This window comes from Pecten maximus, chromosome 6 (genome assembly GCF_902652985.1).
Source record: "Pecten maximus chromosome 6, xPecMax1.1, whole genome shotgun sequence".
In the NCBI taxonomy this organism is placed as follows: domain Eukaryota; kingdom Metazoa; phylum Mollusca; class Bivalvia; order Pectinida; family Pectinidae; genus Pecten; species Pecten maximus.
Genome location: NC_047020.1, coordinates 32,094,035 through 32,166,123, shown reverse-complemented (window position 1 = coordinate 32,166,123; position 72,089 = coordinate 32,094,035). Strand labels below are relative to the sequence as shown.

The following is a 72,089-nucleotide window of genomic DNA, read 5'->3' as shown; positions in this document are numbered from 1 at the left end:
AAAAGAAAGAAAAAAAGTAAGCAAGATAAAATGGGGTGAATACAAAGGTTCGCTCTCCTTGATCAAAAACGAAAACTTACGTTTTCAGTGCTGATTGCTGCAGTGAAAACATAAGTTTGATCAATTTGCTAAATTTCTATATTTCACTGGTAAATGCAATAAAATGTATATATGTCAGATGAGCTTCTGAATATTCATGTACATGTATGTCTGCTGTTACCTTGAGTAATAAACCTGATATATATATATATATAATACTTTACGTTTTGGTGGTTGAGTTCTTGTCTTATGCCCTGAAATGTCAACATTTTCCAGTTGGCCTCCGGTGTCGTTCCGTTAAAATTGGAAAGTCCCAAGTTGTGGAAATATACCTTAGGACTTCGTCGATGACTGTCTGTGTTCATGCTTGAAAAAAAGTAATCGGTGATTGTTAAGAAGATTCCGACCACCTCGTAATTGATACGCAATACAGAAATGAGAAAACGAAACGACGGCAAGAAACGTGTATGACGAAGGTGTTAGAAATAATTCAATAAATAGAACATGTTGTTAATTGGTATTTTAAGATACAACTCAAAATGTGCTTGTCGTCTTATTTCAAAAGCCGATAAACTGGTACTAACGAGTTTACAAGGCGTAAACACAGACTTTGACATAAGTAAAAGAAAAAAAAGACCACCACAAGCTTACATGAAACATATGATTATTTCTAAGTTGAATCTCAAGTTTTGCTGTCTAAATGTCCGTTTCCGTATTTTTGTCAAAATAAGGAAATAACTCCAATTGGTCAATATCAAAATTCAGACAGTTATGAGTTGGTAAAGGGGCATGGAACGTTTTGCAAGTCACCGGGTCCAGAAAATAACTAACTTAAATATTCACAAGTCCTAAATTGGACAGAAGAAATACGTACCTCGGGTCAAATGAGTGAACCATACAGCCCCATTCTTCAGAGATACCGTCATCAAAGCTAAATTCGAAATCGATTCTACAAAAAGACGAAAATGCAAGAACTGTTATTCTTCTCTTTTATTGGAAAACAAGTCAAATAAAAAGAACAGACAAGGTTCATACGACAAGATCACACCCCAGAAATGCTTTACCAATTAATTGAATTATCTGCTGTTTTGTCTGCCAATTAGTTGCTGTTTCCCCAGAAAATCAACCTCTGTTTCACCCGAAATAAGGCCCAATAGAAAATGCTTTTCTGAGGTTGGAAACTATTTTGTTGAGTACTGAACATATGGAATATATAATTCCTATATACGGGAATATAGATTAATGTCTTAAGACTTGACCAAAACCAAATCCTAAGACAAGTTTACGCTCCTAATTAAAATTAAATGACGTAAGAATACAGGTGAAACAGGCGAGAATTCCCAAGGTTCTCCCGTCGACTGTTAATATCGGAGTTCCTGTCTTTTGTGTACTCTTAAAAACGAAATTCGATGCATAACCGTCTAGTGATTTTATGTGTTGTGCAGGGAATCATCATATTAATGAGATACCTAGCTGAAAACAAATACATGTAACTATCAATTGTTTGGAAGATGGTAGAAGCGTTTATTACGTATATATGTTTTTTTTTTATACAAATAACAAATATGTCTCTATAATTAACAATTTTCGGCATTTTAGCCTTTGCATAGGAAACTGACTATTGTTACGTCTGAAATTGCCATCTTTGTTTATCCAGTGCCTCGTTACAAATCTACACCAAAAGCTTTTGGATTTGGATTTGTAGCAGGAATTTTAACAGCCAAGATGGCGATCTAAGAAGTAAAAAGATACTGTTTCCTTGTGGAAGGCTAAGACGTCGAATATTTGGAACTAGAGAGACTTATTTGTTTATGTGTATTAGGTTTTTCATTTGGAACAATTTTGGTAAGATATGGATTGGTATAAGGATGTACAATAATAGTTTATTTATGTTTTCAATCGCGTATATTTACTCTTTGTAGGGGATATATCATCTGTAAGAAGATATTTTATTCAGATACAGCACAAACGAATTCTTACCCGAACGAGTAAACTAGACAGTGACCTTTCTGTACCAAATCTTCGTCCAGACATACATCCCATCCGCCATCTTTGACTCTACCAAAGCGCTTCAGGTTACCACATATACTCTGAATGTTGTTGAAATACCTTCAGTAAACATAAAGGGATTTATTATACTGTCTACATCTGTTGTAATTGTAAGCTTTCTTAGGACAATGTTAACAATGCACATGACGTTCTTTTGAAATGCAATATTGAAATTATTTTGATGCCCCCGCCATGAAACGGAAGTGGGGGTGCATATAGTGTTACTCATCTCCGTCCGTCCCGTCTCGATGCAATGTAACTAGCTATGATCTCCACTGCTGAGGCGATCCTCACCAAACTATGTTTCGGGGTATCAAGTGGCAACAGAGGGTATTTATGTCTTACAGACATTTTCTAGATTATAGAATTATGAGACTTTTTGCATCCACATTGTGGCATTTTATTTGAACACACTGTGAGTTTATCGGTTTCCCGTCTAGGAATCAACACTTAAGGATCAAAGCATTATTGACGAATCCTAGAAGCATGAGACAGCCAAATGATTCAATAGATTAATTTGGTTCTACTGTATCTTACTCTCAATTTGTATTAAGATGTGCATATATAACATGTGTCATTTGTACCATCCAATATTTTATATAAAGGAAGGCGATCTTTTTTTTTTTGGGGGGGGGGGGGGGGGGGGTGTTTGTAAAGCATTACAGAATCGTTAATTATAAAATGATCAACTTCAAGAACAATGGATTTCTGTTCACGACACCATTTCTTCATTGCATATGACCACGTTATTTTTGTGTGATTATCATGTTTACAATTCAGAAGCAAGAACATAATTACTTCTACATGTATGCGACCAAGATAGGTACGAATCAATAGAAAACAACAAAAGCAAAAGTATATATTGAGATGTCCGGTGTATAATGACGAATTAATGGAGATACATTGATTTTTTTCATCAAACAATGGGGAAACAAGTATTGTTATAACACCACATGAAATAATACCGAGACAAAATGTTAAATTATATTGTATAAGACCTACACACGTGTATCATAATATTCCAATATTTTCCATACAATTTGTTTTAAAAGATTTTCTATTTTGCGGTTGTTTCAGACCTAAATATTGTAGGTTCGTCACTATTTATCAACCTGTGAAGTTACAAGCTTGTAAATTAAACCCTTATTCTCCCTTTCCCTTATTTCCTGATTACATAACCTTTTACACTACATGTATATGGTGTATAACGCTGCCATCCATAAACACTTCTGATTGTGGTATATATTTGGTAGTACAATTTTTAGTGTTTTTTTTTTTTTTTTTTGTATTTAATTAATTTGTAAATGAATATTGCAAAACCATTAGGAAATAACCAATTACGTTTCTGGAAGGGTTAGTCAGGGACCTGTTTTCGACCTATTTTTATCAAAATATTAAGAAAATAAATAAAAATAATTTTTCTACACATGTTCAATAAATTTACACTCTCCGAATTGTCCCTTTAAAACAAGTTATTGTCAATGCTGTCAACTGAATAAAATTTCTGAAATGAGAATCGCAAAATTTCTGAAAAGACAATTTCAAATTCCTGAAGTTTGAGGATTTCTATTTTCCATAGTCGTAAGCATTATTAGAAATTATCAGACAAAAAATGCAATATTCGACAATCAAATCAGATTAATAAGATTAAAACATATTTTATTAACGTTTAGGTATTTATAGAGGTCAGTGTATATGTAACGTTTTTTACCAGGCGTAAGTTCGCTCTATCTCAGGGACGGACAATGGACAAAGATCGGTTTTGATTGGTAGTTGATGTTCCATTATTACTACTTCCTGTTGTCCAGAAGTTGCTAATTGGTCCCCGCATATATTCTTGATGTTGAAATCCCATTTCTGTAGAGAAATATCACAACTTTTGTAAAGATCAATGAGAAAATAAAATAATTAGTATATAGATACATCAGGGTAACTCGGAGTAATGAGGACACCTGTACGTATCGATCACCAGCTCGTGATGTATAGCTATAGATATGTCATAGTTATCTAAAGATATGTCAGCTTATAGGAAACATTCAAATAATATAACAAAAGTTTCAATTGCTCGATATAGTATGAAATTACACAGTTCGCATACACCATACTGACTAACAGGCTAGATGTATGCATTGTTATAATAAACGATCGAAATGATGAAATATTTAATTAATTAATAATTGATCAATACAATTTATTTGTGTTAAACAGCCGAAACATTCGTCATAAAAGTAAGGAATGGCGGACTTGTGTATGTGGGGGAAAATAATAAATTAGATAATTACTCATAGTTATATCAACTTTTTTTTATTTAGCTTTTAGACTTTTGGGAAATCGGGAAATCATCAACATATTAGCAAGCGACAGGTACTAAACAGAACTGAGCTATATGAATAACTTATGGGTCTTTAAGCTCTTAGATTCTTATCTTACCATTCATGATTATACAATGCATTGTAATTGTTGTAACAAATGACACTGGGTGGGTTTAAATAGAGAACTATAGGTGTATATGTTGAAATGCTTCTAAAGTCTACGTAAGACATTATCCGTGACTAACTGGCTGAGTAAGCTTGAGAGCAAATGGCATTGTCCGTTTTTTTATTTCTAATATAATTACTCTTCAGATTTTTGATACAATTTTATTTTGAATTTTAATGAAAATATGTATGGTAGGAGAAGTACTTAAAGTACAAAACTCAGTGATCTTTCGGTGTTTTAATTTTATCTCCAATATATTCTTGACTGTGAAACATTGAAATAATACTGAGAATAAAATAATTTTCAATAGTTTAGGTACAAGTATACAGTTTCTTAAACTGAATGGACACCAAAACGAACAATCCCTATTACCAACGGAATGATCTGTGACGAACACTGTGTCATTTCTTTATCAGTAATGTCTTTGAATGAATATATCGGGATACTAGCTCAGGATTCTCATTATTCACTCAGGTATGAACACGGAACATAAATATGGCCGTACAAGATAACGTGATTACAAATACTTGTACACAAATAAGTAAAACTTACCGGACGAGAGAAAATCCGTTCCTGAAAGGCTACCGGACGAGAGGAAATCCGTTCCTGAGAGGTTTTTTTCAATCGGATAATAAATGTCAGAACTGCTACCACAAGTATAAGGAGCAGGATCGGTTTGATAGTTCGTCGCATCATTTTTGGATCCTTCAAAATATGAAAGGTATTGCGTTCTTCTATCAATGATATGCAAACAACATATTTAGATATGAATTCAGTAAACATTGTAAATATACTTATTAATCAATCAGAGACGTAAACATCACAAACACATGGGTAACGTAGGGTAAGCGTCAGATATAGGTATTCGAGAATGAAAAACTGCACTAGAGCTGCTGCAAGAAATATTTACAACTTATTATATACAAATTCATAAAAAAAGAAAACACATTCACGCTCAATCTCACAACTTCTAACAAACACATAAAGTTCAACACACAAATGTTCAGCATTGCCCGTCACAGTACGTCACAGCTAACAGTTTAAGTTCTCCTCACGAACAAGAGTCAATGCATCGAAACGGAACCGGAGTATAACGTTCTCCCGCGCGCGTCTCATCTAGGGTGACTGAGACAAAAGTCCTCACTATATACTAACCCGCAGGTTACGTATATATGGTTACCAGCAAAGGTTTCTAGCTAGTTAACCAGAGACCATCCGACTAGAATGTCTTCAGTGTCGATCCCTAAGGCTTTGGATACCATGACCCGCCCGTGATTACTAACAAACTTCCTATGGTTGACCTTGGTCCATAACCGGTCCTGTTGCCGAAGCCGTGGTGGTTTGTAGGGTACAATGATCGATCTCACTCCATCAGGGAAAGTACAGTCTACATTCTGTGTCTGTATCCTCGTTAATAATGTCATCCGACTACAGGTAAACAAAACACGGCCATTTCTCAAGGCATACCTTTCCTATGGTGACGCTCCCAAAACTTCCGCACGTGCACTTCCGCTCTATCAATACTTGCATTCGTGTCATACAAATACGCGCACATGATTCACAAACACAAAAACCCATTACACATACACATAAATACATCCGATCGTGAATACATGTATATATGAATGTTATTCCATTCTTGGACGAGTGCATTTGCTAACTGAGGGAGGGTATTTGGGGGGTTACGGCGATTTCGAATTCTTCTGTCTAATTCATCCCACAAATGCTCGATTGGGGACAGGTCGGGGCTATATGGAGGCCAATCTATAGGAACAATGTTCTGTGTCGCAAGAAAGTCTCTACAGACTCTTGCAACGTGTGGTCTCGCGTTATCTTGCTGAAAGGTTAGATGATGCTGCCTAACAAACGGCACAACATGGGGCCTAAGGATCTCATCCCGATAGCGTACGGCCGTTAAATTCCCATTGACTATCACCAAAGGCGTCTTCAAACCATGGGAGATTCCCGCCCAAACCATAACTGATCCACCCCAAATCGGTCGTGTTCCAAAACACAGGCGTCAGCAAAACGTTCGCCTCGACGCCGGTACACACGTTGACGGCCATCTGCTCGAAATAACGTGAATCGAGATTCATCGGTGAAGAGCATAGACCTCCAACGTCTCATAGGAAAACGTCTGGGCATATGTGCCGTTGCCCATTGCATACGACGTGCTCGACGTTGCGGTGTTAGTGGTAAACCAACGTACTGTCGCCTTGCACGCAAATTAGCCTCACGCAGTCTGTTGATCACTGTTTGGGGATGAATTCGACGGTTATGATTACCAATCGTATTCCTTGCCGTCTCAGCGGCCGTTAATCTCCTGTTACGCAGGTGTGCCAACCTAAGAACCCGGTCTTGACGTCGCGACGTTACGCGTGGACGTCCTGATCTCGGCTGGTCATCGACTCTTCCTGTTGCGTTAAGACGTGAAACTAATCGACTAATAGTCGATTTGTGAACTCTGAATTGTCGAGCGACGTGAAGTTGCGTGTTCCCTGCCAGAAGCATCGCTATAGCACGTCCTCTATCAACCTTTGATAACCGTGGCATAATTGTAAAAGGAATTATTGTTTGCAAAAGTATTGGCGATGATGTGGCTCAATGTTAGTGATCAATACATACACGATCGTGAATACATGTATATATAAGGCCCAGAATGTACTAGTGTATCAATATGGATCACTGGAATATAGAAAACACTCCATCTTTAACATATCGTGTATATATAACATTTGACTGCAAATGTCATGATGTCGGAAGTACTCCCCACCTTTAGTCCTAACACGATGATTAAATAGTGTTAGTTTTCACACTATATACACATATGTTAGTTCGGTATATCATATATATATAACGTATTACAATATTAAATGTTGACAAGAACACTATACACACATACACATATACATGTTGTCCAACGTTATTAACATAATATATTTTCTTAATTTAAGTGTACCAAGTGCAGCTAAATTCACAACAATTCAAATGGCTATACCGACCACTAAAACAGCAGATGTCAAATCCGTGTGTATTTGAGTAATATATCAATATATTTTCTCTTTGTGATGTTATTAAAACAAACAATGTAATCCGCAGTACAGGTGCGTCGTATCCGACTGTCTGTAATTGCGTGTGTTTTTAAAGTGTGAAGAAGCCTGGGTAAGTTGTGCGTGTTCGGTTACAGGTATTGTTCATGGGAGATTCTTTATCGAAATATCTGTAATCTGTTCGGCATGTATCACTTTCGAAGCGTCTGTGCAGGATTTACCCTTTAAGTTTACTATGGGATTATTTAGAAATTTCCATCAACCGTTTTGTATATCTCAGCAAGCTAACTGAATGCCATACCAGATTCTCAGTATATGTATCTGTATTTGTTGAACGTAAGGACAATGATATCTGAAGTGATTTTTTTGTTAAGTGTTAAGTTGATAGTTACTGTTTTTAACGGATAAATCCAAAGCCAATTCTGACTTATTTGAAAAAAAAATGTTTGCTTTATTTTGTTTTCCTTTGGTCAATATTTTCGAAACCGTCGATAGTTGAAATGAAAATGTCAACCATCGAACTATTGTCACCAAAGCCCACAGCAAATAACGCAAGACACAAGTAATAATCATCGGTTTTGTTTTTGCTCTATGGCATGTTTTGTTTTATTTGCCAACGCCAAATATACAGATAACTGTCAAATAAAAGAGACAAAAATGAAAGAATTGTTGTGCAGAAATGAAATCGATAATCTAAATTTTTCGATCATGACTCAATTTCTAGAAAAAAACTTTTAATTTTTTTATTTTCCATTGCATCATTCATTTCAACATTTCATTTACATCATGTTACATATAGTTTCAACAATAAATTCCATGACTCATTATTGAAATTGTTGGATTGAGATAAGGATAGATCGGACACTTTCCCACTTTTTCCGGGTCTTTTGAGCCATACTGTGTTGTGGGGGTGTAGGGGTTACTCGTGTTCTTGGCTGCTTGAGGTGTTAAGTTCATAAAACAAATCCACGCTGCACAACGTTTACCGCCATTTATTCTCCGGAAAAACAAGTCAACTCTAAACAAACAAACGAAAGGACCCGGACCCGGGGTCAAATATCCGGAATTTGATTAAATTAATCAGACACTACCTGACCAGTCATATGGGTGTGAACAATATCCACGCCCCCAGGGGAAATATATATAGATAAATATATATTTAAATACTGGTCAGTGAGTGTATGATTAATTTGAAAAAAATTAAAACAAATCAGAATATTACAATACATCAGAATGAGATAATTTTCTTAGAAAATACACGCCCCATGAAGATCAGCATTTACAATCAATCTTAATTCTAAGAGACCAATTAATTCACATGAGTATGATAAATTGGTAGTGGGTTTTATAAACAAGATCAATGCAATGTCAGTGGCAGATTATGATCCACAACGGACAAACCAGGTAATAATAGATATATAAAGTTACAAAATACTGACAAAATAAAAAGTATATATGTTACTACATACATCACTAACAATCACCTGTGCAATAGGTAGTTACAATCACACATTCGCTCGTAACACATAATGTATCATATTGATCAGAATTTTGATATATTGATGAATGAAACCATTGCATTCTATTGCTGGCAATCTAAGTCATTTCATACAAGATAATTTCTATAAAATCACTACAGACGTAATCATAGATCATGAATCAATCCTGCGAAAAATTTCAAAATCTCCGCAACCAGGTATTAAGTATATGAGGACAACTAAAGGGCCTGTTTCCAGTAATGTTAATTCTCCATAGGAGCCTGCCCCCGTATAATTTCTTATCTAGCTCAACTACAGTTTTTTTCTTTTCCGAAGAATAATTTTACACCTTTCCGACACCCAGATTTCATAATGTCAGTGAAAATGTATTTTTATAAAGTTGTCATTTTGAGCATCAAAGACATAAGGTCGTAAATAAAAGAAGGTTATCTCGAAATTGTAATTCGCAACATAGTATAAATTTCTTTTGATAAATATTTCCAAAACATCGTGTTTATTCATAAAACATAAAACAAAAATTTTCTCGTATGAAAATGCACTTGCAGAGACACAATTATGAAGAAAAATGCCATAAAATTGCCATTTTCTCCCGTTATATAGTTTTGGATGCAAATTTCCATCACAAATTCGGATAGAGCTTTACTTGTTTCATATGTGTACCAACAATCAGCTAATTCCATGTGGTGGAACGTTCTCATATCGCCGCCTGAATGTGGTTGTAAATTGAAAGAAAAGGGGAAATGAATAACAACCTTGTCTGAAACCCTATTATATAGCTTATTATATACAAAATTTTATATTGAATATCAGAGCGGATATTTTCATGACAGTTTTATGATATCTAACGACTAAATAATCAGTATCGATATAAAGATTTACACTGAGGACACCCTGATACATGAATACTGTTCTATCTCAAGTTGTCCTCTTTTGAATTTTCTGATCGTGTGGCCTTGTACATTTATCCGTATCTTCTTGTCTTTGTCTATACGTTTACGGAATCATTGACTCGACGCTAGCTATTCTTGTCTCACTTTCCTTGTTTTATTGTCCCATCTCCAAAGCGTTGTGGCTCTGTCAGGGTTGGGACCCTGACTTGTCTCACTTTCTTTGTGCCTGCCGACCACGCCACATCGAATAGATATATTATCCATATGAAATACTTTATTTCGTTCTAAGTAATCAATCAATTCTGCGCTTCTTGGAGGTATTGAATGTGATTTATTATATTGTCTTGTTATTTTGTGTAATTAGTTGTTCGTTATTTATCACACATTTTCGCATAATTGTACCAAACTACTAAGTATTAGCTGTTTACAGCAATCATCGATGGCTTGCTATTTTGTTACTTTATCGACGCTTCATAAACCAATCGTTATTGTTTCAAGATGGAGAGATGGAGGGAAAATGTGTTGGAGAAGGCTGTCAACTATACTTCAAGAAACGTAGTGGCAATAAGAACAGAAGTGCACGCAATGTAAATAGTCCACAATATAAATGGCTCCTAGATACGCTGGTGCAACAAGGATTGATGTCAGCAAAGGAACAAACACTGATTTGCCAGAAGTGCTACATGAAGTATCTTCGGAACAAAAATCAGCCTGAACCTGAACCCGAGCAGAACCAGGAAATAGAGGAAGAAGACTACTCCCCGTCCCATATCCTGCCGTTGCTGACCCTTCATGATCTTTTGAATGGATCATCTTCACACATAAAATGCTGTCTCTGTCTTGTTACCTTTGCAATAAATGGAACAAAATCATCAGTCTTACCAAAACGTGCAAGACATCACCTGATCTATTCACACAAACTGTGGTGTCCCACCTCATCCCGCGTCTGCTCCATTCACCTTATTGGTAACGACTTAGATCCGTCTACAGAGGTTGTCCTTGATGGTAGAGGTTCCTTGGAATCTCAGTTACCATCAAAATCGTCCGAAATCATTAATGACCTCCTAGAGGTGTCGCACGTCCTTTCACAGAACCAGTCTGCGTTTGCAATAAGCTTTTCTTCTCTTGATGACTCGGCATGCATGGCCTGGACAGATTGGTCCAAAGATCAGTTCCTCGAAATCCACTCGCACTGTTCCCCATATCTTTCATCTGGTATATATACCAAGACTACACACGATGCTCTATTACAGTTCTGGGTAAAACTGAAAACCGACATTTCCTGGAGTCAGTGTTCTTCTCTTTTTGGAATTTCCAAGTCAAGTGTGTCCAAAACTTTCCACTCCATAGTACAGGCATTAGACACATCGAGAGTCCCACAATTTCTAGGTCCGGATCACTTGACAAGAGAACAGTTGCTCGGGGACAATACTGTCTTTTCAGAAGCATTTTTTGGAGATAAAGCCACTGCCATATTAGATGGCACCTATATTTATATCCAGAAAAGCTCCAACCACAAGCTCCAGAGAATGTCCTACTGTGGCCAGAAGAAGAGAAACTATCTCAAATTCATGAGCATCGCCTTACCAGATGGCTACATTCTGGACACAGTAGGACCATTCACTGGCAGCGAAAATGATGCTACAATTACAAAAAAAGTCATGGACAAGCTAGTTACTTGGCTACAACCAGATGACAATGTTGTCGTTGACCGAGGTTTTAGAGATGTCCTACCAGTTCTCGAAGCCTCTGGCCTCAATGCTAGCATGCCGTCATACCTGAAACCCGGTCAAAGTCAACATTCTGACGTCCAAGCAAATCTTGACAGAACTATCACTAAATCGAGGTGGATTGTGGAATCCTATCATGGTCGTCTGAAACACTGGACGTTCTTCCGAACGCAATTGGTGTCTAACAGCTTTATCAATGTCATCGAGGCTTTGCTTCGAACCGTCACAGCCTGTCTGAATGGTATTAGAGGACCGATCTACCAGAGATCTCCAGAGAGAGATGCCAAAGATAGGCTAATGGCTGAACGTATGAAGGACCGTTTGACAACACCGAATGGTTTAGCTCAGAGAGTCAAGACAGATCCGGATCTATCTAGACGGGCAAGGTCCGAGTTTGTCAAGATGGATGCATCTTCCGTACTGTTTCCCCGTCTCGATCTCGATTACTTGAGAACCATTACGTGTGGAACGTATCAGATATCTCTGGCTCCTGGTTACATCGCCGAACATTTAAGTGATGACGGAGACTATGAGGTGTGGCTTTACCAGCACTCCCCACACCTTCTCCGATGTCAAATACATTCTCGACACAAAAGCCAAACGAAATATAACGTTTGGATACGGTTCACCTTTTCAACCGATGATGCCAGTGCCCAGTTGGAGAGAGAACGATGGGAATGTGTGCGCACATCTCCAGTATCTTGTACTACCTTGGGTATTACAGGGCGCTGGAAAACCCTCGACCATTACAACCACAGGTGAAGAAATTCCGACAAAACTTGAAATAGTTTTTTCATGCGGCAACGGAGTGCATATGTCGAAAGTATGTTTGGGGCTCGATATGAAAGATCCCCGTTACCATGTGACTAACCAAACTTATAAATATAGGTATTATACAATCGCCCGTAGCTATGAACACTCCCGTAAATGCGAAAACCAACCAAAATCATAAGGAACACGTTTTGTTTGTTGTTCAGTCTATTTGTCAGCCAATGTCTTCAACCACGGGGACTTGTGAAGTAGCCATCTTGGATATTTTTTATGAAAAAGTGTTTCTCTCACTTTTTTCATATCTGTGTACATATTCTCAACATACCGAGCAAATATTCTCGTGTTTTTGTTAATTATCTAAAGAAAGTCGAAAATCGGCAATTCAACCATAGGCTAATTCAACCCAAGATTTGAAAATGTTCCACCACTTACATGTTGATGATTTTTCCTCTCATCAATAGCATATTACGTACTGTTTAATAGGATAAAAATTGGTTTGCATCCAACGCCCATAAAAGGGTGTATTCTCTAAAAAAACACAGTTTTTGTGTCTCAAATGTTATCATCGAAAATGGCATTTTTGAGATTGTTTCTTCCATAAAACAGCCAAATGGCGCGATGGAAACATGATTTTTTGTCACAATCATGCCATGAATGTATTCTTTACGGTGACCATCATTTGATTAGATTTTCATTAATATTTTACATAACATGCACATTTTATCAACACTTAGACAGCTTCTGAAAGGTACAACTTTGAGGAGCCATAAAAAAAAAAAACTAAGTGACCTAAATCTTTATACTTTATAGATTTGTGACCACAACGGCATGGGCAATGTACCACCAACAGGAAATTTGAATCAGAGAAGGGGCCATTTTGGAAACAGGCCCTTTACAAACAGTTTATATAGCTAATTGTATTGAACATATGATCCAATCGAAAAGACAAACAATCACTTGATAAGTGTATGCAACTGGGATTGATATAATAATAAACTTAAATGGCATGAGGGCATGAACTGGAACATACATACAGCTTAGAAATACTAATGAAATAACTTAAGAATAGCAGTTTGACATTTAGTAAAATGATGAAAGACTAACATCATCATGTTATAAACTGACAAAATACCATTCTTGTCAAAGGGAAATAGAACAATAAGTTCTAGTAACGTATAGTTTGTAGTGTAGTAATGCATAGTTTGTAGTGTAGTAACACATAGTTTGTAGTGTAGTAACATATAGTTTGTAGTGTAGTAATGCATAGTTTGTAGTGTAGTAACACATAGTTTGTAGTAACACATAGTTTGTAGTAACACATAGTTTGTAGTGTAGTAACACATAGTTTGTAGTGTAGTAATGCATAGTTTGTAGTGTAGTAACACAAAGTTTGTAGTGTAGTAACACAAAGTTTGTAGTGTAGTAACACATAGTTTGTAGTGTAGTAATGCATAGTTTGTAGTGTAGTAACACATAGTTTGTAGTGTAGTAACACATAGTTTGTAGTAACACATAGTTTGTAGTGTAGTAATGCATAGTTTGTAGTGTAGTAACGCATAGTTTGTAGTAACACATAGTTTGTAGTGTAGTAACACATAGTTTGTAGTGTAGTAACGCATAGTTTGTAGTGTAGTAACACATAGTTTGTAGTGTAGTAATGCATAGTTTGTAGTGTAGTAACGCATAGTTTGTAGTGTAGTAACACATAGTGTGTAGTGTAGTAACACATAGTTTGTAGTGTAGTAACACAAAGTTTGTAGTGTAGTAACACATAGTTTGTAGTGTAATAACACATAGTTTGTAGTGTAGTAACACATAGTTTGTAGTGTAGTAATGCATAGTTTGTAGTAACACATAGTTTGTGGTGTAGTAACACATAGTTTGTAGTGTAGTAATGCATAGTTTGTAGTGTAGTAATGCATAGTTTGTAGTAACACATAGTTTGTAGTGTAGTAACACATAGTTTGTAGTAACACATAGTTTGTAGTGTAGTAACACATAGTTTGTAGTGTAGTAACACATAGTTTGTAGTGTAGTAATGCATAGTTTGTAGTGTAGTAACACATAGTTTGTAGTGTAGTAACACATAGTTTGTAGTAACACATAGTTTGTAGTGTAGTAACACATAGTTTGTAGTAACACATAGTTTGTAGTGTAGTAACACATAGTTTGTAGTGTAGTAATGCATAGTTTGTAGTGTAGTAACACACATATTCTTGAATCCAAATCTTAGCTCAGAGGAAGTGGTTGTCATCATAGGGTTGATTTTAATTACGATGTAGCAATTAATCTAGAGTGATCGAAATTGAAAGAATATTGAAAATCAGATAAAGGGTGAAGACTAACCAACTACGAACCGTATGGTGAAGGGAAACATTTCTTGTAAGAAGTTTAATTTTATACACAATGACATGTATATAGGATATCTTATGTTGACTGTGTAGTGATTCGGATAACATAACCTTGGTACAAAATACTAATCCAGGGTATAAATATATATGTATTATGTTACTGTGATTCTCTTTTTTCTCATAACTCATTTTTTCTTGATAATTGTTGTCAGGAAATAACAAGGTTATGTATCTTCTGGCAGAGTTCCAAGGAATTTGAAACTATCGTTTTTATATATTCATATGTAGTCTTATCAGCACTTCTCAGAAACTCATCTAGAATTACAATAGAGAATATTCGTACTAACCCTGTTGAAAACAAAAATAGGAACTAATCTGATGTATATGTCGGGTAACGTTATAATGATGCAAGGGCAAAAACTTTTGAAGACATATTAAGTGTATGCTTTGGTCAAGCAGGTGACCCAATACCTCTTCATGTCCGATCGAGTCATCGTACTTATAATATGTCTTCTCTACACTAAATTGTGCCTTTAACATAAAACAAAAACGCAAATATCCATTTGCCGTCTAGCCCGTCGTTTAAATAGCGGTCGGCGTTTAATGTCAGACATGAAAAAACAGTGATTATGCAAGTGATATAAGGACAAAGAAGGCCACTACTATAATACGATTACATTTTTCAGGAGTAAAAAATCCCCTTCACCGAGATCAACCTGCTCGCTCAGGAAAAACCGGATACATATCCGGAAACCTGCGTCCAATGGCAAGGGAGAGTTCGGACTAATTATTTCTGACTGAAAGTTATCCTCAGGGGTAACATTGGAACCTATGTTAGATCCTCCTGTACAATACAGACACACAGACACTGACCGTTATGAACCTACAATACAGACACACAGACACTGACCGTTATGAACCTACAATTAGCCAAAACAAAAAACAAAAAATGGTATGACCGCTCAGTGCGGGACGACGGCTAGAAATGACCCCAACTCGCAACTGCGAAACGCAATAGCATACAGCACGTGCTACACTAGGTAATACGTGTCGAACAAGACAAACTATTCCCGCTTAACTACGAAACGCGGGAATATTTTAGTCTTCTCTACACTAAAATGTGCCATCAACATAAAACAAAAACGCAAATATCCATTTGCCGTCTAGCCCGCCGTTTAAATAGAATTACAAAGAAAGGGTGTTGCACTGATAAATAGAAAATTGATATGAAATTACAAGCCCAAGTTCTGAGTTACTTCTAACATTTTTGATAAAGAATCGGCTACATAGCCATCTTTGCTTGATTCGCTCTTCCAGCGACCATGCCTTTTGAAATACCGTTCATTCACATCGTTATTTGCCGCAACAGTAGCACCCCTTGCACGTAGTGAATGTAAACCGAACTCTTTCCCGTCTGAAACTAATTTTAATCTCTTGATAATAGCTTCTCTCGCTCCTGTATAACTGATGGGCTTATTTTTGTGAATAAGCTTACAAATGGACCCAGATCTGTATACCTGCTTAAACAAATATTCGTCGGACTTCAGATCGATCCCCGCTCGTTCTATATATCTTTTTAACATGGTGTGGGGACAGGCTAATGTACTGCCCTTACTTTTAAAAACTTTATTGCCTTGGTGGTACTGATATGTCTTACTTTTTCTTATAACAAGATAGTAATAATCCTGAAACATCTTAACATCTGAACAACGCAGACCACTAAGTTCGCTAAAACGCAAAAAACCTGAAAAACAAATCAGGGACTGGCAGGTAGGGCGGGAAATTCATGAGAAGATATAAAAGTCTCCCATCTTTTGAACGCGCCGTAATATTTACAGTTAGTGTTTTCACTTTTGCTTAACAAAATACGCTCAGCCATCCCGGTGGATAGTCTGTCCAGAAACGATCCTTCCTTCGTTCCGGAACCTCGGACAGCATTCTGGACCACTTGACGAAGTCCTAAGCCTGTCATAGACAAAAACATCAACATCAGTACATAGCCTCATACTGTCCTAAAATCAATCCTTAAGGCGATTATGGCGAATGCCAACACGGGTGACCCGAAACACCCGTTATTACCTCTACCCCTCATCGTGACGTTACTGTTAGATAGTACACGACGATCTTTTACATGTCTATCAAAACCACCTTGTGTACACAATAAAGGCCAAAATGGCGCTGACTTCCATTCGGGCACGATACTAGTGCCGTACGCGTTTTCATTCTTCATTTTGTCGATAATTTTACAGACCAATCTAGGAGGCGGAACTAACCAATTATTATCCATGTACCAAGAAACAGAGAAAGTGTCGATTGCCTCTGTATCTACACACCAACATCTAGAATTAAAGCGTAAACATTTGCAGTTGTAATCTGTCGCAAACCTGTCGACATCATGTGGCCCCCATGAGTTTTCACACATTTCAAACACCCAGTGTTTTTACCTGACCAACTGTACTGTACAAAACCCGTTTTGCAGCCTCGAGCTCTCTCCATGTTGAGCTGAGCGATCTTTCATTCTCATTCCACGTACCTACCACATTCGTAGTCCGATGCAACGGATCATTGTTCCATGCCTTCGTATTGTAGGGCTTACATGAAACCTCATCAGCAACCATACTTGCTACCGTAGACAGACCTACGTTAGATACGCAATTACCCATCACAGGGTTTCCCTCACATGGGGACAAAAACCCATTGTCCTCCAAGGCAACAATGACAGGTGTGTTATCTGTAAGCTCCCAATCCTCGAAAGGGATACAAATACATGGGGAGGCATACCCTCCAAAACCGATGCCAGAAGCATCAGTGCACACTACAGCGGTGCAGGTACGAGTCTCCTTCAGTTTGGAGCCTTTGTCATTCAACTAACGTAGATTCAATAACCAGAACTCTATCTCGTCTAGAGCTGCATTTGTCAACATTACACACGCATTCCAGCTCACTCTGGATAGTAAACAGGTGTACAACTCACGTGTGCTCAGTCTAGCCCGACAGCCAATCACGGTCTGCATTGAAATAATCCTACCTATGATACCCGCTACATACCTGGCACTGAACAATAGTTGACCTCTTTGAGTGACAAATGTCATCGTGTGGTCTTACAAAAGCAGCAAGCGTTCTACCCTGTCATTGGTTACCCTGACCACGCCTTCGCTCATCGACCACGTGTACCCTAGCCACGTGACGAACTGTGTCGGCTGCCATTCACATTTGTCTTGTGCAATGATGAAACCATAATCAGCCAATGACTGTTGTACATACCTGCTTGCCTCACTGGCCCCGCCTTCTGTCGCCTGACCTCCAATACCGTCATCTAAATACATGACTAGTTTGTAACCTTTTGAACGCACGTGCTTTACGACCTCCCTCAGCACCTTCGTAAACACGTATCCTGCCGTAGCGATACCGAAAGGTAGAACGTTGAACACGTAATAACTCATTTACCATTAACTACATATGAAAAACCCAAATATGTACGGTGCTCAGGGAAAATTTCTATATGGTGATATGCTGATTTAAGGTCAAAAGTATACATGAAATCACCAACTTCCATCATGTCTCGAGCTACTTTAACGTCTTCATATTTAAATTTAAATTTATGCAAAAACAAATTGATGTGCCTACAATATAAAACTAGGCGTGGTTTGTCAGCCTTGTTATACGCTACAGTGAGTGGATTGACCACATCATGGGCCGATGCGACTTCAGAGATACATTTCAAACGTAACAGCTTTTGAATTTCCGATTGGACGAACTCGGGATTTTCCCTTGCCGACTTATTCTTATTCAAAATAGCAAAAGGCGGAACATCTCGAAATGGGATTCTATAACCCTCGCGTATAATAGCCAAAACTGCATTACAAGTGCCTTGTTTTTCCCAATGATTGAAATTACTTCTGAGTCTGTCAACGGGTAACAAATCGCCTCTTTTGAAGTATCATTGTTAGCTGAAACATTGTGAATCATATTCTCGGTTACACTGGACTCACCTTGTGTATGAGACCCCGATTCATTAGAGCATACAGACTCAATACAAACAGGCACAGAATTGCAATGACGATGCCTTGAGGATAGCGGGAAACTCCATCCGCCAATATCCAGGTTTGCCACATGCAAAACACATCCCTGGCCTCTGTGACCTCTGCGACACGCCTTTGTAATTATCCTTGCCAATGGTAGACATAGACATGTTCCTCGTGTCGTCATATGGTGTGTATCTGCTCCTTCCACGTCCGGTTTTAGACTTGTTAGCTTTCAGTTTTTTATTTGCTCTGGCCCTGGCCCTGTCTATCTTTTTCTCGTCATCCGAGTCAGAGGCAATTGGGTTAGTAACATATTCCTCAACTGCCTTCCAGCCGGCTTCGGACGTGTCTGCCAGCTTTACGAGTTTTTGGCGATAACTTATTAAGTCAATACCCTCGGCTATTTTGGCCTTTGACGACGAGGGCTCTGTATCGGCCAACTGGTTTGCCTCCACTAACTTGGATTTCACTTTTTCGTTGAACTTATGTTGATCCTCACAACTTTTCTTAGTAAATTTGTGGGACTCGGCGCACAAAATGTTTTGTTGAAATCTGCATAATTGGGCTTCAGAACTGTCACAAAGCCTATTTTCCAAAGTACCGAGCCTAGCTGACATTAACTGATCCAACTGAGAGAGAATCTTGTTCTGGGACGATTCTATCGCCGAGTCCACTTGTTTGGAAATACAGAGTCCGACTTCGGGATCCATGACGCTTAATTAAAAATGGTATGACCGCTCAGTGCGGGACGACGGCTAGAAATGACCCCAACTCGCATTTACTGCGAAACGCAATAGCACACAGCACGTACTACACTAGCTACTACGTGTCGAACAAGACAAACTATTCCCGCTTTACTACGAAACGCGGGAATATTTTATTCTTACCGCTACCCGTTATGATTGCGATTGAGTAATTACACTGCAAAACCATTGAGGATCAGGTATTTACAAATCCACTGTTTATAATAAACTCTCCGTGAAATACTTGTTTACGCTACAAGTCGCACAGACACACTGGTTTATGGTCGATGAGAAGGTCTTATAGGATATGAGAAGTGTACTTCAGTATTAGTCCATATTTTATTTTGTTTTGTGTGTTTAACATTCTCGCAACAGCAAGGATTGCCGGGACGGGTGTTAAGGAGTCAACTATAAAAAAAACAAAGCAAAAAAGAACAGAGCAGTGAGGAAAGAAAGGAAAGATTTAAGGGGGCAGAGGATGTATTTTTTGTTTTGGCATCTTGTTTAAATACTCCTGTGATACCCACTTGACCTTTCTGAAGGTCGGAGGTGGTAATAAACGCCCGCCTATGTAAATATGACACTTAAATCCAGATTAACACTGAGTTTCCCTCCGACATACACCCTTCATCAATACTGATTGCACGACATTTGGTTTGATATAGTAACTGGTCAATTTCCATCTTTCAGTATTTTTTTAAGCATGTGGTGTATTTAAATATAGTTAATAGGAGAGATTTTGTTGTATTCTTAGAATAAATAATGACATTTCGATAATCATAAACAACGCGCAGATTGTTCAATCGGCATCAACATTCAAGTCAGGACTCGTACTTTCTCTAGAATATGAGTCACACGATATTTTGCTGCAATCTTGTAACACGGATAATGCTGTTTTGATCAATTTCCATAAACTCTATATTTTATTTTGTCTTGTAAATATGGAGAGTGCTTTTTTGCCATTTTTCCGATAAGACGTTTACTCAAAGGGTTTACTAATCAAATTCAACTTTTTGTGACATAATAAATATATAATAGTTGACAAATTTTATATTTTCATATTGTTTTTCTTTGGCATAAGCGCATAGTTTTAAATATGTTTGTATAACATTTGAGGCAAATTATGTTATTTATATATTTTAAAGAAGCTGGCGTATCTATAGATAAGTGTGTGAGGTTATTTGAATATTTTTCAGCTGACGTACGACTTATCCTAAGAGACCTATGGTATGATCTGTATTTTTGTTAAGAAGCTGACGTAACCTAAGAGACCTATGATATTATTTATGCATTTTCAGCTCGTCTCTTCTAAGAAGAGTGAGAGCTTATGTCGCCACTCCGGCGTCGGTGTTGGTTTTTCAAATGTTAATTTTTTTTGGGTGCAAGTGTTGAAAGGCATAATAATTTATGGTAATACGGGCCCTGTGGGGGTCAAACTATCCCCTGCCGGAGTTTTGGGGAAAAATCAAATTTTTGAAAAAGTTTTTGGTGCAAGTGTTGAAAGGTATTAATACATCACTTTCTAATTGTACTAGGGTGCCGATAATTGATAATAGAATTCCTCTGGGGTTAAACTATCCCCTGCCAGAGTTAAACTAAAATATTTTTTCGGGAAAAAACAGAATTTTCAAATATTTGGACTTAAAATATTTCTGCGTTAAGTTTTTGGTGCAAGTGTTTAAAGGTATAAATACATCACTTTATAATTGTACTAGGGTGCCGATATTTGGCAATAGAGTCCCTCTGGAGTTAAACTATCCCTTGCCGTAGTTAAACTGAAATATTTTTGGGGGAAAAAACACATTTTTTTTCATTTTTTTGGCAAATGTTGAAAGCTATTAACACATCCCTTTATGATTGTACTAGGGTGCTGATATTTGGTAAAAGAGTCCCTATGAAGTTACACTATCCCTTCTTGGGGGTAAAACTGAAAATAAAACAATGTGAAAATGCTCACAATAGACAATTGATACTGGTCCACATTTTTCAAGGGTGACAACTCTCATTAGGATAATATTTTGTCACAAAATTGAAGAAATATGTCCAAAAGCAATTACGTATGTATTTAATATATTCATTTAATCTTCAACAGCATAGCTTGTCTCCCGAATGTTTGTCAATAAATAATTTATACATATAGAAATTGGTATGGTTTTGAATATTGCATGAATTCACAAAACATAATCTGATCAAGTAAACAATATAAATATTATTAATGCAATTTGCGAAATCATTCCAATAATATATATTTTATTAATTTATTGACAAACATTTGCGAGACGAGCTATGCTGTTCTCCAACAGCTCTTGTTTAAGAAGCTGACGTAACCTTAGAGACCTATGCTATTATTTATATATATATATTTAAAGAAGCTGACGTTTATTTAAGTAGCTACGGTATTTTAATAGCCGTACATCAATAGCTGATGATCGATCCCAACATGTCTCTTCATTACTAAGTCATCGTGGGACGTCAAGAAAAACCGGTCTTTGTCCATGTTCCGTCCCTTCCATAGAACAAACTTGTTCAAATAGTTTTCTGATTTTTATTGAAGCAACATAATAGACTCGTACATACCTTTCTTGTATCATTGCCATATTTAAAAACAAATGCATCAATTCAATCCCACACATTTCTTAATCTTATATATATATATACGTATCACTCGATGCTATGCAAAGCCAATTTTAATTTATACATATACACAGAGCTATGCATGTATTCCCAATGTTATGTTTTAAATTTGTAACAATGCCGGACACATACCAACTGTCATGGATATAAAGCGCATATAGAAGAAGAGGCATCCACACTTGTGAATTGCCACTGAAACACACTCCATATAATGCATAACTATCCATCAATGTAAGTTCCAGTAAAATCACATACAACTACTCACATATATCCTGGCGATACAATTTTAACACTTCCTTATATACATTCGTAATATATGCCCGACTTTGATCTCATGTTCAGACATTCTACACACGTACACAACACGTATTTATAATGGCATTAAACATATATTCACATATCACCACACACAATATACCAATGTTGTCCACGCAATAGCCACACACACATAAATACGTGTATGTAGCAATAGACGTGCCATTTCACCTGTTCAGAAGTCCATGTATACATAGTGATGTAATTCGTAAGTAAGTGACACGCTGAATAAAACAATCTGAAGAAATAAGGAATTTTACAAAATGATAATGTTAAAAGTAATTTATCTGATGTAGTGGTATGTGTGTATGTTGTAATGGTAAATTTGTTGCAATGGTATGTGTGATACAGATTTCATATCTGTTGAAGTGATGAAGTGTGCTGTAGTGGTATGTCTATGTTGTAGTGGTATGTCTATGTTGTAGTGGTATGTGTGTGTTGTAGTGGTATGTGTGTGTTGTAGTGGTGTAGTGTGTTGTAGTGGTATGTGTGTGTTGTAGTGGTATGTGTGTGTTGTAGTGGTATGTGTGTGTTGTAGTGGTGTAGTGTGTTGTAGTGGTATGTGTGTGTTGTAGTGGTATGTGTGTGTTGTAGTGGTATGTCTGTGTTGTAGTGGTATGTCTGTGTTGTATTGGTATGTCTGTGTTGTAATGGTGTAGTGTGTTGTAGTGGTATGCCTGTGTTGTTGTGGTATGTCTGTGTTGTAGTGGTGTAGTGTGTTGTAGTTGTGTAGTGTGCTGAAGTGGTATATGGGTGTTGTAGTGGTATGTCTATGGTGTAGTGGTATGTCTGTGTTGTAGTGGTATGTGTGTTGTATTGGTATGTCTGTGTTGTAGTGATGTAGTGTGTTGTAGAGGTATGTGTGTGTTGTAGAGGTATGTGTGTGTTGTAGTGGTATGTCTGTGTTGTAGTGGTATGTCTGTGTTGTAGTGGTATGTCTGTGTTGTAGTGGTATGCCTGTGTTGTAGTGGTATGTCTGTGTTTTAGTGGTATATCTATGTCAGAGTGTTATGTCTATGTGTAGTGGTATGTCTTTTGTAATTGTATAATATTTATTTTAAATGAAGCACTTTGATATCACCTCCTGATAAATGTTACCTCGAAACAACCAATGATTTCTTTTCCCGTTACGCGGGACTGCCAAACATTCAGGAGATTCCGTGTAATCCAAGTCATTCGAAATCCCATTGCATATAATTCTTTGAGTAGGAAGAATTTTGATATCCAAAATCCCTCCGTATCCGCCTCCGGTATGTTAGAAAAGTGGAATTCCACCAGGAATTGTTTAACGCCGGTTAAAGCTTTGGAGGTCAACATTTCCGGTATAACATGCCATTCCCAATCTTCTATGTCCATTTTAATAATATCTGGAATAATCTGTAAGAAATAAATAGACCCTGAAGTCAAGACGTTTTAATTAACTGTAACAATATGTCTTATCTAACATTTCCTTTCTTCACATAAACTAAACAATCGGACGAAGTAACCTCACCAATGGGCTATTCTCGTAAGGATAGATCCAAACTGTTGTTCCAGGCAACCCAAGTTTAAACATAGGTCTTTAAAATGTATCCTTAACTATATCTGTATATCCTTATTTATTTACAGATACATGTCAATAAGGTTATAAGATTAACTTACTGTATATCACCGCGTGTCAGGCAATGCTTACAGACCAAGTAAATGTTAAACACATTGAAGTTCAAGGTCCAAAATGTTCATTTTCCCATGTGCATTAATACACACGCATCATATATTTCTTCCCGCTACCTGTTAGCATTTCCATTGACTTAAAATGCAAGTAGAACAATAAGTTATCATAAAAAAAACCAAAGATAATGGAAAAGAGTTCCTAAAGAAAATAAACAAACTAATAAAGATCGCGGGTTTTGTGGTTTGTTAACATTCGGTTAAGCTATAGGATAAGTTTTAATAATTTGATCTAGTGATAACACTTATATATATCTTTCACGAGTATGACATTATATCGATATTTTCACGAGTGCGAAGCGTGAAGGAATATATCGCATTATTCTGTCATACGAGTGAAATATAGATTACATTCAACGGGAAATCATTCCATTTCTTTTTAATGCATTTTATGTTAAAAACAAAACATCGAAAAATTGATAGTATCATAAACTGCGGGAATCAGTAACATAACTTGCGACGTCGTATCGTTGTGACGTTACTAAACGTCAGCTTGACGGCGTAACATTAAAAGGGCTGATTAACGCAATTTAAGTATTTTCTGCTCTTATCGGAGAATCTGTGTATGGAAAGCTAACGTCAGGTGAGTACTTTGTTAAAAGCTAGTCTAGAAAATTGGGAAAACAATCACAAGATCAAATGAGGTGAATACAATTGTTCGCTCTCCTTTGTCAAAAACGAAACCTTATGTATTTACTGCTTATTGTTGCAGTGAAAATACAAGTTTGATCAATTTGCTAAATATCTATATTTCACTTCGTAAATGCAATAAAACGTATATCTGTAAGATGAGCTTCTGAATATTCATGACTGTATGTCTGCTGTTATCTTGAGTAATAAACTTGATATATATATATATAATATTTTACGTTTTGGTGGTTGAGTTCTTGTCTTATTCCCTGAAATGTCAACATTTTCCAGTTGGCCTCCGGTGTCGTTCCGTTAAAATTGGAAAGTCCCAAGTTGTGGAAATATACCTTAGGACTCCGTCGATGACTGTCTGTGTTCATGCTTGAAAAAAAGTAATCGGTGATTGTTAAGAAGATTCCGACCACCTCGTAATTGATACGCAATACAGAAATGAGAAAACGAAACGACGGCAAGAAACGTGCATGACGAAGGTTAGAAATAATTCAATATATAGAACATGTTGTTAATTGGTATTTTAAAATACAACTCAAAATGTGCTTGTCGTCTTATTTCAAAAGCCGATAAACTGGGACTAACGAGTATACAAGGCGTAAACACGGACTTTGACATAAGTAAAAAGAAAAAGAGGACCACCACAAGCTTACATGAAAAATATGATTATTTCTAAGTTGAATCTCAGGTTTTGCTGTCTAAATGTCCGTTTCCGTATTTTTGTCAAAATAGGGAAATAACTCCAATTGGTTGATATCAAAATTCAGACAGTTATGAGTTGGTAAAGGGGCATGGAATGTTTTGCAAGTCACCGGGTCCAGAAAATAACTAACTTTAATTTTCACAAGTCCTAAATTGGACAGAAGAAATACGTACCTCGGGTCAAATGAGTGAACCATACAGCCCCATTCTTCAGAGATACCGTCATCAAAGCTAAATTCGAAATCGATTCTACAAAAAGACGAAAATGCAAGAACTGTTATTCTTCTCTTTTATTGGAAAACAAGTCAAATAAAAAGAACAGACAAGGTTCATACGACAAGATCACACCCCAGAAATGCTTTACCAATTAAGTGAATTATCTGCTGTTTTGTCTGCCAATTAGTTGCTGTTTCCCCAGAAAATCAACCTCTGTTTCACCCGAAATAAGGCCCAATAGAAAATGCTTTTCTGAGGTTGGAAACTATTTTGTTGAGTACTGAACATATGGAATATATAATTCCTATATACGGGAATAAAGATTAATGTCTTAAGACTTGACCAAGACCAAATCCTAAGACAAGTTTACGCTCCTAATTAAAATTAAATGACGTAAGAATACAGGTGAAACAGGCGAGAATTCCCAAGGTTCTCCCGTCGACTGTTAATATCGGAGTTCCTGTCTTTTGTGTACTCTTAAAAACGAAGTTCGATGCATAACCGACTAGTGATTTTATGTGTTGTGCAGGGAATCATCATATTAATGAGATACCTAGCTGAAAACAAATACATGTAATGCTCAATTGTTTGGAAGATGGTAGAAGCGTTTATTACGTATATATGGTTTTTTTTTTATACAAATAACAAATATTTCTCTATAATTAACAATTTTCGGCATTTTAGCCTTTGCCAAGGAAACTGACTATTGTTACGTCTGAAATTGCCATCTTTGTTTATCCAGTGCCTCGTTACAAATCTACACCAAAAGCTTTTTGATTTGGATTTGTAGCAGACATTTTAACAGCCAAGATGGCGATCTAAGAAGTAAAAAGATACTGTTTCCTTGTCGAAGGCTAAGACGTCGAATATTTGGAACTAGAGAGACTTATTTGTTTATGTGTATTAGGTTGTCCATTTGGAACAATTTTGGTAAGATATGCAAGATTTGGATCGGTGTAAGGATGTACAATAATAGTTTATTTATGTTTTCAATCGCGTATATTTAATCTTTGTAGGGGATATATCATCTGTAAGTAGATATTTTATTCAGATAAAGCACACACGAATTCTTACCCGAACGAGTAAACTAGACAGTGACCTTTCTGTACCAAATCTTCGTCCAGACATACATCCCATCCGCCATCTTTGACTCTACCAAAGCGCTTCAGGTTACCACATATACTCTGAATGTTGTTGAAATACCTTCCATAAACATAAAGGGATTTATTATACTGTCTACGTCTATTGTAATTGTAAGCTTTCTCAGGACAATGTTCACAATGCACATGACGTTCTTTTGAAATGCAATATTGAAATTATTTTGATGCCCCCGCCATGAAACGGACGGGGGGGGGGGGGGGGGTGCATATAGTGTTACCCATGTCCGTCCGTCCCGTCTCGATGCAATGTAACTAACTAGGATCTCCACTGCTGAGGCGATCCTCACCAAACTATGTTTCGGGGTATCAAGTGACAACAGAGGGTATTGATGTCGTACAGCCATTTTCTAGTTTATTGAATTATGAGACTTTTTCGCAACCACATTGTGGCATTTCATTTGAACACACTGTGAGTTTATCGGTTACCCGTCTAGGAATCAACACTTAAGGGATCTAAGTATTACTGACGAATCCTAGAAGCATGAGACAGCCAAATGATTCAATACAATTAATTTTTAATTCTACTGTATCTTACTCTCAATTTATATTAAGATGTGCTCATATAACAAATATTTTATATAAGGAAGGCGATCAAATCTTTTTTTTTTTTTTTTGTAAAGCATTACAGAATTGTTAATAATAAAATGTTCAATTTCAAGAACAATGGATTTCTGTTCACACTATTTCGTATTTGCATATGACCACGTATTTTTTGTGTGATTATCACGTTTACAATTCAGAAGCAAGAACACCATGACTTCTACATGTATGCGATCAAGATAGGTATAAATCAATAGAATACAACAAAAGCAATAGTATATATTGAGATGTCCAGTGTATAATGACTTATTAATGGAGACAAATTGCCTTTTTTCATCAAACAATGGGGAAAAACTATTGTTAAAAATCACAGGGAATAATACCGAGACATTATGTTAGATTATATTATTTACGACCTACACACGTGTATCATAACCATCCAACATTTTCCATACAATTCGTTTTCAAAAGATGTTCTATTTTGCGGTTGATTCAGACCTAAACATTGTACTTTTGTCACTATTTTTCAACCTGTAAATAAAAGCCTGATTCCCTCTTTCCCTTATTCCCGGATGACCAAACATTTTAAACTACATGGCACGATATATAACGCTGCTGTCCATTAACATTCTTTTGATTGTTTGTTCGTACTTTACAGTTTTTTTTGTATTTGATTAATTTGTAAATGACTATGGCAAAAACTTAAGGAAATAACCAATGAAGTTTCAGAAAGGGTTAGGCAGGGGGCTATTTCTGAAGTTTGAGGATTTCTGTATTCGATAGTCATAAGCATTATGATAAGAAATTATCAGAAAAAAATACAATATTAGACTATTAAGATTGATTAGATTGAGAAATATGTTATCAACGTTTAGGCATTTATGGAAGTCAGTGTATAGATGTAATGTTGTTTACCAGGCGTAAGTTCGCTCTATCTCAGGGACGGACAATGGACAAAGATCGGTTTTGATTGGTAGTTGATGTTCCATTATTACTACTTCCTGTTGTCCAGAAGTTGCTAATTGGTCCCCGCATATATTCTTGATGTTGAAATCCCATTTCTGTAGAGAAATATCACAACTTTTGTAAAGATCAATGAGTAAATAAAATAATTAGTATATAGATACATCAGGGTAACTCGGAGTAATGAGGGCACCTGTACGTATCGATCACCAGCTCGTGATGTATAGCTATATATATGTCATGGTTATCTAGAGATATGTCAGCTTATAGAAAACATTCAAATAATATAACAAAAGTTTCAATTGTTCGATACAGTATGAAATTACACAGTTCGCATACACCATAATGACTAACAGGCTAGATATATGCATTGTTGTTGAATAACCGATCGAAATGATGAAATATTTAATAAATTGATAATTGATGAATACAATGTATTTGTGTTAAACAGACGAAACATTCGTCAGTGAAAGGTAAAGAATGGCGGACTTGGGTATGTGGGGGGGAAATAATTAGTTCAATAATTACTCATAGTTATATAAACTTTTTTTATTTAGCTTTTAGACTTTTAAGTCTTCGGGAAATCATCAAAACATTAGCCAGCGACAAGTACTGAACATAACTGAGCTATATGAATAACTTATGAGTCTTTAAGCTCTTAGATTCTTATCTCACCATTCATGATTATACAATGCATTGTAATTGTTGTAACAAATGACACTGGGTGGGTTTAAATAGAGAACTATAGGTGTATATGTTGACATGCTTCTAAAGTCTACGTAAGACATTATCTGTGACTATTATGTGTTAACTAACTGGCTGAGTAAGCTTGAGAACAAAAGACATTGTCCGATATTAATTCTTAATATAATTACTCTTAAGATTTTTGATACAATTTTATTTTGAATTTTAATGAAAATATTTATGGTACAAAAAGTACTAAAAGTACAAAACTCGGTGATCTTTCAGTGTTTTAATGTTATCTTCGATATATCCCTGACTGTGAAACATTGAAATTATACTTAGAATAAAATACATTTTCAATAGTTTAGGTACATGTATACAGTTTCTTAAACTGAATGGACACCAAAACGAACACTCCCTATTACCAAATGAATGATCTGTGACGAACACTGTGTCATTTCTTTATCAGTAATGTCTTTGAAATAATATCGGGATACTAGCTCAGGTTTCTCATTATCCACTCAGGTATGAACCAGGAACATAAATATCGCCGTACAAGATAACGTGATTACAAATACTTGTACACAAATAATCAAAACTTACCGGACGAGAGAAAATTCGTTCCTGAGAGGCTATTATCAATCGGATAATAAATATCAGAACTGCTACCACAAGTATAACGAACAGGATCGGTTTGATAGTTCGTCGCATCATTTTTGGATCCTTCAAAATATGAAAAGTATTGAGTTCTTCTATCAATGATATGCCAACAACATATTTAGATCAGTCAGAGACGTAAATATCACAAACACATGGGTAACGTAGAACAAGCGTCAGATATAGGTATTTGGAAACAACTACACTAGATATAGTACAAGAAATATTTACAATTTATTATATACATTCATGCTCACTCTCACAACTTCTAACAAACACATAAACTTCAAGATATAAATGTTCAGCATAGCCCGTCACAGTACGTCACAGCTCACAGTTTAAGTTCTCCTCACGAACAAGAGTCAATGCATCGAAACAGAACCGGAGTATAACGTTCTCCCGCGCGCGTCTCATCTAGGGTGACTGAGACAAAAGTCCTCCTCACTATATACTAACCCACAGATTACGTATATATGGTTACCAGGAAAGGTTTCTAGCTAGTTAACCAGAGACCATCCGACTAGAATGTCTTCAGTGTCGATCCCTAAGCCTTTGGGATACCATGACCCGCCCGTGATTACCAACAAACTTCCTGTAGCTGACCTTGGTCCATAACCGGTCGTGTTGCCGAAGCCGTGGTGGTTTGCAGGGTACAATTATTGGTACAATGATCGATCTCTCTCCATCAGGTAAAGCACAGTCTGCATTCTGTGCCTGTATCCTCGAGCTCGTTAATAATGTCATCCGACTACAGGTAAGCAAAACAAGGCCATTTCTCACGGTACACCTTACCTGTGGTGACGCTTCCAAAACTTCCGCACGTGCACTTCGGCTCTATCCATACTTACATTCGTGCCATACAAATACGCGCACATGATTCACAAACAAAACAGCCATAACACATACACATAAATATATATAAATACATCCGATCGTGAATACATGTATATGTAAGGCCCAGAATGTACTTGTGTATCAATATGGATCACTGGAGTGTAGAAAACACTCCATCATTTGACTGCAAAGGTCATGATGGCGGAAGTACTCCCCACCTTGCGTCCTAACACGATGATTAAATAGTGTTAGTTTTCACACAATATACACATATGTCAGTTAGGTATATCAGATATCAATGTATTACAATATTAAATGTCGACAAGAACACTATGTTTAAACACACATACACGTATACATGTTGTCCAACGTTATTATCACAGTCATTTTCTTAATTTAAGGGTACCAAGTGCAGCTAAATTAATAACAATTAAAATGGCTATACCGACCACTAAAACAGCAGACGTCAAATCCGTGTGTATTAAATATATTCCAATATATTTTCTCTTTTGTGATGTTATTAAAACACACAAACAATGTAATCCGCAGTACAGGTGCGTCGTATCCGACTGTCTGTAATTGTGTGTGTGTTTATATGCGTGGAGAAGCCCGGTTTAGTTGTGCGTGTTCGGTTACAGGCATTGTTCATGGGAGATTCTTTATCGAAATATCTGTAATCTGTTTGGCTTGTATCACTTCCGAAGCGTCTGTACAGGATTTACCCTTTAAGTTTACTCTGTGTTTATTTAGATATTTCCATCAACCGTTTTGAATATCTCAGCAAGCTAATTAATTGCCATACCAGATTCTCAGTATATGTATCTGTATTTGTTGAACGTTCGGACAATGATCTCTGAAGTGATGTTTTTGTGAAGTGTTAAGTTGATGGTCACTGTTTTTGACGGATAAATCCAAAGCCACTTCTGACTTATTTTAAAAAAAAATTGTTTGCTTTATTTTGTTTTCCTGTCGTCAATATTTTTCAAACCGTCGATAGTTGAAGTGAAAATGTTAACCATCGAACTATTGTCACCAAACCTTGACGCCCACAACAAATAACGCATGACACAAGTAATAATCATCGGCATTGTTTGCCTTTATGGCATGTTTTTTTTTTTTTTTTTTACATTGTATATGAATTGAAGGAGAACTTGTCACACAGACGGGTATTTGCCAACGCCAAATAAAAGAGACAAAAATGAAAGAATTGTTGTGTAGAAATGAAACTGGCAATCTAAATTTCTCGATCATGACTCAATGTCTAGATATCACTGAAAACTTTTTTTTTTAATTTTTTATTTTCCATTGCATCATTCATTTCAACATTTCTTTTACATCATGTTACATATAGTTTCAACAATAAATTCCATGACTCATATTATTGAAATTGTTGGATTTAGATAAGGATAGATCGGACTCCTTCCCACTTTTGCCGGGTCTTTTGAGCCATACTGGTTGGAAGCTTGTTGATAGAATATAGATCTAAACTTCTATAATTCTTAATAAAGGTTTTACAAGTTTCCCAATTTGGAATGTGTTTGTAGGAAAGAGTCAGGTTTTCTTTCTAGCCTTATAAAATAGTATTGATAAAGAGAGTTAATACGACTTGTCCATAATGATTGGCTATGAGGACAATCCCAAAAGAGATGGCAAATTGTTTCCTGTGCTTCACTACAAACATTGCACTCTCCGTGTTCATAAACTTTCGTTTTTAATAACATTGCATTAATAAAGAACACATAGAATCTATGAGTAATTCTATATTGGAGACTTTGTAGTCTAGAGTCATTTGTTTTCTGAAACGGAATAACATAGATTTTTTCCAACTCGTTTTTGCATAAAGATATATATAACAAGGTATGCCATCTCTCATGAGATTTAACAGGCCATTCTGCCACCTTTGAAATAATCTTTTTATAGAAGTATCTTGGTGGTTTTTCAATTCTTTTAACTTGATTTAAATTGTTATGTACAATATTTTTAATATTTTGTCTGTGGGCATTGACCAATCTCTTTAGGCCTCTCGGAATGGCACTAATGAGACTTTTGAAGTTCATGAAATTAATGTGAACTTGATATTTTTGGATAAATTGTTCATTTGTCAAAAAAAATCCATTTCCATCAACAAGGTCCTTTACATAGTATATATCAGCATCACATAATTTCTTTGAAAAAAAACAGGGCGTCTATTTATTTTAATACTTTCATTAAACCATAAAGGCTGGGAGAGAATATCCTCAGGGGCTGCGGGGAGGTATTCTTAAAGAGAAACCCAAATCTGTAAAATTTCATTCCAAAAAGGTCCCAAGTTTTCCCTTTTTCTTAATTCTGTAAGACCAAAATTTCTTAAACTCAATATTTTATCGCCACCATATTTTTCAATATGGTCAATGAATAGTTTTTTCCAGTCTGAATGGTAATCATAATCTAAACATTTTTTATCCATATTACTTTTAATGCTTTGCAGTATGAAAAGACATCAGGGACCTTTAAGCCACCGCCTTTATAGTCTAATATTAAAATATTTCTTTTTAATTTATCTACATTGCTATTCCAGATAAGATTATATAATAGCTTTTGGAAAGACTTCAGTACTTTTTCATTTGGGCTTGCAAGAACTGTCAAAACTCAAACCATGATAGGGAACGCTAATATTTTAATAACCGTTACTTTACCAATGTTTGATACATTCATGAGAGACCAATTAGACAAAAGATTCTCTATTACTTTAAATTTTTCAGTAAAATTGCTATCAAAATATTTTCTTTGGATAAATCATATGTGATTCATAGTAGCTTGAATTTACCACTGTGATTCCAATAAACTTTTGGAGTTGTTTCAATTTCCTCTCCGCAGCCCCGTTTTGCCCAAATCCATACAGCTTGAGTTATATCAAAATTGGCCTTCAAGCCAGAACATTCTTCAAAGATGTCAATCAAGAATATACTTTTTTCTAGTGATTTCCTATTATCATCCAGTATTAGTGTTGAATCATCCGCGTTTTGACTTAATATATATTCCGAGTTATTTTGGATAAAACCTTTAATATCAGGATCAAACTTTATAGCTGCTGATAGTAGTTCAAGACAAATAATACATAGATAGGGAGACAAAGGGTCTCCTTGTCGTACACCTCGGGTAACATCAAAAAAGTAGAAAGATGTCCATTATGTTCAACAGTTGTTGATATATTGGAGTACAAAGTCTTGAAACAATTAAGAATGTCATTACTGAACCCAACAAATTGTAGACTCTTTTCAATGAATGGTCACTCAAGGGAATCAAATGCTTTTTCAAAGTCTAACATTAACAGAATAATAGGTACATCATTTTTTCAGACTTGAATATAACATCATTGATAATCCTTGAACATTCTCCTATATAACGACCCTTGACAAAACCAGATTGACTTTCACTAATTATATCCACTAAAGTGGGTTTTATTATGTTGGCAATTGCAGATGCTGTTATCTTATAGTCTACATTTAACAATGTAATTGGTCTCCAATTTTTAAGGTATAGTTTTGATTTCCCCGATTTAGGTATACATTTTATTATTCCTTGACGTTGACTTATTGACATTGATTAATCCTGAAGAGATTGTTTATAGATTTAATATAGAATGTATGTATGTAAGACCAAACAAAATTGTAAAACTCTGTTGTAAAGCCATCAAGGCCTGGGGATTTTCCATTGCTCATATTTTTCAAAGATTTCAGACATTCCTCTACCGTGAGTTGACCTTTCATTGACTTTGTTCTATACTCAGTTTACTTACATATGTATTATGTTCATTGAAACAAAAGTTTATTGGTGTATTTCTGTAAAAACAGTGTCTTTTTTACTATGCAAATTTGAATAAAACTGAGATTGTTCTTTTAATATATCACGAATGTCATAAATCTCATTTCCCTCTGATGAAATTAGTTTAGTAATCATCTTTTCAGTATATTGCCTTTTTTCTAGGTTACATAACAATTCGATATTTGAAGTGAAAATGTTAACCATCGAACTATTGTCACCAAACCTTGACGCCCACAACAAATAACGCAAGACAAAAGTAATAATCATCGGCATTGTTTGCCTTTATGGCATGTTTTTTTTACATTGTATATGAATTGAAGGAGAAGTTGTCACACAGACGGGTATTTGCCAAATATACAACAGATAACAGTTAAATAAAAATATAAGTTTTCTCGATCATGACTCAATTTCTAGATATCACTGAAAACTTGAAGTACATCCGTAAACTAATCTCATGATCGATGGGATTGCCGTCGTCTGCCAGTTAACAGATCAACATGTCCGCTAAACAGTTGATAGCGTTGAATCAACATGTAAAAGCTGCATAACCTTTGGAGAACACATTTTGATTCAATTGACAATAACAAGTAAAATAAAACTACTTCCGCTTATACTCGCAATACAAATAATATTTTGGTTTTGTATTGATCACACGATTTCGTAGAGAAACCACTCTCATATATAGCGCTGATAATATCACATGGCTGGTTTGAAAACGAGACGGCAGTTTTGTAAACAGGAACATGCGATTCATGCAGCGACACAGTACGTAAGACCTGTTTTTGGACAAGGGATTGCGGCAGTTGTTATTTGATAACTCAAAGTCAATTAAGAATTATGAAACAGTGCTATTTATGCCCAGCATTGTACTATATCATACTTGTAAACAATAGATAACTCTAACCGTACGTTCACCTTTTGCCTCGTCTGTCCGTTCATGCTTACAATGTATTGCCCCTTTGACCACCTTTTGTTTTGTAACTGACGCTGTGCATGACCCTTTTCGACCGGAAGCGATTCACAGGTGTGTGTGGATATGACTCATTAGATCTACTAGCATCAATCATGTGCCCCTTTCAAAATTATTCCTTAAATATTCGTTATCCCTAAATAAAAAACAATGTGCTACGTAGGTACAAATAAACCACAATTACGTAAACATAATGAGATCAAATTGCTATGCAGTGATAGATTATAGTAGTTTTAGCAACTAAGACAGAAGTTAGTTTGACCTTCCGTTACTCGGTCGTCGTATTCTGCTTAAATGATTACGTAACATTACGCAGTGCAACTACAGTAATTATTGACGTCGATAATGTTCAAGGACAAAGTATTCTATTTTAATCGTTCGCCTGGTAACTGTTAGGTCGAATTCGTCTGCATGCTATAACAGGTGTTGTGGGAACTCTAAAGCATTTATAAACTGTTAACAAGGACATACTCATTACAGCCGACAACAAGAAAGTTCCGTCTGGAACATACCGGGTCAATCACTACGAGTGTTTTATCCGAAGTAATACTCCATGAAAACCTTATCATGTGTTACTTTTTTCTTATCAAGGTAATGTATCAGGTAAGTTCCTTCACGTTAGAGATACATGTATATGCTCTGTAATCCAACACCCCAGATGTGCCCCTGTAAAATAACTGTTTAGCTATTGTACCTTTGTGTTGTTATCTGAACGCCAACCTATTATTCCCACCGGTATATCTACTTGAGCTATACCTGTACTTTACACAAGCAAATTTAAAAACTTTGGTTGAATAAGGCGTTGTTCTAAACTGGCCATTTATAAATGTAATCAATTTTCGTCATAACATCTTCGACACATTGAAAATATTTCGTTTTATGTTAAAAAAAATAAAGAATAACGAATATATATTGGGGGGAAGAGTTAAATCTTATGACAAATCCTATAAGCAGTCTAAGAAAGAATTAAATGGTATATACTCACTGCTGTTTTTAAATGAAAATAAATAGTATAATAATAAAGAGTAAATAGTATAATAATAAATAGTACGTATCGCCTTTGGAAATCGTGAAAATTCATACTTTGATTTGAGGACTGAGCATTAGACATATTGCCCTGTTAAAGGCGGAAGTGTTTTTTTTCAGATTGAATCAATAGTCAAGTTATAGAAAAGGCAAAACGCTTTAGCTACATTATTATATTCAGTTACAACATTTGCCTTTTAAAATGAAAGACAGTTTTTCTGTCTGTTCTTGTCTACACTCTCGAGGCTACAACGCGTTTTGGCTCGCTTTATGACTTCTTGACTACCCATGCATTTCTATTGATTTGATACAGACATACATTTTGTTTTAAATTTACGTAATTTGAAATGTTACTCACCTGTTTAAAAGAGGACCACGAACGGGATAATGTCTTCCGGAGTTTCTGGGTATGCATTCTCCTTAGTAGTATCGAAGCATTAATGCGAACTCATCTGTAATGTTTCAGATAATATGAATGTAAAATAAGCTCAATGTTTAAACCTAGCGTGGAACTAGCCAAGCATATGTAATGATGAAGTTCCGCTAGGCTTTTGTTATCGGGCCCTATTGTATATAACAAGGCCAGGTTTCTAAAGCTGCGTTACACTCGCATAATTCCGATCAATTCCGTGGGGCCACTGTCATAAAATGTTTCGTATTCGCGAGTTATTTATAACCCAAATGCAGTAAGCTAATTGGTTCTGTTGATAATTGCTTATATATCAATAAAATCACTGACACAACAGAACACAAACATCTAGGACTTACACTTAGAGAAGCTTGCCCGCAGAGAGATCAGAAAAATTGGCTAATAGAAAAAGATTTTTTTAAATATGACAGATTGTTGGAATTATTGAGTTTTTCATTTTATTTTCCTTATAAAACGCTGAAAAGTGATATTAAAACTTCATTTTTTAAATATTGTTTATTTAATCGCAACCCGCAATAAGTCCCCGCTATAAAGTGGAGTCTAATTTGATTGACACATCAAAGAAACAAGCACGTGCACAGTGCCGCACACTGATAACTTCAAAGGCAGCGGCGATTTACAAAGAAGATTTGCCGTTATATTCCATACATTTCCCTCTCAGGTTGAGTTTTAAAACATCTTTTAAATACATGTTCTGTAATTGTTTTCAAGAAATAAAGTCGGAAAGCCTCTAATTTTGTCACATAGAAACGTGTACTGAAGTTTATTTAGTGATCGGAGATGTGCCGTTTACCGGTCCGTCTGCGGGTAAGCCTCTTTAAGTATGATGCAATTTTTTGTGTATGCTATATATATTTTCTTTTAAACATTCTTTATATATTTGAAAACTCTTACAGTAGATTAAACCACCAACGCAATAATTAAAATGAAGTTAATCGTAAATCATTGATTAAATTTTCGCAGCATTTATGAGGCCAATTAAAGAACATGCAGACATAATAACGAGTAATTACACACAACAATCTAAAGAACGTTTAGAATCTGTCAAAGTAGAAGCACCTAGATTGATAAGAGGACTTAGATCTTGAACATCACACAATATACTATATAAAGAACTTGGTTTGGAAACATTCTCAGTAAGAAGGGACAAGCACAAACAAATAATGATATATAAGATAATGCATGGGCTGTCACCTCAGCACTTACAAGACGTCCTTAATCCTCTTATTAACAATCAAAACAACAATCCCGATTTCCTTAGACCTACGGGAATATTCGATCCACCAATAAACATAACTAATTATTATTTTAGTAGTTTCTTCCCTCTCATGTGCCGCACTAGTAACACTTCCGATAATGACCACTTTAACTCCCTTACTCCTTCAGCTTTTAAACAACAATCTAATAAAGATTATTGATATTGAAGAAACCCTTTAAAGAGGATAGAACAGGTAATATCATTCTTTGTCAAATTAGAAATTCATGTAGTAATTTAAATGTTTGATTTATTTAATGATGATTATCTCCTATTCAATATATATTACAAACACCAAAAATCGAGTTTTAGCGGTCATATTATCGAATAATACAAAATGGGTTATATTTACATAAAATGCCCTTTCACCCCTGATCAATTTGATATCTCTGAAAGTCCATTATATTTAATAGTTAAAACACTTTAAATACTTCATCATTTATACGCAAGCACAAGAATATGGGAGACCATTATTGAATTAAAATTACTTCCAATAAAAACACACATACAAACAAACAATAATATCTGTCCCATTGACATAAGCATTTTCTTAACATGATTAACACGAGTAAAATAAATAATGATTATATTAAATGACGTAAATTTAAGCCTGCATGTTAGCCCAAAACAACTGAAAGTATCCTGTCTATTCAGGGACAAATACAAAACTAAACTGATCCAGGTGTATAGTGAATAACACCTAAGGAGAGATCACAGGAAAAATTGACCAATGAAATTAGTATGTAAATAAGATGACTGTTCACCAGTGATCTTATCTTAGGGAACCACCAGGGATTAGGTTTGACAGGTGAACACATTTACCTGGTCAGTCACAACTACTGGTCTCAACCCAGTGGACATGAACATATATTGAACAGGGTATAATCTACCACTATGGACCATAATTTTAACATTTAACAAACTATCAATCGTGTGCCTGCTTTTTGTAATACGAAACCGTCTTCCATTATGTTCTTGTCCAATTTATGATTATCTAAGACTTTCTCTATTTATTTCCGTTATTAGTTTTAGAAATCATAACCATATTGCTATCAGCATTTTTCTTCATGGCTGTCCTGACTGTAACGGGAAAAGACCGTTACTTTATAGAGTGCAATTATGTATTGGTAAACCAGACGTTTTGTTATCTATATGATCTAATCAGTCATGACTGTATGCCTTTGATTCTAATGTGTATTACATTATGTACACTATACAAAATATCTAGAAAAATTCTTTTCTGCTCTGATAACCTTTCTGTAAATTCAATGATATTATTCTAAGGATATAATAGGAGTCTTCCGTTAAACATGTTTGTTTGGTCTTTGTTCAATCAGTTTTGTTTGACAGAATATACTTTATCCTTTGAAGTATATAAATTATTACTGTATTTATTGTATCTGTTTTCAATTAAATTATAAATAAGTTAACAGTATTGACAGTTATTGCAAGTGCATATATATGCACATGGACATTAGGCCAAGTCTGTTAACAACTGAGTGCCATGTAGTTTACATAATATGCCCCTAATAAACAAATAATAGCTGTATTCTTATTATGTGTTTGTGAAGTGGAAATATACTTGTAATCAAGTTACACGAATGAGTAATCTCCCTTTGACTGTTGTATCGTATACTGATCATTTCAAAATAGAATATTTGTAATTTAAAAAAAAATATCAATTTATTATCTTAGCAGCCGTCGTAAAGAATTTATATAGGTTTTATCTATTATTCAATCCTATTGTTTTTAAACATCAATAAAAAATTTAAAATGAAATGGCTACGGAAAAAATACCAATCAAAAACATCATTATATTTGTTAGTATGGCCAGATTATCCAATCGAAAAAGAGCCTCATTACTAAGAAGTATTTTGATTGGTCAAAAAAATGCCCATGTGAAGCCGAATGTTTTCAAGTCGGTGTTCAAACGGGTCAAACGCATGAAATGTAGAGAAGACTCATTGGGACCGACGGTGTGTTACACTCAAGTTCATCATTATCATCAATCAACATCGTAATTAGCTACCCGTGACGCACCGACGTTCAGATCAAAAACTGGTCAAATGTTCATGTGCACTTATTATTCAATATTTAAAGCAACTTGAAATGAAATTTTAAGATTAATTTCTTTTTCGAACTATATAATATTGTTCATACTGACAATTGATTCGAACGTATCCTATTGTTTAGACACAATTGTATTAGGGACATGTTTTAAACAACTTATAAAAGCCGTCTCCACAATTGTATATTACACAGATTGTGATAGCGACACAATACTTATAATGATTATAAAGAAAGAAAAGCAAAGAAGAATGACAGGGAAAAGACAGATCTAGAGATTTAAGATTAAGATGAATGTTACTACATTAGGATATACTACAAAATATGGTTCATAAACGATGAACACAATATGTATCTTTAAATACACTTTATTAAAACTGATTAAAAACTTATGCATGACACATTCTATCTACACATCCAATACACGTCACTTATCCATGGTCCACAAAAGCACATTCCTTAAATTCGTCATCGGGTCATTCCTGAACTTTATCGGTTTCTTATTCATATACCGTGCATTAGAGTTTTATTATAAACTGCAAATGATATAAGTAAAATATGAACCAATCACAATACTAACATCATCAAGTTATAAACTTTAAGAGTGACATAGTAAGGATAGGGAAAATCATACCGATGACAATTGTGTATTGTGTAGAGAGAAACACTTGCTACTTAAGTTGTTTTATTTTGCGTTTTTACAGATTATAAAGAGTTTCTACCTATAAACTGCCAGAGGAGTCCTAACATTCTGATATTAGTCAGAATTGAACTGTCAATCATGTTGATGTGTTTTATCACGGATAAATCCTTGTTTTTATTTCCCTGCTTTTATTCCATAACATATATCTTACTTTGGACATCAATTCCCGCAAGAGTAATGAAGACCCTTAAGGAAATTAGTCGTAAACATTGTACAGTTCAAAGTAACTAACAATATGTTTCAAGATATCGCCACGTTGACAAATATTTGGTGTAAATTAAAGAATGTAAAGTTTGAGATATATTCGCACGGGTCATGTCTGCCTTAAGTTGAAACATTCTGTGAGCCGGTGCGACATGTCACGGAAATTTCATACCTGTTAACTTTTATATTTTGCAACAAACTGATGCGTATTTAATTTTGTGAAATAGGCGTCAATAAACCCCAAAAACATCATCGCCATCTTCGTACTCTTCACAACTGTGAGGTTAAACTATAAAATTACTCGACTACCCGTGTTATATGTATGCTCGCCCCTGAATTCTCTTTAGGGTAGTAATCATGTTGCGATGGCTGACCGCCTCAGATATTTAGAAGCATTTCATTTGTTTGGGAATACTGAGATTGATTTAAAATAATTTAATTAATGTTGATATTGTCTCATCTTCGCTTACCAAAGATTACGATCAATTTCCTTTTCTTTAGATATTGCGGGAGTTAGTAGGGTAGGGCAAACGCGAATTACACCAGTAACAACATGTAACTAGTTAGACTTTACACAAATGGGTAATTGCATAAATCACAGGGGTAGGAATGTACGTCATTGGGAAGTTCAGACACACACTTTTGGCGGGGGGGGGGGGTATTGTCGGCTCGGAGGTAGGTCAGACGTAGTTAAGATATTTACACCGTCATGATTTAAACCGCTACAGGCCCTAAGTACCCGTTGCATCTGCATTTTTCTTTGACCAAACAGTCATGAAAGTTTGGAAGATGTGCTGATAATTTCTTTCTCCCGTCATATCTACAGTCACTAAGTCTGTATTGTCATGGAGTGTGATCTCAGAAATAGTGTGGTTAGATTATTTGTTAAAGAATATTTCAACGCCACTCTGCGTATACTGTAGCATAAACTTTACATACAGAGGAACGACAAAGTCTCTCTGTGACATGACACAACTTGTTTTGTCAATAATTTCTTCTCTTATGCAAAGAAACTACAGTCAGACATAAGATAATAACCTGAACATACTAGCAGAATTATCTAATGGTAATCTCTCAAAAACGTGAAACAACGAACTTTGAATAAACATCTAAATGTGAAAATGGCAAAAAGCACTTTCAGTATTTACTTAACAAAATACTATAGAGTTAATGGGAATTGATCATCAATATCCGTGTTTTGCAACCAAATATCGTGTAACACCGATTATATAGAATACACGAGTCTAGAACGAATGATGTGAGTGTTGTTTATGAAAATGAATCGAAATGTCATTTTTTCTATTGTCACAATAAAACCAAAAATCACCTAATACCCATATTTGAGCACTGTACACTGGATTCTTATAATAAAATACTGCAAGTTAACAGTAATAACAATGCTACGAATTGTAATTTATTGAAATTGATAAATTACGATACCAAACCAAATAACGTGTATTTAGTATTGATGAAGTGTGTATATCGGAGGGCAACTAAGCATTAACCTAGATTTAAGGGAATTTTCTTTTCAGACAGGCTTGGATTACTAACTCTAGCCTTCAGAAGGATCAGTTGGCATTGCAGGGGTATTTAAAATAGCGAAACAATATCTGCAATAGTGAAACAGCATATTTTTTTTACAGTCTGAAAACCAATACTCTCCCAGACTAATGGTCAATAATACACTATTTACATAAAATGTTAAGCTGATATCAGAACAACTTCTTAACTTAAACCAAAACAAAGGAGGTAACCGACTATAGATAGAATATGTCAAACTGAATGTGATTCGACAATTAACTTCTATATGTATATACCATATGGACTGTAGGTTAGGCAATCCATGAGCAATTGCATATAAAGAGTTGTGGAGGCAACCTAGTGGTGTTCCGATTAAAACAATTGATTTTGTCAATGTGAAATATTTACAACAATAAAAAACTTTACTTTTTTTTTTAATTTAAGACATTGACATAGTGGTGTAATATGACATAGTATGGTATCTTACCTTGAAATGCAAAAATGGTAGTTGGTCTATATCCAGTTCCAAAGATATTTGTTAAACACAGTAGTTTTTCTATCTTACTTATAAACACTACATACATCCATAGTCTGATACACGTGACTTCACGTGTTCTCTATATAGTGACACATTTGTTAATGTAAGAAGGTCAAAACTTTTTAACATAATGAGACGACCTGGCCTTGGAATTAGGTGTGCCCTTTAAGATCCAATAATCGGCTTATTTTTTGTGCTTGCTAAGATGGAATTAAAGTTCTAATATGTATACAACTGTACAGTCTCTATTGATTATTTTCTGTATCGTACTTTTAACTAAAATGAACTTAATACATCGATATATTATTTCGAGATCCGTGTTTTATGCGTGCATATAACTTCTGACACATTTAATTACTAGAAAAAACAAAACATCCGGCATGATCACGAAACAATAATGCTAACTCAACATCGATTAAACGATGGCAACACACGAATGAAGATCTAAGAATAGCATGAAAAATGTGAAAAAGTACAAGATGATAAGACCAGGACATCCGGAAGAATAAGCGTCTTCGCTTCACCGACGACACCTGCCATATAAACATCGTGGTTAAATCCGGTTATAATACACTTTAGATTATTTTCATATAATTATGTGTAACTTTTTACCTTTTTTTTCTCGTAGAATGCGCCCTCAGTTTGTAAGGCCCTGTCCCCAAGGTTTGTTTGCTCGGTGCAACAATGAAGTCCTTTGCAATGAAATAGGACTTATATCGTGATGTCTTTTCCAATAAAATGGGATAATATGCATATCCAATCAACGCAACAAAAGTTTATCATGTTGAGGATTTCATTACATTTGTAAATAATTTTAATAGGAAATATACTAATATAAAATTGTTTCGCGGCTTTTTAAATTGAATAAATCAATAACATGCACAAACCTTTTTTGGTTTGTTTGGTTTGTTTTTGTTTAACGTCCTATTAACAGCCAGGGTCATTTAAGGACGTACCAGGTTTTGGAGGTGGAGGAAAGCCGGAGTACCCGGAGAAAAACCACCGGCCTACGGTCAGTACCTGGCAACTGCCCCACGTAGGTTTCTAACTCGAAACCCAGAAGTGGAGGGCTAGTGATAAAGTGTCGGTACACCTTAACCACTCGGCCACCGCGGCCCCCTCTTGCACAAACCTATATCTATATTAGCCTGACTCTGGTTAGAGCCCGCAGCTGGTTTGCTGCTGCCATACAATACACATAACTGCGATCAAAATACAATTAATCATAAAATTGATGTTGATATGGTCACACATTAATGACATAATAATTAAAACGCAAATACATATTAAACTGGTATCAAATTGTATCAATTACTTTTAATCCCTCAAAGGAATAAAACAAAAATGCTTCGTTTGTGTACCAGAAAAAAAGTGTACAGTGGTACAGAAAAGAGGGAAAATGCTTCGAATGTGCCTGGTCGCCATCGGCTATCGTAGTTATGCAAATCAATAAAAGGAACATTGTCCAACACAATCCCAATCATAACGTTATAGTTAACAAAATCAATGACTGCTGAAAAATGTTGGTCAAAAGAAAGCGAGATATAAAAACTTGTGGGTTGATAGACTAAATACGTAAGTAGGTATTAGGATAATGTTTTTAAGAGGATCTGTTATGGCAAACTCTTGAAATCAGAAACCCAAAATATATTTTTGAAGCTTCGGGTAGTTGTCACAAAATTACAATAAATGGCAAAAAATTTGAACAACTCCTAACTGAGAGATAGCTTCAAATGAAGGGATAGTTGATTTGATGATACTTAGATGCAAAGGCAAAACTATTATGAAAATGGTCCAAAAAATCAATCCGTTAGGTCCATCATCTGAAACAGAATTACTAGCTTCTAAAAATTCAAAGCGCGACGACGTAGTTTTTGACCCCGACGACATGTCTTACAGGAACATAGAGATACCTGGTCTTGTTTCATAAGCAGGGGAACTCTGCCCACACATGATGATTCAGTATTGATACCATTCATATTACCGGTATATGAGAAGGATGTTTATCACAATTAACATGCGATTCTGAACAAAAATAACTGCTGGCTCTCCAAACTGTCAAACCTAGCCTTATTGAAACTTCTTACTACAATCTACGTTCCTGTTTGCAATATTTTTGTTGAGAGACAATATCTTCTGACAGACTCTTAAAAAGATCTTCTGACAGACTCTTAAAAAGATCTTCTGACAGACTCTTGACATATACATGATAACAAATCGCGCCCCTCTATTTGCTTACTTTTTATCTGTCTGAATAACTCGACCTTAATTAAATGACTGATTTGGTTGGATCAGGCCTTCAAGTCTAATACTTTTCTATATCAGTCGTTAACCTCGATATTTAATTATAATGTATGTAACTGAAATAGCTTACCATTTATCCTGATGAGTGTGATGATTTTAATAACTACATTGTATAAATCCATTTCTCATGTTACAACAAAAAGTTATTTACATTTTGACAGTTTCGCTAAAAATCGTCATTCATTGAATGTTTTACGTTATGACTGAACAGCCCGACAATTGATGGAATTGAAAAACAGATGATTCAAATTTGGCGGGAAACGCTGTTAAATTCAGGAAGTAAACAGAATATAATTCAACAATAACATTATTTTCTATTCCATTTTCTCGAGAAATTTTGTTTTGTATTGTTTCGTATTCTTTATAGCTTATAAGACATATACATTCACAAAATGTAAAAATCAGGAACAAAAACGTATGTGTTATGAATTTAGGCACTGACCTTACTGTCAACAATGTATTCCTACGCGCCACACTAAAGTTTACCGTGAGTAAATGTCAATTTCGTTGGTATATAGAGAATATACACCGGGAATGTAAATATCATCAATTGAAGCCGAATTACAACAGATGACTCAATTCGTTTGTAACTATTTAATCATAAATGATTCAAAACATACATTTAAAATCATCACCATGATAAACAAAATTATTATTAAAACATAATATCGTATACAGAATATTGTCACATCCTTCCTAAGTAGCTGAAGTCCTTACACAATGGGGACTGTTATTGAATATATGTGGTTTGTATAGGGTTAATCTATCCTTGCTGTTCCTTGAAGGCGCTTCTGATATTCCGTCATGTTTCCTCTTTCGAACACGCATCTGTACTTTTGAAAACACAATTATGTTCACTTTGTCTTTCCCTTTTCATGCCATTGATATTAGTTTTAAAAACAGATAGCCAGTCGGCAACGTCTTCGAATGTCAATGTCCGAAAAATCAAGCGGCTATTGTCAGTGACCAACATAATGTCTTGTTTCCTTTCTTTACTGACGAATACTTGGCAGTTTGTAAGGTCTATATACAAAGAATTGTTTGCACTACTTTGACTTTCGCAGACAGCATAATGTTCGGAACTGTTCCAATACACACGAACAAACACTGGGGTATTTTCGATTTTTCCATTGATTCTTCTCATCATAATGAGATCACCGGATTTTATGTTCAGGTTTTCGCCCTTCACAACGATACATCGGCAACTGCACGTCTGTTGTTTAACTTTCATGACGATAAAATGTCCCGGTGTCTTCAGAAATCTTTAATAAGCTGACTGTTGTTCGAGAATGTTCTCGCTTGATCTGGTATCATCTATATACCACTGTGAAATTGATGCACTCGCTTTATATATGGCCACAATCGTCATTTACAGACACAGTGAAAGGCTGACGTCCTCTTAACAGGATATCATTTTCACTTATCAACAAGTAACTGTCGTCACAGTTATGCGGAGGCATACTCTTCCGTTGCTTTCCATCACATGTCACTCACATTACCAATTCAACAGGAACCAAACAGGCGTTTGATTTACAGTTTAAGTACAAGTCTGCCTAAGAATCATACAAAAACTTTAAAAGTCGATTGATGACATGTTTTGGAATTGCATATATTTTATTTTAGGAAAAGAATTTAATTGATGAAATTAAAAGAAAAACCTTTTAGCGTAAGTGCATTGGTCTTTTTTGTTCTTTTAATACCACATTTGTGGAATAATTACTCTTGCTCTAGCTACTAAATGTCTATATCTAAAAAGCCAGTTTTAATTTGAGATTACTCCTGAAACCAGATCAACATCTTAATCAATTATAATTCATCATTTAGAATTATATTTGTGTTTTTTTGGAAGTATTCTAAAATGCGTTGGATAATATAAATTAGATAATAGATTAATTTTTAAAACTGATTAAACATCTATTATTAGTAATGATAAGTTTTCTTATATGAAAACAGTTTATATTTCAAATAATAATTGAAATCAATAAAAGAAATGACATATCATACATAAAACCATGTCATTATACAAAATGAAACTGTTGCAATCAAATTATGTGAATATTTAACGAATAGTCTTCAACAGAATACAACAATGACTTTAGTTTGAGAATTGGTGGCGACAGGGAAAACAAATATGGCGGGAAAGAAATATGCCTGTGGACTGGGATGACCAGCATATTTTCGATGTTGTTAAGAAGAAAATTGCGGTCGATCTGTTTTTATCCAGATGTCACATCTGATACACAACTTTAAGAATGTCTAGGAAATATATATATATACGCGCATTTTTCTCTGCAAGATTTGGCTTTCTTGAAAAATATCTTGCATTCAGTGCATGCAATTTTGGATATGCTGAACCGCCGGTGGAGCAGACCGATTGCAATTTCAACATTGTAAATCAAGTAAGTTTCTTGAAATACAATATAAAGCAGTCATATTTTTCTCTGAATGATGTCATTTTCTGGACAGGAAGTATATAAAGCTCAATAATGATATACAAATAAGAATTGTCCTCTGGCATGCCATCACACATGACTAGTAACTGTATGTCGGCAATATGTTTACAATGGGTGAGGTGCGAGTAAATATAACACGAAAATAATTGTCAAAAGAACAACTTTTTAAAGTAGTTTTACTAAAAATTATTATTAACTATATCAGTATGTGTGATTTTTTCTATTTAATTTACTTTAAAAAAACAATCACATAAACAAGTTAAAGAAAAATATCAGACTTCTCTACAATGCAAAAAATCAGATAACAAAAAAAATGTGGAGTCTAGCGCCATATAGCATAATGTTTAAGATATTAGGCAGTCCACATGTGAAAATATACCTCTTATTTGCACACATACAAATTTATTGTCTATTAAAGGGCATTCCGTCGTTTAAATGAGTTCATGCTATAAAAACAAACGTAAATGGGAATGGTATATTTCTCAAGTAAATGTTATAAACTTTACCGTAATACAACACTCAAAGCTCGAAAGTAGCCAAAAAGTCATCAAAATAAAAGTGTTTGAAAATGGGAGTTCGACCCAAAGTGCGCAAATTATTCGCTGCCAACGATTATGAATACGAGCATGCGCAGATATGTTCACAAACGGAAACAAAAAATACATACAAGGTTCCCAAAGAAAGCGATTAGCTAATGGGTCACTGAAATCGGGAAATGAGGACATGACAAGATAGCGAACGTCATAATAAGTCGTATAGATATTGGCAACTACTTTCGAAGAGATCAAAAAAAGGGGGGGGGGCGAGTCGGCGAGACAAACGAGGAATTCGCAGTGCTTCTGGAAAGTTCTGCGGGAAATACTGATAGTCGAATCAACAGCCTGAAGTAATGAAGTTACACTTGTTACCGTGCTGACAAATCACAGGCACTATAACTAAATATTTCCTCATCGAACCACAATAAATGTTTCACAAGTATACTGTGTATTTGTTTAATCTTTAGCCATTTCCTTCATTTTCATTCATGCACATATCTGTTTATAAACACGGCATGTGTGTTTGCGCCATGTTGTTCTCATATTCAAGCGACTATGGGCACTACTAAGAGAATGTTTGTGTGTAATATTTTTAATGTTTTCTGATATTCTTAACTCACTTACTAGCTATTCATGTTACCATAACATAAGTAATTGAGGTAAACGGGCTGTAGGTGGGAGTTTTCATCACATCAAATACAATGCACATACATCACTCATTATGCTGTGATCTGCGTACGGTTAAATGAAGCGTAGGAGGCTTGGCTGAATATTCCATTGCTGATGCAGAGCGGCAGATTTTTGCGGATTTTCTGAGCAAATATGATAGTAATTCAATCATAGATAGTCATACATATGAGTGTTAGCTTCTTATATTTATAAATCTTTTAAATTACTGTGTAACTCACATATGGTGTTCAAACGAAGGAATGCCCCTTTAACAAGCCAGATGATCGAAACTATATTATGACTGGTACATGTTAGTAGTTCATGTGAGTCTTTTCACTCCTTCAATTGAAATATATTTACAAGTGTTAATTTTTATAAATTATTGAATTCTGCAGGCATTTACTGTTGCTGTCAGCTGAAGCACAAGTGACAAAAATGAAAGTTAGTAAATATCCTTTCGTGTGTCATCCCATTTCACATTACAAATGTGGTAGTTTGTATGACATACAGGTAAATCATGCCATTTTAAAATATAGCAAAAACTTCAAGTGTGAGGTCTGAAATAAAATAATGATAGTTTGCTTTATCGATCTTTATGACATAGTAAAAAGTCCCCAACTCAAAATCTTCAATTGAAATTACAAATTTGGAATTAAATTACCTGCTAGATAGGCCTACCATGTTTTGAACATTTGAAAAAAGGTCCTTCTCTATTTGTTTAGTAGACTAGTGTGTCAAATTCAACACAATAATGAAACTTTACACACGGCTTTTAACATTACAAATTTCTATTAATTATGTCCATGCATCTCTGCTAGAAGTAAAATAAAGAACTTATTCTGTCTTATCTTACAGATGATGTCTGTAGCAGACGAAGGGTTTTATGCTGCCTCTTTTCTCCCCTTATCACAGGGACACATTTCAAAAGAGAGGTGTGTAATTGAATCAAGCAAATGGATTATTGCATACCGTGATACAAACATGTTACCTATGCTACCCAAGGTTTTCAATCATGGTATCACAATTCAAATTATCCCATATGCTCAATTTTATCATGAAAGAATTCCTTATTAAAGTTACTCGGTATATGATTATTTTTATCTTGTGACTTGTCAGATTTTGACTACTGAAATAGTCAAATGTGAGCATTAAAAGTGTATACAACCTTATTTAACTTAACTTAACTTATCTGTCATTTATTTGTCAAAATGAATATTGATAACTTATCTAACATAATAATCCTTGATTAGTTCCATTAAAAAGACCTAATATATGTATTTACATTCTGTATTTGATAAATGAAGCTTGCATTCAAATAATATTTTCTATTTACCATATTTAAAATTAATCATTATTAAGTTGATTTAGGAAATAAAATCTTTGATTTGACTTTTGAGATTGTTACGGCTATTTCCTCAGATGAATCGAGAAAGATTTTGCTGAAACCTCATTCATATAAAAGTTCCCCTCTGTACCAAGTTGTACCCATTTGATTTTGAGTCTGATCTTGTGAAACAAAATGGCAGACAGTTGAAGTTTGGTTTTGTTAATTCTAAATTACAGGAAGTTCCGTTTATGAGATTTCTTATAAGTCAAATATATCATTATGAAATTATTAAGGTAGGGAAGATCCTACTACCAATCAGGATCTTTAAATGGTGAATGCCAAGATCCCTCTGGAATCTCTTGTTGTTCAAAATATAGAAATAGACCTTTTCTGCAAAAGTCTCAATAAGGTTGTCACTATGGTGTTAGATATTGATAGATATATTTATTTTCAATTGTATGGTTGTTATGTTTTTATTTCAGATGCCAACATCTGAAGAGAAGGAATATAAGGAGGAACTATATGAATGCACAGTGGTCCAACAATGTGCATGCTGCCTTTCATCAATCACCAATTGAAAAGTTGTGTAAATGAGGCTGCAATCCTAACTTATGAATAATACAACAAGGGCAAGATATGAACATCATATAGGTACAAACAGAGATGCTTGAAAACAGAGGGTAGTGATATATCAGGTAGTGTGATATTGGGAACAGGCACTTGAATATAAAATCAAACGGGACAATAGTTTTGGTAATACCATATAAAATATGTGTTACCTGGTGTGAGATAATGTAACTTACCTGATGTGAGATGTTAGTTACCTGAGGTGTGAGATATATTACCTGATGTGAGATGTTAGTTACCTGGTGTGAGCTGTATGTTACCTGATGTGATATGTTACCTGGTGCAAAAAAAAATGTTACCTGGTGCAAAATGTGTTACCTGATATGAGCTGTAAGTTACTTCAGATGTGAGATATGTTACCTGATATGAGTATCAAATGGGATTTGGAGTACATTATACTCATGGTTGCCAAAGTAACAGAGTATGCTCATATACATAATGATGGTGTTAGGTTTTATATGTTATTATTGGTAATAGTCAGTGTATATATGCAACCAACATAATTCATTGAAAAGCACCAAGCTTAATTTCAAAGTGTGATAATATTCAGAAAGTATTTTTCAAATTTTATAGAAAATACACATGTATGTGTTAATCATAATCAAATTCCAATTGAAATGAAATTGAAATCCAATATATATCTAAAGGAGACCAAGTTACCAGTAAATGAGGTTAATCTGTCTAAAATACAAACACAATAATGGCATGAAGCTGAAGCACATCTGAACTATTCTTTGTGTTTTATATACCATTAATATATATTGTTACCATAGTAACAATCACCGTAAAGCACTTAAATGTTGTCTCGTATGATGTTTTAACATGTGTTCTAAAGAGCATTCATAATAATGATTTGCGAGGATGATTGAAAATTTCATTAATATTTTTAACATATGCACTGAAGGTCATGCGAGCTAAATAATAAAAGTTAAAAGTCAGCCAAATGTTAATAGAAAATTACAAAATTTTGCAATTTTGAATGCTCTATAATGTTTTTGTTGTTTTGTTTCTCTCTCATTATTTGATATGTCATCTTTCTAAGTATATAATTTGTTTATACTGATTGGTATTGTTTTGGATAATAAACTTTTTGTCATAAATGAACTTTGGAAGTTTTGCATGTGTTCTTAGGCAGTTTCCATGGAAACCAATTTTGCTATTTTTAAGTAAGATATTTACTTCAAAATCGTGTGTTACACATATACACAAAACAATGAAATAATATCCTATATCTTTACTCAAATAAATGAATTGTTATGTCAAATAGTCATAGATTTTTGTTGTATTCTCATCCTAATTACTTGAAAGTGAAGTGTTTCAAATTATTAAAGAAACCGACACTGATCGTAGCCTGTCGCGGTAGCAATAATTTTCGAACTGTATATCTGCAGTCTTTTTTCTACATGCTCTTTCATTTCCTTCATGAATTATATATACTTTTTTCAAGTGAACCTGGTTAAGAAACATTTTTTTAACGATTATTATCTATTAGAATCCAACGGTACTTCTCCCTCTACAGTAATATCATCGTTTGGTACATTTAATACGGTTCTTCTAAACAAAGACAGCATAGAATTATGACTGCATATCAGCGCAACGTTTTTAATGAAAATAAAACAACATATTAAGAATCAGTTTCAATAGGAGTTGTGTCCCTTTTAATATATATCTCCGTCACAATATCATGTCATGATAGAGTAGAATTAACTTATATATGTGTGAAAATAGACATTAAATTCTAGTACAATAAAAGTAAAATCACACTATTAGCTTAACGGCAATTTAATGATTATATCAACATAAAGCGCTTTAGGTGTGATGTTGAAATATATGTTAACCATCAATGCAGTTTAATCACCAGTAAACAATACAAAATTGTTATTCTTGATATTCACATTTTGTGAATACGTACTGGCGAAACATCCCGACAATTGATTGAATGGAAAAACAGCTGTTTCCAGTTTGGCGGGAAAGACTGTCAAATTCAAAAAGAAAACAGAATATAATTCTACAATAACATTATCTTTTATTCTATTTCCATGAGCAATTTCAAGGACATAGGTTTACAAAAAATAAAATCAGAAAAACGTGTGTGTGCTAAATCCGGGCCCTGACATTACTGTTAATAATTTATTCTTATGCGCCATACTAAAGTTTACTGTTGTGTAAATGTCAATTTCGTTCGTATATTGCAAATATACACCGGAAATTCAAATATCATCAATTGAGACCCAATAACAACAGATGTCTTAATTCGCTTGTCACTATTTAATTAGAAATTACTTAAAACATACAATTAGAATCATCAGCATAATTAGCAAAAGTACCATTAGATCAAAGCGTATTGTCCGGAATAGTGTCACATCCATTTGGAGTAGTAAAGTTCCTTACAAACCTGGGTTGTTTTCGAAATATGCTGTTTGTACAAGATTAATCTATCTTTACTGTTCCCTGAAGGCGCTTCCGATATTTCGTCAATTTGCCTCTTTCGAACAAGCAATTGTACTTTTGAAAACACAGCTATTTTTCCTTTGTCTTTCCTTCTTTATGTCATTGATATTAGTTGTTAGAACAGATAGCCAGTCGGCAACGTCTTCAAACACCAATGTCCGAAAAATCATGCGGCTATTGTCAGTGACCAGCATAATGTCTTGTTTTCTTTCTTTACTGACGAATACTTGAAAGTTTGTAAGGTCCATATACAAAGAGTTGTTTGCACTACTTTGACTTTCACAGACAGCATAATGTTCTGAACTGTTCCAATACACACGAATATACACTGGGGTGTTTTCAATTCTTCCATTGATGCTTCTAATCATAATGAGATCACCAGATTTCATATTCAGCTTTTCGCCCTTCACAACGACTCTTCGACAGTGGCAAGTCTGGTTTTCAACCTTCATGGTGTTTAAAACCTGGATATAATGAAGTATTAAAGAAGTATCATTTAGGTGTCTTCAAAAATCCGTAAAACGTTCGAGAACGTCCTTTTCAGCTCTGGAATTATCGATATACCACTGTTGAATTGATGTACTCCTCCTTATATGTTCCCAGTCGTTCTTTTAGAGACCAGTGATTGGATGACGTCATCTTAACAGGGTCACATTTTTTTTATTCACAGGCAACTGGTGTCAGAGTTACGAGGAGCAAATTGACGTCAAATCATAGCCCTTTCATATCTTTCCAGCGAATGTCAATCACATTAACACATCTATAGCTATGACTCAGTTAAAAATCAGTTGACTTTGATAGGTAAGTCTTTGTACAATCCTAGACGTTTTTTCTTTCTTTCTAGAAACCAACACTGAACGCGGCCTGTCCTGGTGGCGATATTTTGAAACAGTATATTTGCCGTTCTGTCCTACATGCTCTTTCCCATGTTTCGTGTTCTATATATACCTATTTTTATGAACTTGGTTATGAAAATATCTTTCATTTGAATAATGCTTGTCTATTAGAACATTAACAGTTTTTCTCCCTTTGCAATGATATCATCCTTTCGTACATCGAATTCGTATTGATTTCTTTTAAACAAGCACAACATAGAATTATGACTGCGTATCAGCTGAGAGATTTTTCTTCTTTTTTTTTATTCAAAATTCTTGCATTTAGGAATTACATAATAAAGTTTTATCTTACATATTCTTCCTCACAACTTTCATCCAGATACATTACAAAATATTTGATTGCATAAGAATTCATTGTAGGAATTTTTGCTTATACAGTATGTACATACTGTTTTAAATAAATGTATAGTGTATTTTCTCAAATATTTTTGAGGCTTATAATCTTGAACGTTAATGCTTTTTGAATTGATATACATGGTCTATGTGTCAAATGTGTTTTTCAATTTGTCCCATACATAGTAAAATTTCTTTGAAGTTTTAAGCATAAACACAATATTTTTAATGGAATTCATGATGTTATTTTCGTTTGTTTCTGGATAATTATTTCAAGAGAAAAATACAATAAGATAATTTTAGGATTTTCGAAAAGACATCAATTTGGAAAAAAAAACAAATGCGTGACAGCCTCGTTGAACTAATCAGAATTTGAACAAATGGTTCCAGTATTATGAACAAATGGTTCCATTATTATAAGTGTGTTAAGAGATACCCTCTGTTACGAAGGGTGAAATGTATCTGGTAATTTATTTCAGACTAGAAGCGAGGACAGGACTTTTAAAACCAGAATTTTTTAAACATTAGAGATTAAATGCAAAATTCCAGGTGGCGTCTTGTTTTGTTTTATAACAATAATGAAGAAACCAAGCTATGTATAGAAGATCTTATTCAAACCCTTTGAAAAATAAAATTTCCTTTTCTTATTTTCTCCTTACTCATTCCTCTTACACAAATGAACAACTCTTTCCATTACGGACAATTGTGTGAATGGGGAATTTTTTTGTTGTTGACAATAATAAGATATAAAAACAAGTACATTAGAATATAATGTAAACCGAAAATAGTATTTTTAATGTGAGTGAAAATTGACAGGAAGTTGTACAAATTGTTACTATAAATAGATTCAGCATAAGACAAATGACCAGCATCACTAAATAAGTTGACGTAAGACAGAGATAATGTAGTCACACTTTAATACACATTTGTTGTCCTTGATTAAGATAAGTTTTTGGTTACTTATCAAGCCTCTCCTCTGCCCTCTCTTATTTGGAAAATGACAGACATTTTCTTCTGGAACCTTTTACATGTATATTATCTGCTTATGATATTGGTACTAGAACTGATGGCCATCCCATCATGTCTTTAGATATTCGAAATGATTGATGTCATCAAAGATAACTGAAACGTCATATCAATGTTCATACTGTATTCTATTTCACTGTTTTTGAGATTGATATACAACGGACACAGACGGGCATAATGTTCTAAACTGTTCCTTTACACACGAACAATCACTGGGATGTTTTCATTTGTTCCGTTTATATTCCTCATCATTATGAGGTCTTCAGATCTTATATTCAGCTTCTGGTCCTTCACAACGACACTTCGGCAGTGTCACGTGTGCTTTTCAACCATCATACTGATGACATGTCAATCAGTGGGATATATATAGGTAGATAACTTCTTCTAATATCTATTAGAATGTTTAAGTGTTTTCGATATGTCTTTACTTAGAATTGTAGTCTTCTGGTAGTATAGTCATTAAAAAAACTATCCAATGGGTCACTAAACATGAATCCAATAGTCATGTAATCGATGTATTAAAAGTTATGTAAGGTAGTTTCAGATCAGTGTTTGAAATCTTTCAAATCCAGACTCAAAGAACACTGGAATCTACACTACAACAAGTTCAATCCTAAATGTTAAATAGCATAACCGATACCAAGATACAGTTTTTACCTTACACCAGCACCGAGTATCCCTTTTAGCTTAGGCTACTGTACCTTGTATATATCATTTTTGTCTTATATAAACTACCAATGGATTTATCATTGCATATAAATTGGGTTAGGCTACTGTGGGAAACCAGTGATGACGATTTTAGTTATGGCAGTGATATATCCTATTTACATGTGTCCTGGCGGGGAAACAACACCACAAGAAGAAGTGTGATTCAGTGCGAGTTCTCGTACGTAGTTACTGCTACCAGATATTAATGTTCCGATTATTAGATCTGCCTGCTGACTACTACAAGTCAGCGAGTTCAGTCTGACAACCGTTCAAAGACTATTCCTGATTTGTTAGCTTGGAAGCTTTCTTAACCTGCAAGTTTACTTATTTTTTTGTTTTAAAATACAGTAAATTAAAACAAACATTAATATAAATCAAATATTGGTATTATGTTTTAAGAAGAAAACGTTCCTCAGGTACAAATTTCAAAGTTTTGTCTTCAAATAAAATCAAAGCTGAATGAGCATGCTTGACGTATTTCGGTGATGTAAGATGTTTCACAACTCAATCACTTTAAAACAAAATGCATTTTGATTGCATTTCAGATTAACGTAAATGCATATATGAACATATTATGGATAAACTCATCATTATAAACTAGATTTTTAGAATTGTCTATAAGTCATAATATATACATACACCTTTCCTACAGACGAACAAAGTTTTCACTAGACAATTCAAAAGTCATGAACAATACTGATGGCTTAACGGTATTCTAGCTATTCCAGCTGAATGCAAAGAGGAGTGGACAAAACCAAATACGAATTTATAAGAACAATGGCTTAAAAAGACAAGATAAAACTTAACTATCAATGCGAGTTAACAAGAACAAAGACGATTTACCACTAACAATGGCGCGTTCACACCGAAAATGAATTTTAAAAAAACAGCGACAAGCTAGCATAACAAAAATCGAGATAATATGAACAATATATCCAACATGCCAGGGGAATAAAATATTTGAATAAAAAAAATATGAACAATCTCGAGTTAACACTAAAAATGCCGAGTTAGGACAAAAAATGATGAGTTAACAACACCAATGACAAGTTAACACGACCAAAGTCGAAGTAATATGAACAATGTCGAGTTATCACTAAAAATGCCGAGTTAGGACAAAAATGTGAGTTACAAACACCAATGACAAGTTAACACGACCAAAGTCGAAGTAATATGAACAATGTCGAATTATCACTAAAAATGCCGAGTTAGGACAAAAATGTGAGTTACAAACACCAATGACAAGTTAACGCGACCAAAGTCGAGGTAATATGAACAATCTCGAGTTAACACTTAAATAATTGAATTGAAAATGTATAATGTACTGTTAACAAATCTTCAAAATTAAAAAAAAATGAAAAAGAAAACCACCAAAAATGCCGAGTTAGGACAAAAACTGATGAATTAAGACCAATGACAAGTTAACACGAATAATTAGTGTTCCTGAAACCATGTATTTTCCCTTATTGATGGTGAGGAAACATCCGTCCCACCCTGATTGACCTCTTTAGGGGGTTCAAAGCTAAAGCGTTTGATAGACGATTAACATGGGTTACAGGTTTTCCATCATTTCGCAGATATTGAATACAGATAGAGGAAACTGAAGACCGGATAGATATATCGACACAGGTGGGAGTGATAATATCCCTTGTTAAGCGGACGTTTAGGGTTTGTGTCTTCAATTTCACAGTTTTCTTGTAGATCAGTTGTATAAAGTGTGTGGGGGTTAAAACGGATATTTAAATTGCAAGAGTTGTTTTTCGGGTGGTAAAGATGTAAATTCGTTAATGTAGAAGTGATCAGTAACAAAAATAGAAACTTGTTTCGTTTAAAACCTACTTGGTTAATATTTTGATTCCCGCCAGTTTTCATTATACTACCAATCGCAGCTCTTTCGCCATCTCCGTCAAGGCTCAGAACCAAATCGATTGTTTCCGAGTCTTGACGGAGTTGGCCGAGATGTTGCAGACCGTGATTTGTTTGTTGCGGGAAAAGACTAGCTCTACTGGCATGAAAGAGAGGCTCCGAATGAGGGCCGCACCGTTGGGGGGGGGGGGGGGGGGGGGGGGCGACTGATCACGAACAGGCAACACCACAATAATGTTTCAGTCTACAACATGGACAACTTAATCCAATAAAATACCTCTTAATCTAAATGAGGTTGTATATTACTAAAGAAAATACTGTTTCAAACCAATGCCGTTCAGTTTTGTAATCATATTTACTGATTCCAAGGCCAGGTGGAGTTGGTGGATATATTACGAGTGATTCTACTACACTTTACTGTATCGGAAGTATTGCTACTTATCAAAGGCATGCGCAGCTGAAAAGATTCCATGAAAAATGTATGTGAAAAACATGATTCTTTGTAATAGCACGTCAGAGTGGCAGCCAGGTGTTGAAATGGACGTTATTCAAATAACCTGCAAAGTAAACATTTTGAATCACACTAGTTTTCATTCTAATACCAATCGCATAATACCGGCCAAAACCGACAAGGTTCAGAATCAAATAGATTGTTTCCATGCACTTGCAGAGTTTGCAATTATGATTCAATTGATTCTACATTACACTATTTTGTTGTAAGCATTGCTTCTGTTGCATTAAAGAATGCATCTGAACTGGAGCTGAATTGGGTGTAGGAAAATGATAGCATTGGATGACAACTCTATGCTAAGTTCCAATATAGGTATTTATTAATAAGACTTCTTTTTTGTGCATTTACAAAATTGAACATATCCTTCCAGCAGGTATTCTCCCATACTCCACAGGGTTATCCGGCGGTTGCTAGGGAAAAGATAAATCGATCTTACACAGGGTGGGTAAAGACAGCTGGCACGCGCTATATGACGCTGCTCACAATAACGTAACGTCATCAATTTTAACGCACATTCCAAGGAGCATTGAAGACGACGCGATGAAAAACTTTCATAAAAACTTACGTTTTGTTGCAAGTATGTGAGAAAAATAATCAATCATGGGTCTGTTCCGCGAACAAGGATAGCTCAACCCTCGTGTAAGAGTTTGGCTGGCCAGCACTCGGCAAGCCTCGTGCTGACTGGCCAAACTCTTACACTCGGGTTGAGATATCCCTGTCCACGGCACCGACCCATGATATATTCTATTAATCTTCCTTGATAGTCAAATGGTAATTGTGACAGTCTTAATAAAAACAGTTTTAGCTATTAAGGCATTTATGTTTTCCAAGTCCATGCGACTACATCCATTTAAGATAGATCAGTTATGGTGACAAGTCGTTTCTGAAACGTTCCGACATTTACCTTATAAATACACAAAAATCCCTTCAACTTGTCTTTTCTATTACAATTTTACAGGTTCAATACATGATAGATCTATGGATTGGTTTAACGAGTATTCCATTTAAGATAAGCTATCCCGCCTGCCGTTTGAATAATTCCCACAAACTATTGAGGAATGCTTATGTTGATACATGAATATTAAATGTTTTGTTGATTTCAATTTCAGTTTATGAAAATATTTAACAAGAGAACGGCAAAAATATGTACATTTGTTTGTAAACTACATTTTCGGGGAAATCCAGAAATCTTATTAGTCAACAACAAAGTCAATCGAAGTTAAATATGCTTCCTTTTTTCATTGAATCTCAGATTAGCAGCATGACGCTGGTAAACATTTAGTAAATGTAGTTTTTTTATCAAATGACTCAAGTAACCGAAATTAAACCTTCCTATATAATTTCGTCAAGCACCATATTTCAAAGAAGCAAAACTATCTACCGATATATTTTGACTGTTTATCCCCATTCGTACTTCCTGCTACTCGAAGTCATAGTGCGTCAGAGTTGCTACCAGGGCGGTGAAAATGTCTTAATAACAGGTGTTGACATAATTGTTAATATAAGAGACCAACCAACCAATTGTTTTCCCATAGACTTTGTGTTAACGTTTTTGAGTATTTCATTCAAATTCTTGAATTCAATATGACAATTATGGTTTAAAACAAAAGTTTAGGGTCTGATATAACACATAAAAAAAAAGTTGGGTCCTTCAGCTCAAATTTTCTCCAGGGTAGCCATTTTGAAAATGGGTGAATTTCGCAGTAAAAATTCTCAAAAATCTTAAATGTTTACCTGTTCATTATTATTACCTGAACTTTTGGGAAAAAAACCAATCGGACTTACGAAATTAATATCAACATTTCTTATTGATAGTTATCTATCAGGCTACATATCTATTTTCTCGCTTCATAACATACTGGCCAATCAGTGGCTGCCAGACATTTTATCCTTGGCTCAACTTTCTATACACATGGGCTGTTTCAAAAATCTATTTTTTCAATTGGTTGGTTGTTCCCTATAAGAGACACTTTCATTCATCTTTATTTAAAACCTACATTTTGTATGTATGCATGGTAAATCACAGACATATCTTTATATTGAATCACATGTTTTTAAACTGGTATACTACAATCAAACAAAGTTATATATTAATTGAAATACTCCCATATACTGAACCGTCGGTGAGTGTTTGTAAAAAAAGGTGCTAGAAATTAACATGTTAAAGGGGCTATAACTGTAAACATCTGAGTCGGAAATACTATCAGGCGTGCTTTCTTTTATAAGTGTATCATCAAACTAAGAAAAATCGACAGTCATAACCGCTTTAATGAGTATGAAATCTAACGTTATCCTCGCTATAATGAGTACGCAATTTACAGTTATAGTCGTTTTCATGAATAGGAAACCTTCGGTTAAAGTCGCTTTATGAATAGGATATATGTTTTAGTCGCTTTAATGAGTATGAAATCTATAGTTATAGTCGCTTTAATGAGTATGAAATCTATAGTTATAGTCGCTTTAATGTGTATAAAATCTACAGTTATAGTCGCTATAATGAGTATGAAATCTACAGTTATAGTCGCTTTAATGAGTATAAAATTTACAGTTATAGTCGCTTTAATGAGTATGAAATATATAGTTATGGTCGCTTTAATGAGTATGGAATCTATAGTTATAGTCGCTTTAATGAGTATGGATTCTTATGTTAAAATCGCTTTAATGTGTATAAAATCTACAGTTAGAGTCGCTTTAATGAGTATGGAATCTATAGTTATAGTCGCTTTAATGAGTATGGAATCTATAGTTATAGTCGCTTTAATGAGTATGGAATCTATAGTTATAGTCGCTTTAATGAGTATGAAATCCACAGTTATAGTCGCTTTAATGAGTATGAAATCTCCCGTTATCATATCTTAGATCAATATGAAATCTACTATTAAAGTCGCTTTAATGATTGTCCTTATTTTCACATTTAATTTTCGTGTTAACTCGATGAATAACCCTTTGTCCTTGGCCGTACCCTGATGAGTAAACTAGACCTTGTCACGCTTGGCTGATTATTACGTAACTGTATGTAACGTTACACATACTTTTCTGACTCACCAAATCACGCTATCGATAGTTTTCAATATGGCGATTCGGCTACAAACGTCTATACAGTTTAAAATATGAAAATTATTTATTTTAAGCTATTGCGGAATAAATTGTATCGGGATGGAATTCGAAACGCGCTGTTCTCATTGTGGAACCCACATGCTGAGGTAGGCGACCCCTATGCCTTTTTCACGTTCAATCGTGGGGTTGATGCCCGGTCGAAATGCTATTATTGATCACACCATCTGATCACCTAATAGCGTAACGTTTCATTGGCAATGCCTACGCAAAATTACTTACCATATAACGTTTACCAATTTTTAGCTCACGTGGCAAGACCGGTCGTTGAGCCTATGCTATGGTGCAGCGTCCGTCGTTCCTCAAGATTTCTTTCAAATCGTTATAAGTCTGAAAGCCCGAATTTATTTTGATGAAATTTGGTTTGGGACATTATTGTGTAATATCGGTATTGCATTATGGCCATCTACCCCTAAGTTTTTGTAAACAACTGCCCAGCTCAATTAATTCTATATAATCTCCCTCATTGGTTTTAATCTTCATCACTACAAGCTAACATTTCGAAGATATTGTAATGCAGATAGAGGAAACTGAAGACCGGATGGGTATATCGACACAGGTGGGAGTGATAATATCCCTTGTAAAGCGGACGTTTAGGTTTTGTGTCTTCAATTTCACGCTATTTTTGGAGATCAATTGTATAAGGTGTGTACGGATGTTTAGTTTGCATGTTAATTCGTTAATGTAAAAGTGGTAAGTTAACAATAGAAACTTTCACTGCTTTTGTTTAAAACCTATTTGATTTATATTTTGATTCACGCCAGTTTTCATTATACAATGTACTACCAATCGCACCTCTTTCGCCATTTCTGTGAAGACTCAGAATCAAATCGATTGTTTCCGAGTCTTGACGGAGTTGGCCGAAATGTTGAAGACCGCGATTTGTTTTTTGCGGGAAAAGACTAACTCTACTGACACGTAAGAGAGGCTCCGAATAAGGCCGATACGATGAGAGGCGACCCGATCACGAACAGGCAACACAATAATATATCAGTCTACAACGTGATCAACTTAATCCAATAAAATACGTCGTTACCTGAATGAGGTATATTACTTAAGAAAATATACTACTAATTTCAAGTCAATGCCGTTCAGTTTTGTAATCATATTTACTGATTCCAAGTCCAGTCGGAGTTGGTCGAGATATTACGAGTGATTCTACTACACATTATTGTATCGGAAGTTTACAACTTATCGAAAGCAGCTGGAGCTGAAAAGATTACATGAAAATGTTAGCATTTTATGGAAACTTCATTCGCTTTTTTTTTCGGTATGGGTTGATGACGATTCCTTAGTTAATATATAGGTTCTAGATAGCAACACTTTTTTTTTTGTGTAAGGACAAAAGTACGCGAAAAACAGGACTCTTCGTCATAGCACGTCAGAGTGGCAACCATGATCTTGCAATGGACGTAATTCAAACAATAGACTCCTTGTTCAACTTCCATTAGCAGGAGTTAATAGCGATTGATGGAATATGTTTTATTTGTATTCCACAATGGGGCGAATCCGTTTTATTGCAATCAAACAAAGTTACATATGAATTGGAAAAGACCCATATACTGAAACGTAGGTGAATGCAAAAAAAAAGATGCTAGAAATTAACATGTTAAAGCGGTTATAACTGTAAACATCAGGGTCGGAAATACTATCAGGCGTGATTTCTATATAAAATGTATCATAAAACTAAGAAAAATCAACAGTCATAACCGCTTTAATGAGTATGAAATCTACCGTTATCATTGCTTTAATGAGTATGCAATTTATAATTATAGTCTCTTTCTTAAATAAAAAAAAATCTTCGGTTAAAGTCGCTTGATGAGAAGGAAATTTAGTTATAGTCGCTTTAATTAGTATGGATTCTTTAGTAAAAATCGCTTTAATGAGTATGAACTTTATAGTTATAGTCGCTTTAATGAGTATGAAATCTACAGTTATAGTCGCTTTAATGAGTATGAAATATCCCGTTATCATCTCTTTGATCAATGTGAAATTTACTGTTAAAGTCGCTGTAATGATTGTCCTTACTCGATGATCACCTTTTGTCCTTGGCAGTACCCTGACGAGTAAACTATACCTTGTCACGCTGGGCTGATTATTACGTAACTGTATTGAAAATAACACGTACTTTTCTGACTCACCAAATCACGCTATCGATAGTTTTGAATAGGCCGTTCGGGCTACAAATGTCAATACAGTTTTAAATGTGAACTTCATTTATTTTAAACTATTGCGAAATGAGTTTTATCGGGGTGGAAACGCGCGGGTCTCATTGTGGAACCCACATGCTCAGGTAGGCGACCCCTATGCCTTGTTCACGTCCAATCGTGGGGTTGATGCCCGGTCGAAATGCTATTATTGATCACACCATCTAATCACCTAATAGAGTAACGTTTCATTGGCAATGCATACACATAATTACTTACCATATAACGTTTACCAATTTTTAGCTTACATGGCCAGACCGGTCGTTGAGCTTATGCCATGGTGTAGCGTCCGTCGTTCCTCAACATTTCCTTGAAATCGTAACTAGTCTAAACGCCCGAATGGAGTTTGATGAAATTTCGTCTAGGACATTATTGGGCAAAGAATATCCAATGTTGTATAAACGAAGAGTGTTGCTCCCCTGGAGCTGAAATGGCGGGGACCAATGAGGGAAATAATGGTATATCCCTTAAATCGCTACTTGTCCTTAACCACTGAATGGATTTTGAATAAAATTTGATTTTTAGTATTGCTTGACAAAGGAGATCCGATGTTTTATAAACAGAGGGTGTGGCGCCTTTAGGTCCAGAGGGAAGGGGTCCAATATTGGAAATAATGGTAATTTAATTAAATTGTTTTTAGTTCTGAACGGCTGAATAGATTTTGATTGGTTTCGTTTGGTTTTATTTGTTTAACGTCCTATTAACAGCTAAGGTCATTTAAGGACGGCCTCCTGTGTTTGCGATATGCGAGTGTGTTGGGTGCGTATGTACGTGTTAAGTCTCCTTGTGATAGGCCGGAACTTTTGCCGATTTATAGTGTAATAGATTTTGATGATATTGATCCGGGGCATTATTGGGCAAAGTAGATGCAATGTTTTATAAATGCAGGCTGTGGCTCCCCTGGGGCTAGGGTGGTGGGGCCAGACATGGAAAATAAAGGTAAATCATTTAAATTGCTACTAGTCCTGAACGACTGAATGAATTTGGATGAAATTGATTCTGGAGCATTAATAGGCAAAGCTAATTTCGAAAGAACGGAACAGTGTAATGTCAACAAATGTCAGCTGAGTCGAGAAAAATAAATTGTGAATGAAGGAGACTTCAACATTATTTCCCTCCATTCAAACTAATAAACATTCCATCTCTACTCTTCTTAAACTATCATTTCTAATGATATAAAATCACTTCATTTAAACTATAATGTCATCTTTTGTAAATATAAATTAGTTGTATTCTGTTGTTGGGAAAGGGCTTCATATAAGTTGGAAAACTTTGGTCCGATCCCAGTTGTATATTTATAATACAACAAAAATATGTTTAAATCAAAAAGTAATCCAATGTTGTATAAATATAGGATGTGTCTTCCCCAGGACCGGAGGGGGTAGGGAAAAATAGAGGAATTACCGCAAAACAAAATTCAAATTCCTTTTCGTCTTTACGAATGCCAGGACTTGGTCTTATTTGGTTTTGGAACATTGTTTTTAAAAGATATCTCTAAATATTGGAAAATATTTGTTACATAACTTATACGAGAGTATTTTTCCATGATTACTGAAATACCCAGGTGAGTGATGCAGGCCCTCTGGGCCACTTATTGATAAAGTTACAATGTATACAGATCACGTTATATGATATTCATCCTTGCGTTAAAGTGTTGTATAATATCGCTAAGTTTTTGTAAACAACTGTCCAGCTAAATTAATTCTACATAATCGCCCTCATTGGTTTTGATATGCTGCAGAAAGTTTATATATGTCGACTTATCACGCGACTAGCTATCATACTCCATTGAAGATTCATTACTGATTACGAAAATAAACGTTTCTATTTAGAACGCGAAGGGGTATAAAAGGATATGAAAAGTCTTATATCACAAGAGATATTATGCTATCTACTTGTAAACTGAAAATAACATGCACATCATGACATGTATTCTGCGTAAGATGTCGGTGAACTGAACGTTATTTCACAAGCAGTACGTGATGCCACTTGCTTTGTGATTCATTTGTTTGTTGGTTCCATGATAACAAGAAAGCGCCCCCTAGCGGTCGTACGTGTACACCTGCTACATGCAATGCTCATCCTACCTATCTCCCTATTGAAGGTACCTTTACATGTGTATTGTACCGATGTTTGGATGAGACATAGGCCTATATGATTCAACCTGAAATGTTAAAATAATTTTATATCAATGATTGTACTTTGCACCGAGGTCCGGAAAAACCGTTTGCTTACTAGTATTAACATGAGACATTCAAATTCATTTTATATACATGTATCCTTGATCATAGATTTAAATTTCATCAATATATAAATGAATACTTAAGTGTGATTTATTGTCAGCACAGGCTGGGTGATACAATAATCAATATTATAGAATACAACAATTGAGAAGATATTCAACATAATAATTATGTTAAATTACTATGGGATTTTAAAGAACTAGACAATTTCCATTGATATAAAGTACATATTCTATAAGAAAAGCTCAGTCGGTATTGTAATTTATCAAAATAAAAAAAAATGATAAATTTGAGATACGCCCCTTTACTTCTAAGCACTCCATGTTGGAGATACGTCCCTGTTCCTCTAAACAATCAGCTACATAATGGGTATTTACTTTTCATTCTATCTTTTTTAAAGGCTTTAACACAGAATTTCATAATTCCGAAACTCATTAAAACTTGTTTTCCTTGAATAGAAGAATCTATACTATCGAGGTTATTATGCTTTCAATCACCAAAGTGCATCTCATTGTTATTTCCTAGGAGATAGATAATTTATTTATTTAAACATAACTGAATTATTTTAAGCATTCAGAATGATCCTCTTGTATGTACAATGTACGTTTCTGTAATTACGTGAACACTCTAATTACATTGTAATTATGACAGTAAATCGTGGTAAATCCATTCCATTTACATATGGATTATATCAGGTTTTTACGATGAGGGAATGTTGACGAGTTTAATAATTTGTATTATAATGTAAACGACCAAAGCAAATCTCCTTAAGTTGGTAACAACATTTGCATTCGAAAATAATTATTGGATTGATTGCAATTTAAATGGTAGCCAGCAGAGCAATCCGTGGTGCGAGTGCTCTTCTCCACATACAATAAACCATTCTAATAGCACGTGGATACCGTCGCTTTATTTAACTCTAGCTCACCTTGTCAAGGGTTTCCATGGTAATATATGTTTTCATTTCTGCTCTCGGTTTTCGGATTTAGAGTGAATTTACGGTTTCGTTTGTCGGTGGAATGGTGTTGTTTATAAAATAGAAAGTCTGGCTGGATGACACTTCGTTTAGGAATATCTGAAAAATGAACAACACGAGAATTCTAAATAAAACGTCAATACATTATTTCTACTTCAAACCCTATTGAACAATAATAATAATAAATGGATAAGTAAATAGATAGATAAATAAATATACGCTGTAATACCCTTAAAACTTAAATGTAGGCTGAGAATAAGTGGTCCTTTTTCAACTATTGACGACGCACACTTGCTATATCTTGGTAAATTTCAAGTAATTATATCACTGCCTAGAATAAGAATCGAGATAGTGACAAAGATACCAAAATGTACACGAATGGACATTATATGGACTACATTGTTTTTAACGTCTAGCATGGAAACAGAACATTATTCAATGGTATAGTCATAATAATGAACACACAGCCTTGCAATACTTTCTTAAGTGTTCCTTGGTGTACTATATTGGCTACCTATCAAAATCTAACTACGATTTAAGATATATTGAGAAGCAGAGCTTAACGTGTCCTAGGTTTAGCAGTTCAATTTTGTCGTGCTGAGGACGAAATTTTAATGATTGCGATGGGATTAAGATGTGACATAAGGTGTAGAGGTTACCTTGTTATCACCATCTGATTGTTTAAATACCAACATACGACTTCCACTGTGATTCTGTGATTTATTCTCAAGTTCTAAAGGATAAAAAATGTCATTTCCAAATCTTTCGTTTAAACGTCATTGAGCTATTAGTATATGCATTTTCTTTCAAATCCTTGTACATTTTGATATATAACCATAAAAGAAATCGCATTGAAGCGATGCGAAGATAATGCACGTAGAAATAGCTATAATCTGATGGATATTATCTTTCACTGATAAATTGTGACATAAAAATCATATAAGTACATAATGTTTACGTAATGGATCACGATCCTAAATAACATTTCCAATTGCCATTAATGCAGTACTGGCCGGTTTTATTAACACTGCTAATGTATATAGCTCCTCGCGTGCGTATTTCAACACACGTGTACAGCTGCGCCTTTAAAACATAAACGACCTTCACCTTACATTATACACGCGCAGATTTAATAACACGTGCATGACTCTATCGGCTGCTCCCTGTGTTATCCTCCTTCAAATCACCACCTGTCTGTGATTATGTAAGGTGGAACCAGACATTTAGGTATTCGTGATGGTGAGATAAGAAACAGGATCCCCAATGGTTATGTCTTATTCGACCTTCATTACAATAGACATAGGTGAAGGTCATATAACCTTTGCTTGTAGTTATTTTTTTAATTGTTCTGTTGGAAAATTCCTGATGTATATATTTTGAGTCATGGCATTACTTCAGAATTAACACAAAATTCCATTCGTAGCAAATTAACTACACGTAGACACTGTATAGACATAAGTTTATATAATATCTCAAGGACTGATACTCAACTACGTATTTTATTCAAACGTCTGTATACCTGATGATGCGAGTTGAACAATTAACAGATAGACTTGTATATGACTCAGACTATTAACATTCCGGTATCCATTATGTTTTCTTTTGGTGCGCCACATAAACAACTCGCTCGTCAGGAGTCGCTTATTCTGCTGAACCACCTGGTCTTATCATCCTCGGTCTTTTTCAATGCTTCACGTGCAATTTTTTTTTCTGTTTATTTTGCCCTCGTTAATCGAGTTTATGTCCATGTTCTTTGTTGTTGTTATTGTTAAAACGAATTTCTTGAAAGAATGACCTTTAGATAAACATCTGCCGTGTTTTCCGACCAGTTTATTGGTGTGTTAATGGTTAGTTGTGTAACGTTTATACTAACTGAACGCTCACGCCAAGAGCTATGTAACATTTGATACATGCGAAAAGTGATCTGTCAACCCCCAGATCTGTTGACACTGATGTATGCGGCATATCCTAAAGTGTTTCTATCTATAGTACTTTATCGTTCTGTCAGTTTAATGACATCCAAAGATGATAACACTTGTTAAACATACAATTTAAAAAAAAAATAACACATGCCATAAAAGTTGGCTGAACATTTTTCAAACAAAACAGGACTATAACTCGCATAGATCGAATTGCATGGAGTCAAAATACTCTTCATTTAATACACAACAAATATGTTCTTTATAGGATCAATTAAAATTTCTGTAAAATCCAATAATTAAAACATATAACATGTAAGATCCAAAAATCACTCTATCAATAGGAATGGTTTATATGGTATTACAGGCAGTAACTGCCAATATATGTAACACTTGTAGATGCGAGAATATTGACCGAACGTTCGTAGACTTTGATCCTGTAGGCGGTGTGCTCGACCGCAATTTACTGGCCTTTGATTGGTATTTTTCTATTTTGTTCAAATATGGTATGTAGGTGTATCTCAGTTTTCACATATACAAAAATGGCCGTCACTTCCTATGTAACTAGTATCAACTAGGGCCACGTCAACACCTCTCTCGTTACGTTAAGCCTTTAATATTGTATTACCGTTAAAAGCTTTGTTTACACGTGACTTTGTCGTGGATGGTCTACAGATTTTTTTGATTTTTTAATCATTTTATATCAATGAATTAGAATATCTCCTATAAATGCCAGAACAATAGTTATCAGCACAATGAACACAGGTCAGTCCTGTTCTGATACGTGTCATAAATACCGTATTACATCCTAGTGTGACGTCATCAATAAATGACGTAATATGATTATTCTCGGTAGTGAATGTACAAAGTATTTAATTATACATTATGAGTTATCAGATGATTGTATTTTACTCTCGTGTCAATGCTATATGAAATTAATTTAATGAGATATATAAATAGAGATGTCACTCGCATAAAGGATCGTGACGCATGAAAACATAGGTAAATTATAAAATTACACATTCCTTCTTTTTATGATTATTAGGACTTGAGTTGAATGAATATCTCATGAAAAGATGACATTAAGTTAAACAAATATTTTTCGAATAAATCCATTAAATTGAAAAGTACCATCTAAAAAAACACATTAGTTGAACATCAGTCTTCTTTAAAATGACATTTATTTGCACAAGTATCTCCTGAAACGATGGCTTTACGTTGAATAAGAATCTTCCTGGTATTTTGAGATACAGGTCGAGGAAGACTATGAGAAAGTGTTATGGTCTACATCATATCTCAATTAGAAATATTCTGTTTGCTTATGCGATATGAAGTCAATCGTATTTGACACGACACTAAATCTCATTTGGGATTTTGACTTTATCCGGATTTGACCTATAATTGTATGAGGGTGTCGTTGATGAAGCAGGAGACGCTTACTCTGCTGAACCACCTGGTCTTATCATCCTCGGTCTTTTTCAACGGTTAACGTGCGATTTTTGTTTGCCTTCGTTTAATCGAGTTTAAGTCCATGTTCTTTGTTGTTGTTATTGTTAAAACGAATTTCTTGAAAGAATGACCTTTAGATAAACATCTGCCGTGTTTTCCGACCAGTTTATTGGTGTGTTGATGACGTTTATAATAATTAAATGCTCACGCCATGCAAGAGCTATGTGACATTGGTTACATTCAAAAAGTGACCTGTCAACCACCAGATTTGTTGACACTGATGTCAACGGCATACAATGTACTTATATGTTTTTTTATCTATCGTACTTTATTGTTCTGTTAGTTTAATACCAAGATGACAACACTTGTTCGACTTATCGTTAAAATAATAGCACATGCCATACATTTGGGTGAAATATTCTCAAATAAAACAGGACTATCACTAGCATCAATCGAATTTCATGGAGACAAAATACTCTTCATTCATTACACAATAGCAATGCTCTTTACAGGATCAATAAAAAAAATTGTAAAAACCAATAATTTAAACATTGAACATGTAAGATCCTGAAAATCACTCTTTTATTAGGAATGGTTCATATGAATTACAGGCAGTAACTGTTAACACTTGTAGATGCGAGAACATTGACCGAACGTTCGTAGACTCTAATCCTGTGGGCGGTGTGCTCGACCGCAATTTACTGGTCTCTAATTGGTATTTTCCTATTTCGATTGAATATGGTATGCAGGTGTATCTTAGTATTCACATACAAAAATGGCCGCCATTTACTGGCCTCTGAAATATAGGCTGCTTTTGTAGAATTGTTTCATATTTAGGTATATTTTGAAACTTTAAACACTGTTTCAATAGCAACTGTTATTTATACGAGGTCGTTCTGGGAACTTATGTAACGGTGCCCGTTACAATTAAAACTACCTAACTGCATCCGGCTCAAATATTACATCCGAGGTAAAGTGTTTAGGCCCTTTTCATTGTTTTTGTTCTGATATTCACTCATTACGATATAAAATAATCAAACATTTAACATTTTCGGAACATATTGTTTTGCTTTTTTAGATCGAATAACATTATGTTTTAAACGTCGGTATAATCTGCAGATATTTTTATAAATTGTTTGTAAGGATCCTCATACCGCGTACAGATGGTGAGTTAGAATATAAAGTTAAAATCCCATTGGGTCTGATTGATTGTAGCAAACGGCAAATAAGGACTTAATTAAAACTTTCTGTCAGGTTCAGCTAAATTTTTAAGG

At 35.0% G+C, this 72,089-nt stretch overlaps 2 protein-coding genes across 4 annotated transcripts in view; both read right to left on the bottom strand.

The window, feature by feature from the left end:
* Positions 1-5,296, bottom strand: part of LOC117329541 (methyltransferase-like protein 24) — a 7,093-nt gene extending 1,797 nt beyond the window's left edge. Inside the window, exons 1-5 of the mRNA XM_033887534.1 lie at positions 5,119-5,296; positions 3,800-3,945; positions 2,020-2,148; positions 914-988; positions 264-405 (exon numbers count right to left, since the gene is read on the bottom strand). Of these exons, the coding sequence (XP_033743425.1) occupies positions 264-405; positions 914-988; positions 2,020-2,148; positions 3,800-3,945; positions 5,119-5,262 (636 nt within the window). The 5' untranslated portion in view covers positions 5,263-5,296. The remainder of the gene's footprint in view (positions 1-263; positions 406-913; positions 989-2,019; positions 2,149-3,799; positions 3,946-5,118) is intronic.
* An 18,159-nt stretch (positions 5,297-23,455) lies between these two features.
* LOC117329540 (methyltransferase-like protein 24) lies at positions 23,456-43,303 on the bottom strand. Of its 3 annotated transcripts, XM_033887531.1 has the most exons (8): positions 43,150-43,303; positions 36,841-36,934; positions 29,795-29,914; positions 28,460-28,605; positions 26,919-27,047; positions 25,803-25,877; positions 25,154-25,295; positions 23,456-23,951 (listed from the first exon to the last, which is right to left on the bottom strand). In XM_033887531.1, the coding sequence occupies exons 2-8, from the start codon at positions 36,895-36,897 to the stop codon at positions 23,652-23,654; spliced, it is 969 nt and encodes a 322-aa protein (XP_033743422.1). In that variant the 5' UTR covers positions 36,898-36,934; positions 43,150-43,303; the 3' UTR covers positions 23,456-23,651. The 3 variants fall into 3 exon arrangements, with proteins under 3 accessions (XP_033743422.1, XP_033743424.1, XP_033743423.1); XM_033887533.1 differs by lacking the exon at positions 36,841-36,934; XM_033887532.1 differs by lacking the exons at positions 36,841-36,934; positions 43,150-43,303 and adding an exon at positions 30,641-31,102.
* Between the last annotated feature and the right edge of the window lie 28,786 nt (positions 43,304-72,089).

Bases quoted from the DNA above. Each gene is read 5' to 3' on its own strand.
- LOC117329540 (XM_033887531.1), bottom strand. From the start codon at position 36,897: ATGCATACCCAGAAACTCCGGAAGACATTATCCCGTTCGTGGTCCTCT. The intron at 27,048-28,459 runs GTAAACAACATT...TGTTTATGGAAG, and splicing joins ATAGAGCGAACTTACGCCTG to GTATTTCAACAACATTCAGA. The intron at 25,296-25,802 runs GTACGTATTTCT...CTTTTTTTCAAG, and splicing joins GTTCACTCATTTGACCCGAG to CATGAACACAGACAGTCATC.